Source organism: Notechis scutatus, chromosome 4 (assembly GCF_049901735.1).
Source record: "Notechis scutatus isolate UNSWTSFEM ecotype Mainland chromosome 4, rNotScu1.2, whole genome shotgun sequence".
Classification (NCBI taxonomy): domain Eukaryota; kingdom Metazoa; phylum Chordata; class Lepidosauria; order Squamata; family Elapidae; genus Notechis; species Notechis scutatus.
The window spans coordinates 163856924-163913305 of NC_142012.1; the positions used below are offsets into that span (position 1 = coordinate 163856924).

The 56382-nt window shown below is 42.5% G+C and overlaps 2 protein-coding genes across 4 annotated transcripts in view; both read right to left on the minus strand.

Moving 5' to 3' along the window:
- Positions 1–1400: 1400 nt before the first annotated feature.
- LOC113426091 (cytochrome P450 2J2-like) lies at positions 1401–38275 on the minus strand. Its single transcript, XM_026688423.2, has 9 exons — positions 38051–38275; positions 25801–25963; positions 23028–23177; positions 22400–22560; positions 19176–19352; positions 16622–16763; positions 12325–12512; positions 8858–8999; positions 1401–1839 (listed from the first exon to the last, which is right to left on the minus strand). The coding sequence occupies exons 1-9, from the start codon at positions 38219–38221 to the stop codon at positions 1649–1651; spliced, it is 1485 nt and encodes a 494-aa protein (XP_026544208.2). The 5' UTR covers positions 38222–38275; the 3' UTR covers positions 1401–1648.
- Positions 38276–56274: 17999 nt separating this feature from the next.
- The window catches only part of LOC113426090 (cytochrome P450 2J4-like), a 32995-nt gene continuing 32887 nt past the window's right edge, over positions 56275–56382 (minus strand). For all 3 annotated transcript variants that reach the window (XM_026688422.2, XM_087965521.1, XM_087965520.1), the window contains one exon: positions 56275–56382. This exon is cut by the window's right edge and continues 776 nt beyond it. The gene's annotated coding sequence lies outside the window, so the exon portion shown is untranslated.

The following is a 56382-nucleotide window of genomic DNA, read 5'->3' on the forward strand; positions in this document are numbered from 1 at the left end:
GAAGCCCTGGAAAACCGAGCAACTTCCAGCAACTTTCGGCTTCATTTTAACTCGCGGGCGCTCGCACCTCGCCCGAGCCGCACGGTGGAGGGAAGCCCGGAGCGCCGCCGGTCGCCTCCTCCAAGCAGCCTGGCGGCCCTCCCGCCAGCCGGGCTTTCCCTCCGCCGCGCGGCTCGGGGCCAGGCGCGAGCGCCACGAGTTAAAACGAAGCCGAAAGTTGCTGGGAAGTTGCTTGGGTGCTGGGAGCAGGCTTTTAAAGTGCCGCCCGAGCAGGACCGCCAAGCCGGGAACGGGGCACCAAGGCAGGGCAAGGCTCCACCAGCAGCGGCCTAGCTTTAGGTGGCTCCAAGCAGCCCGCTCCAAGCAGCCCGCCCCTCCCGCCGGGCGGAACCCTTCCCGCTCCTCGGCGGGAAGACGCTCCAGCCTGCAAGCTTTGCCTTTGCAAAGTTTAAGCCTGGAAGCCCGGAAAAAAAAGGGGATCGGCGGGACTCACCTTCGGAGAGGTTGCACTCGAAGGTGATTTGAACTCCCAGCCGAGGCCTTTGCAAATTTCTTTTCTTTCCTACCCCTAGATCACTCCGCACTGTTTTGCAGCTTTGGGGCCACACGGCACAGGGCAATTACGCCACGCCCAGCAATTTTTTTTCAGGGGCGGGCCAGATTGGACAGACCAATGGCAGCAATTTTTTTTTCAGGGGCGGGCTGGATTGGACAGACCAATGGGCCGGATGTGGCCCGCGGGCCGTAGTTTGCCCACCCCTGCTCTAGAGTCTCAATATCTTTTTTATAACGTGGGATCAAAACTGGATGCAGTACTCTAGGTGTGGTCTTACTAAGGCTTTATAGCAGTAGTTCACCACTCACCAGTCCTTGCAATAGTACTGTCCTGGCAAGGGTTTGTTATGTCATGAACCCTTCTTTATTTCTCAGGGATGCACCAGTAGCCACTACAGCAGTCCATGTGATAGATCTAGGCTTCTGCTTCTTCGGGGATGGACAGAAGCAAACCAATTGTAAGGGCTTGCCTCAGCTACCTTCCCAAGAAAGTAAAGCTCTTGAAACAGTTTTGCATTTCAAAAGGAACTTTTACTGAGACATAGTGATTGCAGAGAAGTCAGGCAGAGTCTGAAATTCAGGCATGAAGCGTTAGGCTAACTTTTCCCCCAGGATATTCACCCGGATACTCCGTGTCCTTCCATAGCCAACAATATGCCACAAAGGTGTTTTTGGAAATCACCAAGGCTGGATAATGGGAAGAGCTTGTCCTCGGAACACTCGCAACCTTGGATAACTGGCCTGAACTGGTTTATAGGGTATGGAGTCACTGCAGTTGGTGTGAAGTCGGGAGTGGGCTGCTGGGGGCTTGCAGAGGCTTGGGAGACTCGGAGAGTCCCCAATAACCTCAGAAAGACAAGCAGCAAGGGAAAGCTCTTAATAGGTTTAATTGAACTTCTGGGCATTCAGCCAAGAGCATTTCACACTTGATAAAAGTGTTGCAAGCTAGATAAACAATCCACTCAGCGCTTGGGAGGGAGAGCCATTGAGAAAATCAGATCACATCACCTACAAAACATGTTGAACAAACATATTGAACAAAGGAGAGCTCATAACATGTAACAACGGAGAACTCTCTTGATATTTGTCCATATTACGGAGTCCTGATACGAGGGAGAGCACAAATCTTATAGGAAGCAGGATGCACAGACACCCCAATTATAGATTTTTCACTGAGCTTTTCTACACCTCTTGGTGGCTCCAACTTAAATGTCCTCAGCAGTTTGGTAAAAAAGTTGAAGAACTCAGTCTTTGCTAGGAGTTCCCCCAAGCAGGCACGAGCTCCTGGACAGGAGGAGGAGGAGGAGGAGGAGGAGGAGGAGGAGGAGGAGGAGGAGGAGGAGGAGGAGGAGGAGGAGGAGGAGGAGGAGGAGGAGGAGGAGGAGGAGGAGGAGGAGGAGGAGGAGAAGAAACAAATCAGCAATAATCCATTTTGCCTCTATCCATTAACTATTTGCTCCACTTTGCAATGATTGTATGCATTTGAACCTGGTGGGTGAAGTTCTCCTCCTTCAAAATGTCAGGGAAGCATCCACGGTGGGTTTTTTAACTGCTAAAATGCTAGGCTTCGTTGTGCCAAAGGTGCTTTTTCGAGAGACAACTGGTCTTTCTGGTTTTTCTTTGAAGACATTTCACTTCTCATCCAAGAAGCTTCTTCAGCTCTGACTGGATGTGGGGAATGGAAGGATTTATATTCCTTGCAGATAGCTGGCCACTCTTTCAAAGACAGGAAAGTCCACATTTTGGACAGAGCGGACCTCTGGTTTGAAAGAGGGATCAAAGGAATGGTATAGGGCAGTGGTGGCTAACCTTTTTTGGGCTCCTGTGCCAAAAATTATGCGCACGCTTGCACACTACCAACACCCAGAAAGCAATGCATGCATCCCCACACCCCCTACGTGTGCACGTGCAATTCTCCCAAAAGCTCCTATGAGAAAAATAAAGTTAAAGTAGAACATCTGTAATAACCCATTTTGCCTATTCGGTAACTGTTTGCCCAATTTTGCAATGATCCTAGAAAAGGAATTTGAAGTGGTAGGTGAAGACTTCTACTTTCAAGACATTAGGATAACATCCCAACTCTTCCCCTTCAAATGCTAAATTTGATTAGAGGTGAATATAGAGTATGTAGCAGTGTTCCAATATCTAAGGGGCTGCCCCCCAAAAAGAGGGTGTCAATCTATTTTCCAAAGCACCTGAAGGCAGGACAAGAAGCAACAGATAGAAGCTAATCGAGGAGAGAACCGACTTAGAACTAAGGGGAAATTTCTTGAGAGTTAGAATAATTAATGTTAGGAATATAAGTCACCGAACAGGTATTTGGGTTAGAAATATTTAAACCAGGATAGACATTTTAATACTGTCTATTTAAGAAAATGCAAAAACTGTAATTGGGTGTGGTTACTCAAACGGCCATAAGATGGAGCCAGAAACCTGGGTTGTTTTACTCTTAGTCTCAGAAGAGAATGTGTCTCAGTGAATCTCTGTTTCCTTCTGTCGGAGAGTATTGCCGTTCCTCCATTTTTTTCTAATTGACTGATATTCATGTTTTTGATGTAAGACTGAACTGTTTTTGACACTGGAATTTGTTATTAAATTATCCCTGGATTGAAAACTGACTGATTTAACTTGTGAATGACTTTGAACTGCCTATTTTGAACTTTGCTTTAAACCTTCCCAGAAGTAAAAACCTACATTTACTGTATAGTGTATCTGTGTGCTGTATTATTCAAACACTTCTCTCAAATACGTCTCCCTGTAGGTGCTCATTCTCCTAACAGGAAATTAACTCAACAATTAATCAGTGCCTCCAGAACAGTGGTGGGATTCAAAAATTTTTACTACCGGCTCTGTGTACATGGCTTGATGGGTGTGGCTTGGCTTGGTGGGCATGGCAGGGGAAGGATACTGTAAAATCCCCATTCCCTCCCCACCCCACTAACCTGCTTGCCAGCTCCATTCTCCTGTACAGGGCAACCAAAGAAGACCCAGCCGATCAGCTGGGACTCAGGAGGCAGAGAAGAGATGGGGGCAGGGCCAGTCAGAGGTGGGATTGGCCAGTTCTCCGAACTACTCAAAATTTCCACTACTGGTTCTCCAGAATTGGTCAGAACCTGCTGAATACCACCTCTGCTCCAGAAGTTGTGGCTGCTCCAATACTGGAGGTTTTTAAAAAGAGAGTGGACAGGACAACCATTCGTCTGAAATGTCGAACGGGGGTTTGGATCATAAGGCCTCCAAGGTGCCTTCCAATTCTATTATTCTGTTACGTTTCTGCAATTCATTTCATTGTATGCACTGTAGGAAGATTCATAAGACACACACCCCTCTGTATTTCTATGCCCCCAGAGAAGACAAAGAAAAACCACCCCTGGAAGCTAAAGCAATCCCTGCCTCCCAGCCAGAATAGCCTCAAGTATCCCCAATTCAAAGGTTGAGACAGGCTGGATTGACAAGATTAAGGATTAAGTCAGCAAACACAAAGCCGCACAGAATTTATATTCCCCACCTTTCCCCAAGGCTAGACTGGACCCTGACCACCACCCAGGAAACCAAATAGGGACAGTTAGAATACTAATCTAATCAAATAACCCCACCAGGCATCTCAATACCAAAGGTCCAAAAGGATATAAAAATCACTTCTACTCCTCATGCCAGTATTTCAGCTGACCCAGAACTGATGCTGAGTCACTTAGATTCTGATTCCTAAATAAATGGAAACTTCCCTTCCTGCAGCTTGCCTCCAAATTCATTGGGGTCTGCATCTATCTCCCAGATTGGAATCACTTAGCTAACAGATAACAGATAATCAGAGTTGGAAGGGACCTTGTAGGTCATTTCTAGTCCACCCTCTGCCCAAGCAGGAGACCCTACACCATTTCTGACAGATGGGAGTCCAATCTCTTCTTGAAAGTCTCAAGTGATGGTGCTCCCACAACTTCTGAGGGCAACTTCTGTTCCATGGGTTGATTGTTCTCACTTTCAGAAAGTTTCTCCTTGTTCCCAGTTAAATCTCTCCTTGTTCAGTTTCCATCCATTATTCCTTGTCTGGCCTTTCGGTGCTTTAGAAAATAGCTTGACCCCTTCCTCCTCCCTGTGGCAGCCCCTCAAATACTGGAAGGCTGCTATCATGTCTCCCCTGGTTCTTCTCTTCTCTAGACTAGCCAAGCCCAGTTCCTGCAACCGTTCTTTGTATGTTTTAGTCTCCAGTCCCCTAATCATCCTGGTTGCTCTTCTCGGCACTTTTTCTAGAGTCTCAACATCTTTTTTATAGTGTGATGACCAAAACTGGATGCAGTACTCTAGGTGTGGTCTTACTAAGGCTTTATAGAGTGGTATTAGTACCTCCCTTGATCTTGATTGTATCCCTCTGTTAATCCAACTTAGGGTTCCATTAGCTTTTTTGGCTGCTGCTGCACACTGCTGGCTCCTATTTAGCTGGTTGTCCACTAAGACTCCAAGATCCCTCTCACAGCTTTTGATTCCTAAATAAATGGAGACCTCCTTTCCCGCAGCTTGTCTCCAAATCCATTACTCCTGTGTCTTTCTCCCTGCTTGGAACCAGACTGGATTTTACTTCTAACAGTACCTAACCTATTGATTAAATAATGTTTCAAAAATATCATGAAGACATTTTGACTTTTTGTCTAGGGTAGGAAAATCCCATCAAGAATTAAAGATGGTACAGCCCTGATAACTGTTGGTCTCTGTATTAACAACCATTTTTCCTTATTTTGCTTGAATCTCAGCCTGTTTTCTCACCCTAGCCACACAGACACAAGGGCATGACTTTCACCACACCTCCGAATCAGATAATCAAACTGATTATCATTGGCTTATTGATAATGCAGTGCTTTCACGCAGACTTTGAACAGAATAAGGGAAAGGACTGAAGTATTTATCTTTGGAGATGGGTTTTTTTATTTTTTTATTTTTAATTATTACAATCTGGAGATGTCTTTTAATTAAACGTTGTTAAAAATTTCACAAAAAGCAGGACAATTAAAACAATATCAGAAAGTTAATAATGGGGGGGAAGTGTAGTCTTCCCTTTAATTATAAAACAAAACTTTTTGATAAATCTCTGACTCTAAACTCTTTTATTTTCATACCAAGTTTGTCTTCCCATAGTACCTCCTATACTATTTCACCTGGGTGTACTGGTTACGATTAGGATTATTATAATTAGATCAGTACATGCATTGCAGACAGTCTGTTTTATTGACTTTAGCTGCCATCTGCTGGTAACAAGACAATTTGGAATTGGGTGCTACAAGCACAGATTTGTTTAAATTGTGTACTTAACCTTATATACACATAATTTGGAATGTAAATGGGGCAAATTCCATTCACAAAAGGGAAAAGAAGTATTCGGAAAAATTAAAACAAGATATAATTTCCTTACAAGAAGCATGCATTTGAAATAAAGACATGAAATATTTGATTTGTAAAAACTTTGGAGATGAATTCATTTTGGCAGGATCAAACAAACAACAAACAATGGACTTGTTCTATAAATTAATCCCTAATTAAAACCACAGTTAAAAATAACCGGTGAGGTTGGTAGATTTATAGAAGTGAAAACTGAACTACAACTGAACAACTGAACTGAACTTGTTTTAACAAAAGGTTTTTACAGAATAACAGAATATTCTGTTATATTCTGTTATTCTGCTAAAACTTTTGTTTTGGGACTTTATGCACCAAATGAAATTAAAGATATTTTTAATAAACAATTTATGAAACAAAACCTTTTGTATTAGAATTGCTGCCTGATGGGTGACAGGAATGGTGCTATCCCTCTGCAATTGAATAGACTATCTGAGAAGAAAATAAACTAGAAGTTAACTAGAGTTAAAATGTTCATCAAATAAAAAAAGTGTGTGATAATTTTCCCTACCATTCAGGGAAAATTATCACAGACTTTTTTTAATTTGATGGATATTTTAACACTAGTAGATCGATGAAAACAAAAAATATTAATTCTGAAGATCGTACTTATTTTTCAGAAAGACACCAATTGTTCTCAAGAATAGATACGATAGGGATTTTGAAAAACATGGTTAGAATAGAATAGAATAGAATAGAATAGAATAGAATAGAATAGAATAGAATAGGAGCTGGAAGGGACCTTGGAGGTCTTCTAGTCCAGCCCCCTGCTCAAGCAGGAGAATCTATACCATTTCAGATAAGTGACTTTCTAGACCCTTTTTAAAAACCTCCAGTGATGGAGCACCCACAAATTCTGGTGGCAAGCTGTTCCACTGGTGAATTGTCCTCACTGTTAGGAAGTTTCTCCTTAATTCCAATTTGCTTCTCTCTTTGGTTGGTTTCCAACCATTGTTTCTTTTCATGCCTTCTGCTGCTTTGGAGAATAATTTGACCTCCTCTTCTTTGTAACAGCCCCTCAAACATTGAAATACTGCTATCACGTATTCTTCTTTTCTTTAGACTAGCCACCTGCAGCCGTTCTTCATATGTTTTCATCTCCAGGCTTTTGATTATCTTAATTGTTTTTTATTATTGTAGTATGGTTAATAGGATTGTGGGGATTCTAGTCTTTTTCCGATCATAACCCACTGAAATAGGTTTTTAAAAGTAATTCCCCAACTTTTAGATGGAGATCAATTGAAAAACTATTACAGAAAGACTGGAAATTTAAGGATTGTAAAAAGAAATTAACAGATGTATTTTTTTAGATTAATCTAAATGAGGTGGAGGACATGGGGCCTGGTGGGGTGAGAAGCAGGTCCCAGGCCTGCTGTTAGGGGAGGAGATAGGTTGGGTGGGTCACTGTGATCAGTCATAAGGGTGAACAACTACAGGGGCATTGCAGTAGTCGTAACTTTGGGACCAGGTCATAACTAGGTCTTGGCCAGTCCTGTAGGAGATGACCAGGCTGAGCCTGAGGGTGGGGTCAAATGCATCATCAGTCTGGAGATCTTATACCCCCAAAAGAGTCAATACAAACACACCTTGAAGTCTGTTGACCCTTATCTGGTGCCAATTCGCATTGATTGTTAGTAGTTCAGAGTCTTGTATGTAGTTTGCATGGAATAAACTTGAAGTGCTTTTGAATTCTGTCCTGGCTCTTATGTTACGTAGGGGGCATGCATAAGCACACCAACGTTCCTACCGTCCCTGTCCTATTGTTTCTTTTTTATTTTTCTTATATGTATCCATTTCATGTATCCATAACTACGTTTATACCTATACCTGTTATCTTATAACTGCTTAACAAAATAAAATAAATAAATAAATAAATCTAAACAGTTGCAAAGTGATCAGTTATAAGGCGAGAGCCACCTGTATTTCCTTCTCACTATAGCCTTCTTCGTAAATTACGATATTTTTCAGAGTATAAGATGCACTTTGCCCCCCAAAAAAGTGAGTGGAAATTGTTATGTTCGGTCGGTGGGTCCCAAGAAGAGGCGAGGCATGGGTAGTGAACAACAGCTCTTTATTCAGTAGCTAGATTCTGAGATAACTGCCCTAGCCGCGGCAGCTCTTTTTATAGAGCTGGCCACAGCTAGGCAGCCAATGACAGGTTTTTGAGCTTGCCGCGCTTGGTTTTGCCCAATCGCGGCAATCCCCATATGAGCCAATCAGGAGTGCTTATAACGTCTAATCACGGCCCGGCTATTCCGGACCAATAGGAATGCAGGCCTACAAGCCTGCTAATACGGAACAGAAATGTTTGTGTGTCTTATATAGTGAATGTTGACAAAGCTCCACCCACCCGCCAGTCCCCATCCTTCAGCCTCTGCCTTCCAGCCATTTGCCTTCTTGCAGCAAACAGCAAACAGCCTGGTCAGCTTCAGCACAGCCTGATTAGCACAAGCATTGTTGCATTGTTAATTGTTGGTGGGACGCCAACGATCAGCTGTTTCAGGCTGCAGGGATACCCATCACCTATTTCTGCCTCCACTCACTCCATTTTAGGCCTCCGCATCCCATTTTTGGCCTTTGCACACCCCATTTTCAGCCTCCGTGTGCCCCATTTTCTGCCTGTTCCGAGCCCCACCTCCTGGAAAGGGCCGAAAATGGGGCATGTGGAAGCCGAAAACAAGATGCAGAGGCTGAAAATGGGGTGTGCAGAGGCAGCAATAGGCAATGGCAATCCCTCAGCCTGAAACAGCTGATTGTTAGGAGGCTGCTTGTGTTAATCAGGCTGTGCTGAAGCTGAAACAGGCTGTTTGCTGTTTGCTGCAAGGAGGCAGAGGTTTTCCTCCCCAAAAGCTAGGTATGTCTTAGACTTCAGTAAGTATCATTTGGCAATCACAATTACTTTTCTGAGAATTACCTGCTCCAAAGGGAAGAAATGCATCTTTTTCTACAAAATTTCCTGCCTTGTCCAGAAAATGATTTGGATTGAAGTCTTCAGGTGCTTCCCAGTGTTCAGGATCCAAAAGAACAGAACGTAAGTCTGGAAAAATGACAGCACCCTGTAAAGAACAAATTAACATATTGAAACATCTAGACAAGCCCAACTGTTTCTGGTATTGGAAGAAATTTCCCCAGTTTGTTCCCAGCTGGGATACACCACAGACGCTGAGAAGAAATGGATGCAGAAGCCAGCTGCCAGAAAGTGGAATTCTTTTAATGTAGCAAGGCAAGAAACAAAAAGTGACACAGCTCAAGGTTCCTGGCTTGCAAACAGGTTGGGAGTTTGAATCTGAGCCTTTTATGCTTCATTCCCCTTTGAAGCTTCTGCAGCTTGATGGGTTTTGTTGTGTTTCTGATTGCTGTAGGTTTTTGTTTCCCTGCTTTAAGGGGTTTATCCTATCCGAGCTTTTGTGTTGTTGTTTTTTTTGTCTAAGGGTTAATTCTTTTGTCCTAAGGGTTAATTCCGTTAGGGCTGTGTTATTTTTAACCTGATTCCTTAAGTATTTTCAGGATCTGCTTTGTTATTTCTAATAATAGCTTTTGGCAGTCTGCCCAGACTTGCAATTATCTCTTGAGGGCTTGCCCACCCATTTTTGTTACTTTATATACACTTAATTTTGAAAACACTAGAAGATACAGCAGATTTTGGAATTAACAAATGGAACCTGTTCAGGTTTAATCCCTTTTGTAGCGGATGCATCTAGTAAATCCGGATTCAGTAGAAACAAGTTGAATAATTTGCAGTGTTATGTAATTATGCAAAAGAGATAAATTTAGATTTGGCAAATGTAAGCGGTTCATTAAGCATACATTATTGCAACTCTAGATTTTGTTTTTCTTCATTTCTATTTTAAATCCAAATCTATTTTTTTCTCCAATGTGATTTTCTTTGCCCTTAGAATTACAGTATTTATTATTTATATAAACATTTAATTTATAATTATATTCATTTAAGTATTTGTGCTTGCATAAGTATATATCTATTAAATTATATGTTTATACTCAAGTATATATTTCTATCATTTAACTTTCTTTCTCCAAACCAAGGAAGGATCTTTTTGAAGCTTCTCATTAAGGCCCATCACGTGCAGATAATATTTTGCTTTTGTTTTGAAGGATTATAACTCACTCTGCTTTTGCCCACTGGAATGAATATTGCAGAAGTATCTCTCCATATGGAGAAATCAAGAGGGGAATCAGAAAAGCCAACAGGCTGGCTTTATCTGGTGTTCCCAAAATGTTATAGGGCAGAGCTCTTTTTTATTTATTTCTTTATTTTATCATTATTATTTAAAAGAATAACAGAGTTGGAAGGGACCTTGGAGGTCTTCTAGTCCAATCCCCTACTCAGGCAGGAAACCCCATATCATTTCAGACAAGCGGTTGTCCAATCTCTTCTTAAAATCTCCAGTGTTGGAGCACTCCCACAACTTCTGGAGGCAAGTCATTCCATTGATTAATTGTTCTAACTGTCAGGAAATTCCTCCTTAGGTAACCCTGAGGATACAGATAAACCTCAAGGTGACCTTAAGGACTGGCAAAAAGAATGCAAAGGACCAAGCTGTCTGCAAGGAATATAAATCCTTCCATTCCCCACCATTCAGTCAGAGCTGAAGAAGCTTCTTAGATGAGAAGCGAAACATCCTCAAAGAAAAACAAGAAAGTCTTGAAACTCTTGAAAAAAAAAACATGTTTGGGAAGATTAGTTCTAGGTTGCTTCTCTCCTTGATTAGTTCCCATCCATTGCTTCTTGTCCTGCCTTCAGGTGCTTTGAAGAATAGATTCTTTGTGAAAGCCTCTTGGATTTCAAGCGTGGTCTTACCAAGGCATTATAAACAATTATTATTTATTTTATTTAAGTATAAACTTAAATAAAACGCGGAGGAGATTCTAACACAGGTAGAAGCAAATTACCCAGAGAATTGGATTACTACTGAGGACCTGTATACTGCATGAGTCATAAAGGGGGTTGTGAAAATATTTACAGACCCCTCACATCCTGGACATAAACAATTTCAACTCCTACCTTCAAAATGACACTATAGAGAACCACACACCAGAACAACTAGACACAAGAACAATCTCTTTTTCTCGAACGCCATCAATCTGCTAAACAAATAATTCCCCCTACACCAGTGGTCGCCAACCAGTGGGCCGGGGACCACAGTGGGCCGTGACAAAATTTTGGTGGTCCGCAGAGAAATGTCACCCTCAAAGCACCCTCCAAAGCAATTAATCCAGGCTGCACAGGAACACAAGGCTACGCCACCCACATGGCCCGCATAAACACAAGGCTTGCATCATTTGCATTGCAAGCAACACGAGGTAGTGAGGGGAGGGGGGAAAGGGCAGAAAGGGGGAGCTTGCCCCACTCGCCCTACGCGCCTTGCCTGGCCACCGGGTTGCTTCTTTCCACTTCTTTCTTCTGCTTTTGGCTGCACACAAGGAAAACAGCAAAAGTCTTTCTTTCTCCACCAGAAATGAGTCTTTGGGACCCTGCAAGGCATCCTGCTCCAAGAGGCTGTGCCAGCAAAGACTCATTTCTGGAAGAGTTTGCGGGAGAGAAAGAAAGACTTCTGCTCCTTCTGCTGCTTTCTTTGCATGAAGCCAAAAGTCTCTCTCTCTCTCTCTCCCCCTGAGAACGGAGCTGGAGACAGTATCCAGAGATCCCAAATAAAGAATGATCGATCGGTAGGAAAATGGGGTGGGGAATTTTCCTGCAGACTTTTTTGGGGATTTTCCCAGGGTCTCTGGTCTGCAGGATTTAAAATTATGAGTTTGGTGGTCCCTGAGGTCCAAAAGGTTGGCAACCCCTGCTCTATGCTGTCCAACTAGTTACCAAGTCTGCATTACTATTACTATTAATCTTTACACCTTTCCTATCTTTCCTATCACCCATCTCCTCCCACTTATGGCTTATGACTGTAACTTGATGCTTGTGTCCTTCCGATTTATATTGATTGTTTCCTAGTATGACTTGATTGCTTATTGTACCCTATGACTATCATTAAGTGTTGTACTTTATGATTCTTGACGAATGTATCTTTTCTTTTATGTACAACTGAGAGCATTTGCACCAAGACAAATTCCTTGTGTGTCCAATCCCACTTGGCCAATAAAGAATTCTATTCTATCCTATGCTAAAAAAAACAATATGTCTTTAGTCCTTCATGGTATGAATTGAAGCTATCTAAGGAACCACCTACCCACAATGTCCACCCATGCCAGCAAGAACGGTATACTGACATATCTTGCTGGATTCATACAATGCACTTAGTCCAAAGTAAATAAATCAGAAAACTGGAGTTTAGTCACAGAGTTCCTGCCTGGGTATGAAGCCCATACCATACAGATCCAGTAATTCAGAAAATCTAAAATCTATACCTTAGGAATGAGAAAACCGTTCAGATAAACATCCTGTACACATTGTCTTGGAAGCCCAAATAGAAAAGCATATTTTTTTCGTATGATCTCGTGAATCACAGCATTGGTATAAGGCAGTTTTTTCCGTTCTTTGTAAGAGATTGAGGGCGAAGAACCAAAAACTTCATTCATCTCCTGGTGAACTTTATCTGAGAAAAAAAAGGAAAAAATGTGAATCTTATTTCACAGCATTCTGTTTATTTACAAAAAGAAATAACATGAAGATTGAGAGATATTAATCTATATATGACTTGGTACAGTTGCCATTAAGAGTAACAGTAAACCTGAATATTAGTTGACGTATAGTGTAAAATAAAAGATCCAGCAATTGAATTGAACTTACAGGCAAAACTTGGACTTTGATTCTGTTTCATTTTAGCTTGCTTTGAGATCATAGATAGATGATAGGTAGATATAGAGAGATAGATGATAGATAATATTTATTTATTGTATTTATTTATTAGATTTGTATTGCCTCCTATTTGCCATGATAGATAGATAGATAGATAGATAGATAGATAGATAGATAGATAGATAGATAGATAGATAGATGACAGATAGAAAGGATAAAAAGGATAGAAAGGATAGAAAGGATAGATAGATAGATAGATAGATAGATAGATAGATAGATAGATAGATAGATATAGATAGATAGATAGATAGATAGATAGATAGATAAAGAGAGAGAGAGAGAGTGGTGGGATTCAAATAATTTAACAACTGGTTCTCTGCTCTAAGGACCGGCTGGGTAGGCATGGGTGAGTGATCATGTGACTGGGTGGGTGTGGCCAACTTGACATCACTCACATCAAGGGACCCCTTGCCTGGTCTCTCCTTGCCTCAAAGGCCTCAACAAGATACAATTTCCCTGTCTATTTACTACTACTGAACATCCAAAATACATATTTGATCCTATGTATATATGCCATATGTGTACATACATATTACATAGTATAGTGTGTGTATAGGCACACAAAAAAGATACATTATCTACTACAGCTGTGTGAAAAAGTCCTGCACACTTTATGGTTTACAGTTTACGGTTTATGACATTTTTTGGATAGGCCATTGATTTTATACTTTATGCCCACTGCTATGCAAATATTGTTATATTTAAATAAATACTGGTGGTTTTTAAGTGAAAAGCATAAGCTTTTTGCAATTTGATGCTGTTTGGATGGGGATTGTGAATTTTCTTGCATGCTTACAATGACTATGAAAACAGATTAACTGATGCATACCCAGTGGCATACGTGTTGCAATTACTAAGGCCAATGCTAGTGTTTTGTTAACATTTTTATTGTTTGTGGCCCTGAAAAGGACCGTTTAGGTAACCAAACATGGTTACTAATATGAAATTGGCCAGCCCTTATTGCTTATCACCTAAATTCTTTCTCCATATTTTTATGTTATATTCCAGGAGATCTATCTTTGGCTCTGTTGTTGTGCTTCTTTTCTTTCCACTTCCTTTGAGTTCTCTGTTTTTCTATCTTTCTTCAAAAATACTAGGAGATGTTAACGTGTGCACCATTTTTCTTTTGGCTCTGCTTTTTTTTAAGGTAGGGAAGAGGATCAGTGGAGGTTTCTCCTCCCCCCCCCCTCCCAGTTTTGAGGGCAAGGTTTTGTTACATTTCTCTTTTGAGAGAGGGAAAACAATTATTTAAGCCTCATTTTTTATTTGATGTGACTCATGCTGTCATGGAATAATTTCAGCTCCACAGCTGGAATTGTCACTTTTTTTCTGTTTTAACTTCACCCACCAGTCACTCAGGATTGAAGGGAGATGATCTACAAATAAGCCAAGAGAAACCAGATTATCTAGATCACTTTTAATAAATGATTCATCCATAAGACTATCAATTAATGTGGATTTTGGGAGATTAATAAAGAATGAAGGGTCCAGATGGATTTGGGATTATAATTTTTAATTAATTAGAAGAATCTTTCTGTTTGAAATGGTGATGGTGATTGGTATTATCAACATGAGAATGAGATCTCAAAGATTTGACACTAGAGGGAGGCAGAAGATAATAAATCCTTACATTATAATAATTATAAATTATAATAAATCCTTAATACCAATTGAGACAAATGGTTGTCCAATCTCTTCTTTAAAATCTCCAGTGTTGGAGTCCCCACAGCTTCTGAGGGCAAGCTGTTCCACTGATTAATTAATTAATTAATTGATTGATTGATTGATTGGTTAATTAATTAATTAATTAACTGTCAGGGAATTTCTCATTAGTTCTTGGTTGCTTCTCTTCTTGATTGGTTTCCATCTATTGCTTCTTGTCCTGGCTTCAGGTCAGAGGTGGTATTCAACAGGTTCTGACCAGTTCTGGAGAACCGGTAGCAGAAATTTTGAGTAGTTTGGAGAACCGGCAAATACCACCTCTGACTGGCCCTGCCCCATCTCTTCTCTGCCTCCCGAGTTCCAGCTGATCGTCTGAGTCTTCTTTGGTTGCCCTGCACGGGAGAACAGAGCTGGAAAGCAGGATAGCGGGGTGAGGAGGGAATGGGATTTTGCAGTAACCTTCCCCTGCCACACCCACCAAGCCACGCCCACCAAGCCACACCTACAGAACCAGTAGTAAAAAGATTTGAATCCCACCACTGCTTCAGGTGCTTTGGAGAATAGATTAATCCCCTCTTCTTTGTAACAGCCCCTCATAGATTGGGACAGTGCTATCACAACACATTTCCCTAGTCCTTAAGAGAATAAGAGCCTGGGAAGGAAACTTGGAGGCCTTCTAATCCTGCTCAAGCAGAAACCCTATACCATTTCAAACAAATGGTTGTCCAATTCTTCTTAAAAACTCCCAGGGATGGATGGAAGACCCCACCACCTCTGGAGGCAAGTTATTCCATTGATTAATTGTCAGGAAATTCCTCCTATTTCTAGCTTGGGTCTCTCCTTAATTAGTTTCCATCCATTGCTTCGTGTACTTCCTTCAGGGGCTTTGGAAAATAGGTTGACCCTCTCTTTCTGCAGTCAAAGGTGAGCACTGTTATCAACAGACCTGCCATTGTCTAGCACAGTGATGGGGAACCTTTTTGTTGTGGAGTGCCGAAAACGTGAATGTGTGCAATAGCACGTGCGCCCGTGCCAGCACCCACAATGCAATGCGCGCCCCCCCGTTGCACATGTGTGTGCAACACCCCCGCCCTGCCCCCTTAACTGCACTGCACATGCGCGCGCCTCTCCGTGAATGCCCTCTCAGCTGATTTTTGGCCCGTTTGAGGCCGTTTTTGCTCTCCCGGAAGCTTGAGGAAAGCCTCTGCAGCCTTAGGAGGCTGAAAAATGGGTCTTCCGGAAATACTGGAAGTGTCCGTTTTCAGCCTCTGGAGGGCCTCTGGAGCCCGGGGGACCGTTTTCACCCTCCTGGAGGCTGAAGGGAAGCCTCTGCAACCTCGGGGGGCTGAAAACGGGCCTGTTTCAGCACTTCCAGTATTTCCGGAAGGCCCGTTTTTTTGCCTCCCGTAGCTGCAGAGGCTTCCCTCCAGCCTCCAGGAGGGCAAAAACAACTTCAAATGGGCCAAAAATCAGCTAGGAGGCACGCGCATGCGCAGTGCAGGTAAGTTTCGCTGGGGCTCATGTGCCCACACAAATGGCTCTGCGTGCCACATGTGCCATAGGTTCGCCATCATGGGTCTAGAGGTTGTGTTCTGTTACTCCCCACCCTAATGCCCAGTTTATTAGTGATCTGTGTAGTATGGCAGCAGGCAAGATCTGCTGTTGTAGCTAACCGTGTAAAAAGAGTAGTCCTTCTCAGATGGAGGCAGTCTAGATCAGGGGTGTCAAACTCTATTTCATTGAGGGCCACATCAGGGTTTTGTTTCACCTCAGGGGGCTGGAGTGGGCATGGCTGGGGTGGCTGTATCCAGCTCAATGTTGCTCCTGTCAGGGGCACCTGTAGTGGCCAAAGCACTCTGCCAGAGAAAACGGGCTCCCAAGCTCTGTTTTCTGCTGCGATGGCTTCCTGCAGCCCTCTGCCAGCAAAAACAGAGCTCAGGTGGGCTGCTGTATGGCCCTCACAAGCTCCATTTTCACTGGCAGAGGCACTGCGGGCTGGTCCTTTGCTGTTTCCAGGGTGGCCCTGCAGGTCAGATCTAAATACCTGATGGGCCTGATCTTGCCTGCAGGCCTTGAGTTTTACACCCCTTGTCTAGATGCAAATCCTCTGAGAAAGATCGGTGCTCTTTTCACTCCACAACAAATAAACCTTATTATTTCCACTAGTGCTGCAATTTGTCGTACCTTGTATATCCAAATCGTTTGCCATGAGAAGCATTGCACTTGTCAGGGAGGCGGAAGTTGTGTCTGTCCCAGCAATAAAGAGGTCAGCTATGCAGTGAGCCAAATTATCCTCATTATAAGTAGAATTGGGATCATCCTTCCTCTATAGATATTAACAAGAAGGAAATGTCATTTACAGGCATTTCCCTACAGCTACCAAACGACTTCAAACTAGCCTGTTCCTGCTCATGAGCTATGTTATCTGGGGAGGCAATAGTCCACTCTATCAGGATGCCACAAGGTTGCAAAGGGTGAATATACAAAGTGGGACATGATAATTGAGTGAATGCCCTATTGCAGTGACCTCCAACATTTTGGGCACCAGGGACCAGCTTTTTCCATGGACTGGAGGGGGCATGGTTTTGCATGCTGTGCCCGCATCTTGCAGATGGGATTTCATTTCTTTGCACAGCCTGGTTTCTGGCATGCCGAGGCCCAGTGCTGTTCCACGGACAAGGGATTGGGGATCCCTGCTCTAGAGCTGTGTTTCCCTACCTTTACAACTTCGTGGACCAGAAGCAATGGTGGTGGTGAGTAGACGGGATGGTTTCATACACACTCTGCCAACACTTCTGGGGCCAGTTCTGAATGGGCTGAGGGGGAAGAATTGAAGACTCCCTGCTCTACAACAGTGTTTCTCAACCTTGTCCCCTTACAGGTCAGGGGACTTGAATTCCCAAAATTCTCCAGTAAAGCTGGGAAAGAAGAAACACCTCTTTCCTCCATCTATTGAGAAAACCAAATGCTTAGAGTGGTGCGATATGACACATATACTCTGGAAAACGCTCCAAACCACAGAGAATCCCAGATATGGATAAAATACTGTATGATTAAGCCCCCATGAATTCAGACAGAAAAATAGACATTGGCAACAAATGGAGAATACATGGGAATGTTTACGAGAGCACTGACTTTTCCAGTCTGTCTTATCTGCATTTACTGGTAAAATACATTTCCTATTGTCGTGAAAACCCAGTTAGGGTTAGGGTTAGGCCTCCATGAATTCAGAGACCAAAATGGAGATCACCAATGAATTTGAAATGTATGGGTATGTTTAGAAGGACAGTGACTTTTCAAGTCTGGCTTATCTGCATTTACTGGTAAAATACATGGGAAAATCCCATTGGTGGGAAAACCCAGTTAGGGTTAGGGTCAGTGGTGGGATTCAGCCAGTTCGCACCAGTTTGAGAGATCAGTTTCTTTCTGAGCAGTTTGGTGAACTGGTTATTGGAAGAAATCACTAGGGCAGAGAACCGGTTGTTAAATTATTTGAATCCCACCATTGGTTAGGGTTAGGTCTCCATGAATTTGGAGAGTAAAATGGAGATCGACAATGAATGTGGACCGCATGGGTATGTTTAGGAGGGCAGTGACTTTTCCAGTCTGGCTTATTTGTATTTACTGCTAAAATACATGGAAAAATCCCATTGGTGGGAAACCCACTTCGGGTTAGGTCTCCATGAATTGGGAGAGCAAAATGGAGATCGGCAAGGAATTTAGCGCGCATGTGTATGTTTTGGAGGGCACGCTGACTTTTCAAGTCTGCCTTATCTGCATTTAGTGGTAAAATGCATGGAAAAATCCCATTGGTGGGAAAACCCAGTTAGGGTTAGGCCTCCATGAATTGGGAGAGCAAAATGGATATCACCACCGAATTTGGAATGCATGGGTATGTTTAGGAGGGCAGTGACTTTTCCAGTCTGGCTTATCTGCATTTACTGGTAAAATACATGAAAAAATCCCATTGGTGGGAAACCCACTTAGGGTTAGGGTTAGGCTATGAATTCAGAGAGCAAAATGGAGATCACCAATGAATTCAGAGCGCATGGGTATGTTTGGGAGGCCAGTGACTTTTCAAGTCTGGCTTATATGCATTTACTGGTAAAATACATGGGAAAATCTCATTAGCGGGAAAACCCATTCATTGGCGATATCCAGGAGTGGGCTGCTATGGTTTTGAACAGATTCGGGCGATCCTCTAGTTACGAGTCTGCGTGGTTTGGCGAACCACTAAATCCCACCCCTGGCTGGCCCTCTCAGCCACTCCTTATCTTACCTTGGCTGCGCCTACTCACCTAATACTTACTTTCGGATAGTTGGAAGATGCGGGCGTGGCACACCCGTGTCTCCCAACTATCCAAAAGTAAGTATTAGGGCAACTCCACCACCCTCATCCCCACCCAAGCTTAATTTTTACCTGTACACCCTGGATTGGGTGGGGTCTTCATCAGGGCTTATTTTGGGGGAGGGATAGGGCTTCTACTGGGCACATGTGTAAAAATCAAACTAGGACTTACTTTCTGAGTAGGTAGTATTTTGGGGGAAACACAGTATTTTTTTCTTTTTATTTCTTTTGTCCTTTTATGTCTTTGTAAGCTGTGTTGAGTCGCCGTGTGTGAGTAGGCGGCAATATAAATTTTCTAAATAAATAAGTAAATTGTTATCAAGGGCTACCTGTAATGATCCTACAGAAGATACGCTCTATAATGAGTAGGAGCGGTGTGCCAAGGCTTACTTTCTCCATTTGAAATAGATAAAAATCAATGAAATCCTGTGGTTCATGCAAATTCCTGTTCTCCTTATGCAGTATAATTTCCTTCCTGGCAAACGAAACTATCGTCTCCAGAGCAGATAGGGCAGTCTGGTGAGGGCCTGGCAGATGCTTCATGATATGTGGGAAACCCTCATAGAGCTAGAAAAGAGAAAGAGAGAGAGAGAAAATGTCTGTGGAGATTCTCAGTTGTCCATGCCATGCTTGTCCCAAGGATGCTTTTGTCAAGAGGCAACTGGACTTTCTTAGTTTTTCTTTTGAAGACGTTTCGCTTTTCATCCAAGAAGCTTCTTCAGCAGTGACTGGATGGTGGGGAATGGAAGGATTTATACTCCTTGCAGACAGCTGGTCATTTGCATCCTTTTAGAAGGTCGTTGAGGCCACTTGGAAGTTTATCTGTGTCCTCAGGGTCACCTGAGTGGTGATAATGGTGGCTGTAGTCTGCAATTTTTCCTCTGGCAATCCATTCCTACTCCCACACCATTCCAAGGGTGTCCATCCCAAATTGTATAGCTAAAAGTCTGCAGAGATGCTCAGTCATCCAGGTCATGATTGTCCCAAAGATGTGTTGTTGGTTTTTTCAGGAGGCAACTTAGGTGATCCTGAGGACACAGATAAACCTCCAAGTGGCCTCAACGACACTCTAAAAAGGATGCAAATAACCTGCTGTCTGCAAGGGGTATAAATCCTTCCATTCCCCACCATCCATTTTTTTTTCTTTTTAAGACATTTCACTTTTCATCCAAGAAACTTCTTCAGCTCTGACTGGACGGTGGGGAATGGAAGGATTTATACTCCTTGCAGACAGCTAGCCGCTCTTTTGAAGACAGGAAAGTCCACAATTTGGACAGAGCGGACCTCTGGTTTGAAAGAGGGGTCCAAGAAATGCTATAGGGTTTCCTGCCTAAGCAGGGGGTTGGACTAGAAGACCTCCAAGGTCCCTTCCAACTATTCTACTCTACTCTACTCTACTCTACTCTACTCTACTCTACTCTACTCTAGAGGTGGCATTCAGCAGATTTTGACCAGTTCTGGAGAACCGGTAGCGGAAATTTTGAGTAGTTTGGAGAACCAGGAAATACCAGCTCTGCCTGGAGATTTTACAAGATCCTTCCCCTGCCATGCCCACCAAGCCATGCCCACAGAACTGGTAGTAAAAAAAAATAATCGAATCCCACCACTGTTCTATTCTATTCTATTTTGAGGCCATCTATATCAAAACTGAACAGCCCTCTCTCAATAGAGAGGAAGGGATACGACATCATCTATCTCCAATAGTACAACACAGTCCTTTCCACAGTTCCAAGAAGGCTCCACAGCCATTTGAACCACTTAGGTGATCCTGAGGACACAGATAAACCTCCAAGTGGCCTCAACGACACTCTAAAAAGGATGCAAATAACCCGCTGTCTGCAAGGGGTATAAATCCTTCCATTCCCCACCATCCAATCAGAGCAAAAGAAACTTCTTGGATGAGAAGCAAAATGTGTTCAAAGAAAAAAAAACAAGGAAGTGCAGAGAAAGCACCGTTGGGACAAGAGAAAGAGAGAATCCAAGTTTCAATAACAAAAAAGGGTTGACAATTGAACCATGAACCAGCTTCTATGAATTATCAGAGCAAGCTCACCAGATGACCAGCAAAATTAGAACTAAAGTCGATGGAGGCAATCCACAAGAGATGCCTAAATGTAGTTCTCAACTTACAACCATACATTTAGTGACTGTTCGAGGTTACAGCGGCACTGAAAAAAGTGGTTGTTTTTCACTCTTACGACTGTTGCAGCATCCCCAGGGTCACGTAATCAAAATTCGGACACTGGGCAACTGGTATGTATAAGTCAAGGATGACAACAGGCAGGATCTCCAAATCTCCAAATCTCCAATTAAGTTTGTATGCATCTCTCTTTCTGTCTCTCTCTTTCTGTTACTCTGTCTCTGTCTCTCTCTCTTTCTGTCTCTCTCTTTCTGTCTCTCTCTTTCTGTCACTCTGTCTCTGTCTCTCTCTCTTTCTCTCTCTTTCTGTCACTCTGTCTCTCTCTCTCTCTTTCTGTCTCTCTCTTTCTGTCACTCTGTCTCTGTCTCTCTGTCTCTTTCTGTCTCTCTCTTTCTGTCACTCTGTCTCTCTGTCTTTCTTTCTCTCTCTATCTGTCACTCTCTCTCTCTCTCTTTCTTTCTCTCTCTTTCTGTCACTCTGTCTCTCTGTCGCTCTTTCTGTCTCTCTCTCTTTCTGTCACTCTGTCTCTGTCTCTCTCTCTCTTTGTCTCTCTCTTTCTGTCACTCTGTCTCTGTCTCTCTCTGTGTGTCTCTCTCTGTCACTCTGTCTCTTTCTCTCACTCTCTTTCTCTCTTCTCTTTCTGTCACTCTGTCTCTGTCTCTGTCTCTCTCTTTCTGTCACTCTGTCACTCTCTCTCTCTCTTTCTGTCTCTCTTTCTGTCACTCTGTCTCTGTCTCTCTGCCTTTCTGTCTCTCTGTCTCTGTCTCTCTGTGTGTGTGTGTGTTTGTGTGTGTGTGTACAGGTAGTCCTCGATTTATGACCACAACTGAGCCCAGTATTTATGTTGGTAAGTGAGAAATTTATTAAATGAGTTTTCCCCTATTTTATGACTTTTCTTGCCACATTTGTTAAGTGAATCACTGCAGTTGTAAATTAGTAACACATTTGTTAAATGAATCTCATTTCTCCATTCATTTTTCCTGTCAGACAGTTGCAAAAGGTGATCACATGACCCCAGGCCCCTGCAAACGTCATAAATGTGAGTCAGTTGTCAAACATCCAAGTATAAATCATGTGACCATGGGGATGCTGCAATAGTCATAAATATGAAAAATGGTTATGAGTCACTTTTTTCAGTGCTGTTGTAACTTTGAACAGTCACTGTTGTAAGTCGATGACTACCTGTATTCTATTTTTAAAGCCACCAACTCACCAATGATAATGGGCAGAAAATTCCATGGTCACCTTTCTGTCTTTTGGCTCATGTTTGATTCCAAAATGGCTACCTTCAAGCTTAAGGATCAACTTATTTCAAAGGGTACAATATTACTGTTGTATTATATCATTCAAGAACGGCCAATATTTAAGTGAGATGGGTTTCTTTTAAACACCATCAGTCCATTGTTCTAGAAAATCTGAAATTAAGTAACTCAGATTGGGTAGGAGAAGGAAAAACAAAGGTACAACAACTTACTACGTAGAAGATACTGCTTCCAAATTTTAAGGCGATCGAAATGGCTTTCACTAACTCCAGGAAGTCTTGATCGTTGTTGGAAAAATGATGTCCAAAAGCAATAGCACAAATCACACTGCAAACTGATCTCACGATGGGGAGGAATGGGTCAAATGGCTGTCCTGAAAATAGAAGAATTTGTATTTATATTCACATTAATACTTCCTTTCCCAGTTATATCAAAACTTGGATGCCTGGTAGATCTTGTTAGAAATAAGTTGTCCCCACGTCAAGTTAGCTGGTACAACTTGTTCCATCCTGACCCAACCATCCCGAGTCAGCCACACCCAGTGAGCGACGTTGAATCAGCCACACCCACTATACCACACCCACCATGCCACACCCACCCAACCACGCCCACCTGGCTGTTGTGAATTGCCATAGTTTTACATGCAACTGACCCTTTGAGGGCAACCAAAATGTTGATGCAGCACACAATAAAATTGAGTTTGATACTCCTGGTAAAGGGTCTCCTCCTTGAGCAGGGGGTTGGACTAGAAGACCTCCAAGGTCCCTTCCAACTCTCTTACTCTGTTATTCTGTCTGCACCATTATATTCAAGCCGACATCATCTCAGATTGTCACATACCCTTTGTCTCAGCAAAGAATTCCACAAGTTGTTGGGCCTCCTCTTCGATTTGCGATTCCATGCCTTTATTCCCCAGTCCCAACTTCCTCATGGTGACAACACCAAACTGTCTTTGCTGCTCCCAGGTGTGACCATTTGAAAAGACAATACCTGACATCACCAAGACAGATAGAAACATTAGTGTTCACAAAAATGTAAAATTAATCAGATTGATAGCCTTCAAAATGTATCTCGGTACTCAACTGCTTAGAAACTCATCAAATTTGCTACTCAATGAATTTTGACATGAACATATTCCTTGTTTGTTTGGTACTCAATGCATAAGCTAGCATTTGTTGGTGTTGGCTGCCTTGTGACTCCCTACCTTATCCCTTAGGGGAGAAAATTGTTTGGTACTCATTGCATCTCCTGGAACCAATTCATGATGAGAACCCAGGTATCACTGTATATGCAACTTAACCTCCTGTGTTGAATAATCCAACCTCTTTTATCCATCTTTTTACATCAAATAGTAGTTTGTGTCTCATTCGTCAAGAGTCAAGAATCATCAGGTACAACACTTAATAGTCATAGGGTACAATAAGAATAGAATAGAAATAGATTATAGAAATAGAAATATAGAAATAGAAATAGAATAGAATAGAATAGAATAGAATAGAATAGAATAGAATAGAATAGAATAGAATAGAATAGAATAGAATAGAATAGAATAGAATAGAATAGAATAGAATTCTTTATTGGCCAAGTGTGATTGGACACACAAAAAAGAAATTTGCCTTGGTGCAAATGCTCTCTGTATACATAAAAGAAAAGATACATTCATCAGGAGTCAAGAATCATAAGGTACAACACTTAATAATAGTCATAGGGTACAATAAGCAATCAATCATACTGGGAAACAGTCAATATAAATTGTAACAATACAAGCGACAAAGTTACAGCCATACAGTCACAAATGGGAGGGGTAGACAATAAGGAGTGATGAGAAGATTAATAGTAATAGTAGTGCAGACTTAGTAAATAGTTGGACAGTGTTGAGGGAATTATTTGTTTAGCAGAGTGATAGCTTTCGGGAAAAGACTGTTCTTGTGTCTAGTTGTTCTGGTGTGCAGTGCTCTATAGCGTCATTTTGAGGGAAGGAGTCAAAACAGTTTATGTCCGGGATGTGAGGGATCTATAAATATTTTCTCAGCCGTCTTGACTCGTGAAGTATACAGGTCCTCCATGGAAGGTTGCTAGCAATTGTTTTTTTCTGATACAGAGAAAATGACTCTTCAGAAGTTCAGGCTTCCATGTAGCAGAGTTCTGAGGACCCTTTTAACCTCATAGGTGACTACTGAAGTCCCACACCCTGCTTCTTCCTTGAAGGTTTCTCCTTAACATGGAGGACGAGATTGTTGGGGGCAATATGCTGACACCGTAAACCAGGGATATCAAACTCAATTTCATTGAGGGCTGCATTAGGGCTGTGGTTGACCTCGGGGGGTCGGGCGGGCATGACCGACTGGGTGGGCGTGACCAGCTTGATGCCACTCCCCAAATTGCTGGCATGTTTCCTCTTCACATTGGGTAGACTGGCCCAAAGCTTCGCTGGCCTGATCTTTCCTCTTTGTATTAGGTAGACCGAGCTGAACCTACATTGGCCTGATCTTTCCTTTTTGCATTGGGTAGACCAGGCCGAAGCTACATTGATCTGATCTTTCCTTTTCACATTGGGTAGACTAGGATGGCCCCGCGGGTCAGATCCAACCACATCAGGGGCCGGATCTGGCCCACGGGCCTTGAGTTCGACACCTCTACTGTAAACCACTTAGAGAGGACTGTAAGCACTGGGAAGCGATATATAAGTCTAAGTACTATTGCTATTACATCTATGATAGAAACTTCTTAAATGGATATCCTAATTCGAGTATGTGGTTGCCTAAATTACTGTTCTTCTTGCACTATTTTCAAATAAGATCTTCTCTAGCTTAATGTGGTCTATTAAAAAGTGCCCAGCCGATTATCCTTCTCGTGGGAACCATCATATCATCTCCCTTCATCTTCTGGGAGTCTTGCAAAATCTGATAAATAGATGATACAATACTCTTTGCTTCATAAGAGAGTTGGCAAATCCACACCAAAGGGTAATCCTAGAGTTGCAGGCAGATAGGAGGATTAGAGAAGACTCTTTATTCCTTTGCAGGAAAGGTTCAGCCTTCTCCAACTGCCAGATATTCTAATCCAAACTTCAAACTGTTAGCCCACGTTGATTTTGACCCTAATCCCAGGGGTGGGCTGCCACCGGTTCGCACCAGTTTGCACAAACCAGATGTTAATTTTACATCTGATTCGCCGAACCAATAGTTCAGCTGACTGGCTGGCCCTGCTCACCCCACCCCACCCAAGGAGTCTCCACAGGGCCCATTTTGGATCCCAGGTAAGTGCAGAATCCATGCGGAGGCTCAGGAAGAGCAAAAACCAGGTCTCCCAGAGCCTCCAGAAGGCCAGAAATGGGCCTGTTTCCAGCCTCCAGAAGGCCAGAAATGGGCCTGTTTCCAGCCTCCAGAAGGCCAGAAATGGGCCTGTTTCCGGCCTCCAGAAAGCCTCCGGAGCCCGGGGAGTATGAAAACAGGCCCTCCCTGCTATGGTGCAGGAGGCCGACTAGGCCACGCCCACCATGGCCATGTCCACCCAGCAACTGTCCAGAGAACCAGTTGCTAAATTATTTGAAGCCCACCCCTGACTAATCCTAACAAGACAGCACCCAATAATTCCTATAGCTATGACTTACCCCTTTTTTGAGTGGAAGCTAAAACAAAAGGTGTGACTGGACGATCAGCAAAGGCTTGTGAATGGTCAATTAGTCCTTGTTTCACAGCTTGGTATCCAGAGAGGATTATAATATGATAAGGGCCTCCCCACAGAGAACAGATGTTGCCATATTGCTTGGCAAGCTGTAGTTAGGGAACATGGAAGAAAAACAGTTTGCTGTATTAGACATAATTGATTAAGTTATCCCTGTTCATACTCAGTCACTATGACTTGGAAAGTTTTAATCCACTGCATGATGTGGATTAAAGATATTGTTCTTGAATCTTTAACTTTAACCAATGTATAGCAACAGAAGTAGTACCGGTAGCCCCCGACTTACAACTGTTGATTCAAAGTTACAACGGCACTGAAAAGAGGGACTTATGACTCCCTTTTGCGGCCTTCTGAGAGGCCAAATCAATGGGGAATTCAGATTCGCTTAACAACCAGGTCACTTACTTACCAACTTAACGACTGTGGCGAGAAATGAAGCAAAACTCACTTAACAACAGAAATTGTGATTGTAAGTCCAAGGACTACTTGTAGTAGCAGCCACATCAGCAGTAATAGATTATAAACTATAAACCTTTTTTTTTTCCTCAGCAGCTGAAATAGTGAAATGGCTTCCCAGAAAAGGTGCAGGAGTGAGGATGGTGTGTTCCAGGACTGGTGGACTGTGGAAGTATTTTTATAGGTGAAAGTGGAGATGTCCTTTTCTTGTCTATGGAGATTCTCAATCACCCAGGTTGAGTGGTTATATCCCAAAAGGGCTTTTCAAAGAAAGCAGTTGGACTTTCTTGGTTTTTTTTCCTTTGAAAATGTTACCCTTCTCATCCAAGAAGCTTCTGAACTGAACTGAAGAAGTTTCTTGAATGAGATATGAAATGTTTTGAAGGAAAAAAAACAAAACAAGAAAGTCCAGTTTCCTTTTGGAAAAACACTTAACAGATAATCAGAGTTGGAAGGGACCTTGTAGGTCACCTAGTCCAACCCCATGCACAAGCTGGAGACCCTACACCATTTCCGACAAATGGCAGGCCAATCTCTTCTTGAAAGTCTCAACACTTATGACGCTCCCACAACCCTTTTCATTTCTTGGTTTTAAAGGAGCATTCTCTGCCAAAAATGAAATAGCTCGTGGATGAATTCTAGTTGTCTGTGAAGCAGTGGCAGAAAAGTTACTGTTCTCTTTTCCACAACACGTAGATGGAGGCTATGGCATTGGAAGTGGAGTTCTTTTTTTCAACAAAGAAGTAAAAAAATTGGTCTTAATAACAAAAATAATAAATAAAACAATAATAAAAGAGGGCAAGGGGCATGGAGCTAAGGCCTATGATGAGAGACTGAAGGAAATGGTTCACCTAATGTTGTACCATAAGTCTCTGTTACGGGTCCTTTGCAACCCAGGTTCAGGATGAGTTATAGTACCCAGAAAACTTGCCGATTACCTTTGGAGAGCTCAGGACAGGGTGGTTCAGTGATCCTGACCCTCCTGGATCTCTTAGAAGTTTTCCATACCATTGACATGATATTCTCTAACCAGCTTCTTCGATACCATGGACCATGGTATTCTAGAACAGAATAACAGAGTTGGAAGAGAACTTGGAGGTCTGCTAATCCAACCCTCCATTCAGATTAAAAAAAAACCCTATACCATTTCAGACAAATGGTTGTCCAATCTCTTCTTTAAAAACTTCCAGTGTTGGAGTATTCCCAACCTCTGGAGGCAACTTGTTCCACTGAATAATTGTTCTAATTATCAGGAAATTTCTCCTTGGTTCCAGGTTGCTTCTCTCCTTAATTAGTTTGCATGCATTGCTTCTTCTTCTGCCCTCAGATGCTTTGGAGAATAGCTTTGGAGAATAGCTTGACTGCCTCTTCTTTGGGGCAGCCCCTCAAATATTGGAATGCTGCTATCATGCCACCCCTAGTGCTTCTTTTCATGAAACTAAACATTCCCAATTCCAGCAACCGTTCTTTATATGTTTTAGCCTCCAGTCCCCTAATCATCTTTGTTGCTCTTCTCTGCACTCTTTCCAGAGTCTCAACATCTTTTTTACATCATGGCGACCAAAACTGGATGCAGTATTGCAAGTGTGGCCATACCAAGGCATTATAAAGTGGCATTAACACTTCACGTCATCTTGATTCTATCGCTCTGTTAATGCAGCCTAGAACTGTGTTGGCTTTATTGGCAGCTGCAGCTCACTGCTGGCTCATATTTAAGTAATTGTCCACTAGGACAAAGATCCTTGCTCACAGTTACTATTGAGCCAGGTACCATCTATGCCAGTGGTGGTGAAACTTTTTGGTCTCAAGTGCTGAAATGGAAGCTCACGTGCACTGGAAACTGGAAGAGCAGCTCCCTGATGTGCGTGCGTGGAAGCACCAGAAACAGGAAGCTTAGCTTCCGGGCACACACATGCACAGTGGCAATCTGGTCTTCCAGTTTCTAACCTGCATGCAAGAAGACCAGATGACTGGCATGCACATGCGCACACCGAAACCCAGAAGAGCAACGGGCAGAAGAGCAGAAGATCATTCACCAGAATGGGGTTTGGTGTTATCAGTATGCTAAAGATACCTAACTGTACAGAACGATTCCATTCCTGACCAGGCAGGTGATGTTATCATGGTGCATGTGGTACGAATATAGCTTGAAGGGTTTGCTTATCCTAATTAATTTTGTTGTGCAAAGGAAGCCTTTGTTTCTTTGTTCTCCTGCTTGTTCTCCTGCTTGAATTTATTTATTTATTTTATTTTGTCAAGCAATTATAAGATAACAGGTATAAGTATAAACATAGTTATGAATACATGAAATGGATATGAAGAAAAAAAAAAGAAACAATAGGACAGGGACGGTTGCATGATCACTCCCCCACCCCACAAGGTACCTGTAGCTTGAACACCTTCAGAGGTGGTATTCAGCTGGTTCGGACTGGTTCTGGCATACCGGTAGCAGAAAATGGAGTAGTTCAGAGAATCGGCAAATACCACCTCTGGCTGGCCTTCCCAACCCACCCTCACCCTTTCCTGTCCTATATTCCCTTGTATTTTAGCTTAGCTGATTCACGTGGCAGAGTGGATTTCCGCACCTCAGCTGAGCTAAAAAAAAACAGCTCACCTCACTAGCGCTGACATAGAGGGTGGTTTTTGAGTGCTGCACTCCGTGAAGTGTGTTCTCATAGAGCCGGTAGGAAAATTATCTTATCTTGTTACAAGCGCTGATAACCCTATTAGATTTAGATTGCTGGGGACAGAAATGTTCTGTATCAAGTAACTCTCTCTTTCCATGGTTTAGTTTAAATGTTTCTCCAGAAAATCCATGAATTTAATGGTTAGTAACTCAGTCTGTTTTGTTGATGGATGCAAACTGTTGTGAACTAAAGAAATGTAATTAATAAAGATTCATTTGCATAGCAGGATCGTAATCCTGCACTTCCTATTGGCCCTTATAATGGCAAGTTATGATTGGTCCATTCCGAGCAATCTGACTGGCTGTTGGTGGGCCGAGTCCCATTGGACGAGGTTCAAACCCTATAACATCATCCATTGGTCATCCGGATAGCAGCTCACTCTATAAAAGGGCGGCCGCTATCCGGGGTTTTTTTGTCTCTGTTATCATGCTTTAAATAAAGAGCTGAATTCACGAGAAGCAGTTTCGTTTCCGTTTCTAACCCATGCCTCATACTTAACACAAACTATCTCTTTTGTACAGTTTTTCATCAGACCAACTGCAAACATTGCGATTAATATAACCAAAACCTGCCACTTTACACCACTCCTTCAGCTACACATTGAACTCCACTATACATTGGCCTTTTCCTTTTTGTTCCTTACATACAGGAAGTAGTGGGATTAAGCAGGTTCACACCGGTTCACTAGAACCAGTAGCAAACTTCTTGTTCAGTTTGGAGAACCAGCTGAAACCTCACCCCTCCCCTCCCACTCCCAGACACTTCTCGCCTTGCCTCAGCCAGGCCACTCACCCAATCTTACTAGAGTCACTTCGTATGGTGATGCCACCCAAGGGGAAGGGAGTGGGAGCAGGGAGGTTTGCTCGCTCCTTTTCTCTGCGCTTGCACCGTTCAGCCTTTCCTTTCCCTTTTCAGCATCCAAGCCATGCAATTACCACCATGGGCCAACAGCAGCTGTACTGGAGCTAACCAGGAAGTTCAGGCAAGGCTCACACTCCTGGTAAATCCATGGACAACCCCCAACTTCCTCTTTTCGGCCTCTGCTAGGCCCAGCGCCAATGCCGTATGGTGCACAGCAGCCTATATAATTGGGCCTGGCAGTAGCAGGGAACACGGGATCACCTGAAAGGGGGATAGAGAAGGGGGCGGCCGCTGGCAGAGAGAGGAGAGTGCGAGGTCGATGCTTCTGGGACGAGGGGAACCCGGAAGTGTCTGGATCCAGCTCACCCAGCCTCTCTTCCTCTCACGGCCGCGTGTGCTCCAACTTGCAGAGAAAATTGTTTCACTGAATTCACTGGAATGCACATTTAAGTAAACATTTACAGGATCAAGCTGTACTTCAATTAAAACATATACTGGCATATAGTTTGCGTAAGGTGGTTACTGTATTTTTTGGTGTATAAGTGCACTTCCCCCCCCCAAAAAAAAAGTGGGTGGAAATGTCTGTGCTTCTTATACAGTGAATGTTGCCTAACACCACCACCCCATGCGCTGGCCCCCACCCTTCAGCCTCTGCCTCCCAGCAATTTGCCTCCTTGCAGCAAATAACAAACAGCCTGGTCATCTTCAGCACAGTCTGATTAGCACAAGCAGCTGATTGTCAGTTGGATCGGCCTCCTGGTGATCAGCTGTTTCAGGCTTCAGGAATCGCCATCGCCTACTGCTGCCTCTGCACGCCCCATTTTTTGCCTCCGTCACCCTGTTTTCAGCCTCCGCATGCCCCATTTTCAGCTCGTTCCAGGCAGCGGGAATTGGAATGAGCTGAATATGGGGCACGTGCAGGCCAAAAATGGGGTGTGTGGAGGCAGCAATAAGGCATTCTTGCCAAGATGCAGAACAGCATCAACATTACACTTCTTACTTGCTATCTTAAAAATACGCCACTTGTCTCTGCTGGCAGTAGCACCTGGCAGACACCTGAGCTCTTTCAAAACCTCTGCATCCTTTCCTAAATTGACATCCCTTACAATTGAATCACCCACCAGAAGGTAGCTTCTCTTTTTAGATACCTTGCTCTTTTTGCATGACTGATGTGTAATACCCGATTGACACTTTCCCCTATCCAAAACTAGTTCTTCGTCTCAGACCACCATCTCCTGCTCATTTGGTTCCTCAAGCTGGGGTCTCTATCCTCTCCCCTTAAAATTTACATGAAACTTCTGGGTGAGGTCATTCACCAGAATGGGGTTTGGTGTTATCAGTATGCTAAAGATACCTAATTGTAGAGAACGTTTCCATTCCTGACCAGGCAGGTGATGTTATCATGGTGCATGTGGTACGAATATAGCTTGAAGGGTTTGCTTATCCTAATTAATTGTGTTGTGCAAAGGAAGCCTTTGTTTCTTCATTCTCCTGCTTGTTCTCCTGCTTGAATTTATTTATTTATTTTATTTTGTCAAGCAATTATAAGATAACAGGTATAAGTATAAACATAGTTATGAATACATGAAATGGGTACAAATAAGAAAAATAAAAGAAACAATAGGACAGGGACGGTAGGCACGTTGGTGCACTTATGCACGGCCCCTACAGACCTCTTAGGAAAGAGGTGAGGTCAATAGTAGACAGTCTAAAGTTAAAATTTTGGGGGTATGGGGAAGAAACCACAGAGTCAGGTAGAATATTCCAGACATTGACCACTCTGTTGATGAAGTAGTATTTCCTGCAATCAAGTTTGGTGCAGTTTACCTTGAGTTTGTATCTATTGTGTGCTCTTGCATTGTTATGGTTGAAGCTGAAGTATTCATTGATAGGTAGGACATTGCAATGTATGATTTTATATACCAAACTTAGATCAGACCGAAGATGGCCTAATTCAAGGTTTTCTAGGTCTAGAATTTCAAGTCTGGTGGCATAAGGTATTCTACAACAAGCAGAGGAGTGGAGAACTCTTCTTGTGAAATATTTCTGGACTTTCTCAACTGTATTAATATCAGATACGTAATGCGGGTTCCAGACTGATGAGCTGTATTCAAGTTTTGGTCCAGCAAAAGTTTTGTATGCTCTAGTTAGTAGTGGGATATTACCAGAGAAAAAGCTATGCAGGATTAGGTTAACAACGCTTAATGCCTTTTTGGCTATGTAGTTACAGTGGGCTTTAGCACTTAGATCATTAGAGATGAGTAATCCAAGGTTCTTGACAGAGTTTGGATCATCAACAAGGACTTGACTATTTAGCTTGTATTTTATTTTCTGATTTTTTTTGCCAATATGTAAGACAGAGCATTTATTTGTTGAGATTTGAAGTTGCCATTTGTTTGGCCATTCTGATACATAGTCGAGGTCTTTTTGAATGGTAGCAGTATTGTCTGTGGTATTGAACAGCTTTACATAATCAGCGAAGAGAACACAGAGAACACAGTTGCTCTTAATGTGATCACAGAGGTCATTTATGTAGAGTATGAAGAGAATTGGTCCTAGAATACACCATTATTGACAGGTACAGAATTTGATAGGACGCTCCCAATTTTGACCATTTGTTGTCTGCTTGACAGGAATGCTTCTGTCCAGTTATGCAGTTGTCCAGAGATACCATAAGATTTTAGTTTTAGGATTTTACCGATTTGCAGGGCTTCGGTGGCAGGCAGGAATCCGCGATCGTGCACGGTTTCTGCCTGGGCTCGCTGCTGGAGCGCCCCGAGCCAGCAGGCTTCAGGGCTAAGCCACCCCGTAGAGGTGGTGAAGACGGGGAGACCCAGCAGGGTCGAGGGGAGCCGCATCTTTCTTCCTCAGCTGACTAAACTCCCTTTCCTGAAGGCGGTAAGAGTGGCGGTCAGAAATGGCCGCCTCAAAGAAGCACTCAGATGGAAAAGAAAGTGCAGGAGGAAGTTAAGAAGTGAAAGTTTTTGGCTGACCGGGACAAAAAGCAACAACTAAGGTGTCCTGGAATTTAAATTTTACAAAAGATAACATCGCTCCCAAAGAAGAGTCGGAAGCAGCGAACTAAAGTGAAAAGAGAAAGTTTTTTTTTTCTTCACTCTCCTTCTTCACGCTGACAACAAGAAGAGCTGAATAAAGAAATCAGAAAAATCCGCTTTGGCACCAAGAGGTAATTAAACTGGAAATATAATTAAATGCCAAAGGGACAATAAAGATTTCTGAATACTAAAAAATCCTCTTTTTTTTTTCTATGTGGGAAGGGAGAGGAAAAGAATAAGAGCAGGACTTGGAAGGAGGAGACTGCTTGGAATTCAAAAGAATTTAAAGTTAAATCTTAACAAGATTTCTAAAAGATACATTTTAACTGGAACTTTGCAACTAAATAGTAACCCCAAGAAGAGAAAGTGAAAAAAGAAGAAAGTGTCAAAAGAAACAGCTTGTGTGTATTTGGATTGTTTGATGACTTTGGGATTTTTGGAAATTGTATTTGAATGACTAAAAACAATTGGGTGGTTGTTTAAAAAAAATAAAATTCTACAATGGCATCACTTCTGGATGAACTGAAAATGGAATTTAAAAAATATAAAGAAGAGGAACAAGAAGGGAAGGGCTCCTTTGGCTCCATTTTTCAATTCTTAGAAATGGCGATTGGTGTCTACAAGAAACAACAAGAAAAGACTGCGCAACAAGAAGATTGGGACAAAGAAGAAGCCATTTTTAATGAACAAGTAACTCTATCTGGGGAAGAAAAGGGGGAAAGAGAATTGAGAATTTAAGATAAAAAAAAAACAGCCAAAAAAGGGAAAAATAATGTGAAAAGTGGATATAATGTTGGAAAGCAACAGAAAAGGGGAATACAGAAGAGGATAATGGAGGTGGAGAGGCAGGGGGGTAAAAAGGGGAGAGAGAAGAAGAAAGGGAAGAAGGAAGGGAAGAGAAGTTACAAAGGTCTGGAGCAAGATATAAAGAAACAGGACCTATTCAGAGATAATGGGTGAAAATTTAACAGAAAAAGGGATTCTGTAAAGGTACATAAGATTGTATTGTTATATTTGTAATAGAAATAATGTTAGAAAATTGGAAACAACATATGATTAAAAAATGGAATAAAATAGTCAGTGTAATTTAGTGAAACTTTTGTGAACAAAATAAATGAAATGAAATAAATGAGAGAATTGAACTAGGAAGGAATGGGAACATTTTAACTACTCAATGTTATAAAATATAAGTGAAGTGGGGGGGAAGTAATTATGGAAAGTTTATAACTGTTCCCATAGAAGTATGATACTTATTTGAAAAGTAATGTGTAAAATGTTTAAGATTTAAATGAATATTAATATTAATGATAGAATTGAATTGGTATGGATTGTTGTTTTAATTATGCTATATATTTATAATTTTTTTTTAAATACATTGTGTAGTTTTAGAATGTACCAAGCAGAATCCAAAGTTATGTATTATATTAAGTGTTATAATTTTAGGGGAAATATATAAAAGCGTCATACTCCAATCAGTGATCACAGGAGAAATTTTCCTTAATGAGAAAAGATAATAGACAGCTGAAACAGGACAGACAAAGAATATAAGTATGATGATTTGAATTGAGATTAAATAAATAAAATTAAATTAAAAAAGTTGAAAGAGGGGAGAATTTATATAGAAAATGTAGAATGGTAATAAGATATGGAATGGAATATAAAAATGAGCATGAACTTGAATTTGTGTCTGTACGAAGAGATGTAACCCGGGATCAGGCTGCTTTCAAAAAAGATGTTTTATGTTTCTATGTTTTATGTTTTGTTTGTTTATGTTTGTTTTTAAAAATCAATAAAAAATTTTAAAAAAAAAAAGATTTTAGTTTTAGGAGTAGTTTGTCATGTACCACTGAATCAAAGGCTTTGCAGAAGTCTATGTAAATTGCGTCTATTGCTTTGCCCTGATAGAGTTGTGTAATCCATATGTTTTTGCAGTGTAAGAGTTGCAGATTACAGGGTAGTTTTTTTCTGAAACCAAATTGTTTATTAGAGAGTAGGTTGTTTGTCTCTAAGAGAAGGATAATGGGTTGGTTAATAATTGATTCCATGACTTTACAGGTGACGCAGCATAAAGAGATTGGTCTGTAATTTTCAACTAGGCTGGGGTCTCCCTTTTTGAAGAAGGGGATGACCGTGGCTTGTGACCATAAGTTTGGCAAGGAGCTGGTCCTGAAAGATTTTTCAAATATTAGTTTAGAGGTTTGGCTATGGCAGTGGATAGCTTTTTTAAGAAGTAGGCACATATTCCATCCGTTCCAATAGATAGAGGTGGTTTTAGATTGTGTAGATTTAGATTATACAAAACCACTAATAGTCTGAGGATCATCTTAAAAGACAGCTGGGACATATTATACTGTAATCCAGATTGCGCGATAAAGAGAAGAAAGACACAGAAATTGGAGTTGCTCCCTCAACTATTTGTTTTCTCTGTGCTTCCAAAGAGATCAACATAGAGCCTTTTATTTATGCATAAATAGGAAGTATGACAGGAGACTGTTCTTTTATAATCTTCTCTTACAAGCTATCTGGAATTTTTAAAAAATCTTCTGTTCAGTTATGTCTGGTTTTCTGAAACTGCCTACACAAGTGCCTTGGAAAGGTTTTACAGAAGTGGTTTGCCATTATCTCCTTTCTAGGACTGTGTGAGAAATAAGAATTATTCCTGTAAAAGACAGAGCAATAGTAATGCCATATTAGCCTTTGTATAACCTAAGAATCCCTGATGGGGAAATATGTAAGGAATTGTGTAAGAATGTTCACTGTAAGACAATAACAAGGCTCTACAAATCTTAGCATACTTAGGACATTAGTTGGCAGGTCAACAACTAAGTTTGCAGGTCAAAGGAAAATAGTTGGCAGGTCAAGAAAACAGATGTTATACTAAAATTAATAATGTGGACAATAATTGGATGTGCCAAGGGGATGGGGGTTACTGGAAATGAATAAACAGATGGGTCGGAGTTTCTGGGAAGGGGACGGGGTCCACCCAGAAAAGCAGCCAATAGAATTGAGGGGCAGTGACCAAGGCCATAGGTTTGAAACTTTATTTAAACATCATGTATTCCTACGGAAAGATGTCCTCTGTGGCTCCGCCTATATGAGCACAGAGGTCCCTTTTGCAAAAGCTTAATAAAGCTCTTTCTTATTGTTCAGGTATCTCTTAGTAATTTCACATTTAAAGGATTAGCCCCCTAAAGGGTTAATTTCACAGACTGCAAAGCATGGGTGATATTCTAGTGGTTCGGACTGGTTCAGGCGAACCAGATGTTAAATTTGCATCTGGTTCACTGAACCGGTATTCGAACAGATCAGCTGGCCTTGCTCACCCCACCCTGCCCCTCCCAGGAGTCTCCATGTGGTCAATTTTCGATGCAGGGTAAGTGCAGGGTCTGCGCGGAGGCTCTGGGAGAGGGAGAAAATGGGCCTTCCAGAAGTCCTGAAACAGGCCTATTTCCGGCTTTCCTTGGGCCTCCAGAGCCCGGGGAGGCCGTTTTCACCCTCCCAGGGGCCCAAGGGAAGTTTCCAGATCCTTGGGAGGATGAAAAATGGCCCACCCAGAAGTTCTGATAGGCCACATTCACCATGGCCACACCCACCCAGCAACTAGGTAGCGAACCGGTTGCTAGGATTTTTTAATCCCATCCCAGCCACAAAGGCAGGAGTAGAACTTCTAAAATGTGTGTGTGTGTGTGTGTGTGTGTGTATTACTATTGTTAAATACATACATTTAAGTTAATAAAAATTAAATATAATTGTATTAAACATTACAATTAAAAATATAAAAGCAAATAAGAACTAAAAATAACAAAAAGAAAGGATATCTGTGAACAATGGACTCAGAAGTTAATTTTAATAATGTTTGCTATCGTAGAGTTAATCATGTTATGGAAGAGAACAAGTTCTACTGGACAAGACCAAGACTGATTTGAATGTGGATTTAAAAATGACAAGCTACTTGAATAAACTGGACAAAGATGAAGTACTAGATCTATAAATGAAAAAGGCTATCTTCATTATTAAAAGGGACATGAAAATACAAACCAGAAGAGTGACTTGGATAATATTCCTTTACAAAAGAGATCTGTTAAAGCACTGAAGGGTGTTTAAGAGAAGGGACAAACGACAAAGGAAAATAAATCAACAGGAAACAACAGTCAATGGCTTAATAGCTGGCCATCAACATCCCCAGTCAACAACTAAAAAGCCACGTAATAACCAAGCACCATACAGAATAGCCCAAAGAGCACATTCTGGTGTGAGGTAAGTTCCCCAAGGATGGGCTCCAGCATGAATCCAAAGGTTTGGAAGACTAACCCTCTGGTTCTGATGACCAACCCATATTGGTTCCTATAACATTATCCTGGGACATGTATATTTGCCTACATTCATGAGAAGAGTTATTGTTCTCCAGAAGTAGGACTCATGAAGAGATGTAGAGGAAGAACAGGAGTGGTATTAGAATTGGAGAAGAGTGGTATAGTAAACAGTGAGTACTGGGCCTTTGAGTACTTGTAGATGTGCTACCTAGAGATCAGGTAGGTTCTGTTGCCTCTCTGTAATTTTGAAGCCTATTGACCTGTGACAAAAACCTAGTGAGCGATAAATTATGAAAACAGTGATAACTGCCAGGTTCACATAAGTTCCCTTAAATTAGTTCATTAAAGCACAATAGATGCATTCATACAACGTAATGCACCAGTTTGCTTTTTGCTGCGTTTTGATATGTTAAAGTCTGTTCTACCACACTGTTTAAATGTACATTTGTTAACCAGGTTCTGGGCATTGTGTGAACACAGCTCCTGGATAAGGCATTAAAGGGGACCCCTTGAACTGGTACGGCTTCAGAAGGGATCAAGTGGTTCACTAAGTGATCGGTAGTATTCAAGTGGATCTGTGTGGAATTTTCATTCTCCCTATTGTTGAAAAACCATGTGGTGTAATGGTTAAGAATGCTTAATTAGAAGCAGAAAGATCCTACGTGATCCACAGCTTTGGAAGCGCGACAAGCAACTTGTTCCAATCATTCTTTCTTAGCCCACCTACCCCAAAAAGTTTGGTGGGGGGGGGGGGTCAAAACAAAAGAATCAAGCTGTTTTATGAAACAATGCAAAAGACATACCTTTCTGAAAGTCGTCTCTGAAATGCCAGTCCCAAGCAGCCGCCACATACTTCCCATCACAGGAAGTGGAAGCGGCCCTGGCGGGTAGCGTTTGCGTGACCAGATCTGTTTCAGGTAGGAAAGAATCTGACGTGGAATCCAAAAGATCAGAAGGAACAGTAGCTTCATCATTCTTCTGCTTTCCCACTCTCCGGCCCTATCACCTGTTGTAGGACTTGTGCTTGCTACGCTTTTCTCTGAAGACTATTTTCTTTCTTCAGATATGTTTGTTGTTTTAATGTCTTTGCTACCACACCCTTCTATATTATCTCATACTTACATACCTATCAAAATCAGCACCAGGCTGTTTTTGAATGCAATCATGCATGGATGTTCGAGCTCTTATTTTAAATAATTTCTGCAGCTCTTTATTCTGCCTGCCTGCTATGAACTTCTAATAAATTTGCCTTTATCTCAATAGTACTTAGACTTGTATAGTGTTTCACAGTGCTTTACAGCCCTTTTAAGCTGTTTACAAAGTCAGCCTCTTGACCCCAACAATCTGGGTCCTCATTTTACCCACTTCAGAAGGACGGAAGGCTGAGTCAATTTGAACCAGTCAGGATTGAACTGCTGGCAGTGGGCAGAGTCAGCCTGCAATGCTGCGTTCTACCAAGGAAGGAAGGAAGGAAGGAAGGAAGGAAGGAAGGAAGGAAGGAAGGAAGGAAGGAAGGAAGGAAGGAAGGAAGGAAAGCAATAGCACTTAGACTTATATATCTCTTCATAGTGCTTTTACAGCCCTCTCTAAGCGGTTTCTAGAGTCAGCCTCTTGACCCCAACAATCTGGGTCCTCATTTTACCCATCTCGGAAGGACAGAAGACTGAGTCAACCTTATGCCAGTGAGATTCAAATTGCTGAACTGCTGGCAACCAGCAGTCAGCAGAAGTAGCCGCTTGTGGATTTTAGCCACTGCACCACCACAGCTCTTTACATTTAAAAACTCATAAAACTTCTTTTGTCATCCTCAACATTGACATTAAGATAAGTCTGTGGGTCAGCAGTAGTAGTCATTTCCTTGACTTTTTTTCCTTGTTTTTTACATGTTGAAAGAAGTTTTCTTTGTTATTTTTGACTTTCGTAGCAATCCTTAGTTCAATTTGGGGCTTAGCATTCTTCACTTCATCTTTGCAGACTCCGGCTAATTGCTGATATCATGCCTTAGTTATGTGCCCCGCTTTTTATGCTTCTCCTTTTTGTCTTTTAATTTATCAGAGAGTTCTTTATGCAGCCATGCTGGTTTCTTCTGAGAGCTGTTATTTTTCTTCTTCATTGGTATTGTGCTAGACTGGGCTTTTATAATTTCACTTTTTAAAGTTTTCCAAACGTCTTGGGTTGTTTTCCCCTTGAAGATTCTCATCCATGAAATCCTTCCCAAGCTCTCTCTTTATTGAAATGAGATCTCTTGAAGTCCAAGACTCTGTACAGGGTGAGGAATATTGGGGAATACACTAAAACAGAAGCTTGTCCATCCCAAGGATAATTTTTCCATCCCAGACACAAATGGAGCAACATGGTATACGCAGTACAATGCACTGATACATCTGCAGATCTGTACATTGGGGAAACAAAACCACCATTTCATAAATGTGTGGCACAACATAAGAGAACAAACCCTAGATTCAGAAGACTAGATTCAGCAGTCCATCTGCATTTAAGAGACAAAGGCCACTCTTTTGAAGACAGCAAAGTCCACATTTTGGACAGAGAGAACCACTGCTTTGAAAGAGGGGTCAAAGAGGCCATCTATGTCAAATTGAACAGCCCTCTCTCAACCAGGGGTAGGCATATGGCATCATCTATCTCCAATCTACAGCACAGTCCTTTCAGCAGTTCCAAGAAGGCTCCACACACCACTCAGGTGACCGTGAGGACACAGATAAACCTCCAAGTGGCCTCAACAACTCTCTAAAAGGATACAAATAACCAGCTGTCTACAAGGAATATAAATCCTTGCGTATTTATCCTTGCATAAATACAAGAAGCTTCTTGCATGAGAAGTGAAACGTCTTCCAAGAAAAATCGGAAAGTCCAAGTTGCCTCTTGAAAAAGCATCTTCGGGACAATTAGTTCTAGGTTGTTTCTTTCCTTGGTTAGTTTCCATCCATTGCTTCTTGTCTTGCCTTCAGAGCCTCTGGAGAATAGGTTACCCCCTCTTAGGCTAAGGCAGCGTCTTAGATATTGGAACACTACTATCATGTCTCCCCTAGTCCTTATTTTCATTTAGACATACCAAATTCCTGTAACCGTTCTTCATATGTTTTAGCCTCCAGTTCCCTGGTAATTCTTGTTGCTCTTCTCTCTGCACTTTTCTTCATATATTTGTGTGTGTGTAAAAATATTCATATTTTTCTTCATAGATATTTCTTCATATGAAGGAAAAATAAAAAATATGTCACTAAACTCCTGGCAATAACAATAGTCTTTTGCACCTCATGCCACCTACAAGCGCCTGGCTCCACCTTTCTCCCCATCTCTTGAGTACCCCTTTTTTTTCTGATTACTGTACATTTCTGTCTCTCTTCAAATATCCTGCATGAAGAGGCGAGGGAAGCCACCTCTCCCAGAAGAATGAAATATTTTGAGAAATATTAAAAAGGCAGGATAAAATATTTCTCCTAGAAGAGAAATAAAAATCCTGAGGGAGACAGAAACTCAGATCTCCAGCTTCCTGCCCCCCCAACAGATATTTGGTACCCATTAAGTTCAAGTTCAAACCTTTATTGTCAGAGTACAACATGTGTACAATGAGAATGGCTCAGCCTCCCTTCGTGCACACACGCCCAGTGCAATACAACTCACAGTGAAGACAGAAAATCCCTAACCCGGTGAATCCTACTAACACACACACACAATCCTATTGCACCATCTGAACTTATTGCACCATCGCGCCGGCCCCGCAAGTCAATCAAGAAAGATTAGGCCATCCTATCTACAAAACAAAAGACCTTCAGCCTCAGGATGATGGGATTAGCCCTCACTCAAGATCCAAGCCAGGACAAAGCCATTAAGACACAATAGGAATTGCCCAACATCAAGAGTGGGATTAAAACATTTTAACAACCAGTTCTGTGGGCATGGTTTAGTTGGTGGGCATGGATTGGTGGTCATGTGACAGGCTGGGTGTTACCAACTCAATATCACTCACATCGAGGCATGCATTTCCTCGCCTGGCTTCTCATGACTGTGGGGATGCTGCAACAGTCATAAGTGTAAAAAATGGTCATGTCACTTTTTTCAGTGCCATTGTAACTTTGAATGGTCACTCCACACAAGCAAAGTACCAACAAAGGAAGGGAAAAAACTCCAGAGAGGTTCCTGAGACAGGAAGTCTAGTCCTGCCAAGAATGTAATAAGGGTTAACGGGGAGGCAGTTTCTGTAAGCAACACCAGAATGTTTCCTTCCTGCCTTCCTTACAGGATTAGGCCAGTAATTTCTTCTAACAACCGGTTCTCTGAACTGCTTAGAATGGTAACAACCAGTTCTAGCGAATAGGTACGAACCTGTAGAATCCCACCCTTCCCCAAAACCCTTTCAGAGCACAAGCTCCTTCATTACATCATCACCCTCCAAGCTTCAACCAAACCTGGAAGCTCAGGCAACCTCAGCTATGACCCCTGCATAGCCCCATGGGAGTCTGACAGCAGCCAATAGAATACATGTTCTTGCACAGGAACAGGAAGTTCAAGTGCAAAGCCCAAGAGAAGGTATAAATATTGTTAGGAACGTTTGTGTGTTAGTCTTCACTACTTTCACTATGTCTCCCTGTATGCGCTCATTCTCCTAATGGGGAATTTCCTCAACACTGGTTATGGGCCCAGGCCATACCAGGCTCACACTAACTGAGAGTTAGTGTGAATACACAGTGCTGTATACAGACAGCTGTTTACTGTTTAATTGTAGGTTACTATCCTGGTAAAGATGGCACAAGACACTTCAACAAGTCTATCACTAATAACCCGGTTGGATGGAACAAACTATGTTTCCTGGTCTATGAAATGCAGTCTACTTCTGCGTAGAGAAGGTTTATGAAATGTAGTTCAAGACCCACCGGATGTAAATGCTTGGGATTCAGAAAATGAGGACGATGCCAAGAAGCTTGCTGACTTTAAATGGATCAACGAACGAGCTCTTTGTATAATTGGACTAATACTGAGTGACCATCAGCTAGTCCATATTTGTGGAGAAGAGTCTGCTGCCAGGTGTTGGGAGAATTTGAAGAGGATTTATGTTCATGACAGTGTAGGTGCACACATACATCTTACATGTAAACTGTTTAGAGCACGTCTTCTGAAAGGTGGAGATATGTTAGCTCATTTAAACTTCATGAAAAGAACTTTTCAGGAGCTACATGAAAAGGAACTGATATTTTCAGAGCTGCATCAAGTTTACATCATTCTTTCCTCATTGGATGAAAGTTATGATGATTACGTATCTTCACTAGAAGTCCTACCCAGAGATAAATTGACATTGACTGACATAACCAGAAGGTTGTTAGAAGAAGCAAGAAGATGGCTGGATAGGGACCAACTGAGGAAGGAACAACCACAAGAAGAGGATTTGTGTTCAACTGCCTATACTGTTAGGAAATGTTTTTCTTGTGGAGCTAGGGGACATATAGCTAGATTCTGTAGGAAAGGAAAACGACAGAATACTGTTAGGCTAAGAAGGCTACAAAGAATGTTAGTTTAGCTATGTATAGCAATTCAACTGTAAACCATGATTTGTAGGTTGTTGATAGTGGAGCATCGCAATGCATTACTAAAGATAGAAAGAGGTTTGTAAAGATGTCCATGAGTAAGCAACATGTATCATTGGCAAATGGATGGAAGATGAGAGCTTCTGGTGAAGGTACTGTATATTGTTCTTGTATAAATGAACATTTAACTATGTTATATGTACCTAAATTGAAATTTAATTTGCTATCAGTAAGGGCTTTAGTTAATCTTGGTTATGTAGTAACCTTTAGGGGAGATAACTGTATAATAGAGAAAGAGGGTAAAAGTGTTACTGCTACTTTAGAGAATGATTTATATGTGATACATGATGATTAGTTGAAGATGGCTAACTCAGTTTATAACAATGTTAAGCGACATGATGAATGGTACATTTACTACATAGACGTCTGGGGCACATTAATTTCAAAATGCTGAAACAAATTGTCAACTTGTCAGAGGGAGTAAAATTGAAACCCTGTAGGAAATATTTAAACTGTAATGCCTGTAGCCAAGATAAAAACAAGGTTACTCCTGCAAACAGACTTAATGGGTTTAAGACCAAAGAACCTTTAGAGGTTGTGTTTGCTGATATAATTGGTCCTAAGAAACCTAGTTTAGGAGGTGCCTGCCATATTTTGAGTATAATGGACCATGACTCACGGTATGGTTTCTGCTGTCTCATGAAAAACAAAACAGAATCATTCCAACATTTCTTTAACTGGCTAAGGTTTACTGAGAGAAAAATGAGGAGTAAAGTAATTTCTTTAGTTACTGATAATGGGACTGAGTTTGTTAACAAAAGATTCCAAACTATGTTGAAATTGGCTGGTGTTGAGCATAAACGTTCTGCACCTTACAGACCACAACATAACTTGTTTGTAGAACGGAGAGGGCAAACGTTACAAGCCATGGCTCACACTATGTTATCTGACTCAGGTTTGCCTGAAACACTGTAGGGTGAAGCCATAATGTGTAGCAACCATGTTTTAAACAATGTAGTTGACACAACAACTGGAGAATTGCCATTCACTTGTTGGCATGGCAGAAAACCAAATTTAAGTTACCTACACACATTTGGAGCTCCAGCATGGGTGCATATTCCCTCACAAGACTGAAAGGGCAACATAGAACTAAGAAGTTATTTTTTGTAGGTTATGAGGCCAATCATAGATCGTTTAGATTCCGGGATCAAGGCACATCTCATGTTTATTGTAGTACTAGTGCAAAATTTCTTGAGCACGTTGGGTGGGATAAACTGGAACAGGAATCCCACAGTGATGTTATTATTGACACCAAAGTAGTGCCTAAAGATGAAATAGGTAAACCACGAATAGCCATTAAGGAGGAAGAACAGGCACAGGAGGAAGTAGTAGAACAGGCACAGGAAGAGGCAGGAGAACAGGAGCAGGTGGAACAGGTGAGTCCACCAGTTAGCCCTGTAATACCTAGATGTTCAACTCGAGTAACATGACCACCTGATAGATATCAGGCTAGTGTTGTATGCCGAGTGAATACAGTTCCAAGTAACTATAGTGAACTAAAACTGTATCCTGCTAAGGATCAGGCTGCTTGGCAGGTAGCAATGAATAAGGAACTGGAATCATTAAAAAAGTTGGAGGTATACGAAAATGTTAAGTTACCACCAGGTAAACATGCCATAGGACGTAAATGGATATATAAGCTAAAGGCAGGTGTAGATGGGACTGTTACCCATAAAGCCAGGTTAGTAGCACAAGGGTTCAATCAGACAGCATATGACTATGATGAGGTGTTTGCTCCTAGTCTGAAGGCTACTACATTAAGGGCAGCATTAGTGTGGGCAGCTAAGGAGAAATACATTGTAAATCATTTGGATGTAGAGATGGCATATTTGCATGTACCATTGCAACACACTATTTATTTAAAGAAACCTTTAGGTATCAAAAATGATAATACAACTGATTGCTGGAGATTGAAAAAGAGTCTTTATGGCTTAAAGCAATCAGGATATGAGTGGAACCAATGTATACCGTGTTTCTCACAAAATAAGGCCGGGCCTTATTTTTTTTTTTGACCCCTGAAAAAAACGGCTAGGCTGTCTTTTCAGGGGTTGACTTAATTTCCTCCCCACCTAGAGCGGCTCATATGCACGTACCTCTCCACAAGGCCACTTCTATGGGCCAATGAAAGCTCCCCAAAGCCAGAGTCCCCAGCCACTTCAGGGTGAGACATGGCTGCCCATGTCCCCTCGCCTTTAGGCAGTCTCTTTTGGGTGATGGAAGCTCCCCAAGTGCAGTCACCAGCCACTTTGATAGGCCAGTAGAAGCAGCCTCGGGGCAACCGCACACACACACACACTCCCCTCGCTGCGAGGCCGCTTCTATCGGCAGACGAAAGCTCCCTTGAAGGCAGAGTTCCCAGCCGCTTCAGGGCGAGGCGTGGCTACCCGTGTCCCCTCGCCTTTAAGCAGCCTCTTTCGGGCGATGGAAGCTCCCCAAATGCAGTCACCAGCCACTTCGATCGGCCGGTAGAAGCGGCCTCAGGGCGACCGCACACACACACACACACACACACTCCCCTCGCCGCGAGGCCGCTTCTATCGGCAGACAAAAGCTCCCTTGAAGACAGAGTCCCCAGCTGCTTTGGGGCGAGGCATGCCTATGCATCAGGTTCCCAACTGCAATCTCAATGCAACTGCAAACTCAATGCAACTGCAAGCTCAATGCAATGTACATATGCTGTTGTCAGAATAAATATCAGACGACCCCAAGATTCCCACTGCATTTCTGCTTCCTGAGCCAGCCACTCTTCTTCGTCTCCTCAGATAGCCCTATCCACCACCACCCCGCCTCGATTTCCCACTGCAACCATTTGGATCGCAGGAGGGTTGCTAAAGAAGCTTTTCTCTTCTCCTGTCCCACTCTTTTAAACTTCTCTCTGCAGCCTTGGAAATCCTCTCCTGGTGACTCCATCCCAGCTCCAACCCTGTTTAGTTTCCATCCTAGACAAGACCCCTCCCAGGTGCGCTCTGGGAATCCAAGGCTTGTTTCCTCCTCCCCCCCCAAAATCTCTGACTTGAGCAGAGCAGGCACTGGGGGGGTGGGCAGGGAGGGGGCGGAGTGGAGGGGCTCCTGGGTTTTTTGCCTGAGCTGGGTGAAGATCATCCTGGTGGCCCCAAAGGGTGGTCTTTCAGATTGCTTTAATGATTAACAGGACACTTCCCTGAACCCCCACCTCCCTCCAGTGGGGAGGACGGCGTCTTGCTGGGCCCGGGAGAGATGATGGCTGCATTGCAGTGGAGAAACACTCCCCCCCCCCCAAAAAAAAGTCCCTTGGGGAAACGTAAATGAATGAATAAACTCAAAGGGACAACCCCAACCCCCAGGTAAATTGCACCAGCAAAAGAGAGGTGGCGGAAGAGCAGGGACCTTTAGGTTCATAAACTCGGTTAAGCACAAGCTGCTACTTCTTCCCTCCCTGCCCTCATTTCACGTTGCCTTTGATCACAAAGCAGATCTTAATGATAAACAACCCTTTTGTAACTTATCAACTGCATGCCAAATCCCAGCCACCCCACCCCCCAGGGGAACCACAAAGCAACACCCCAATTTATTAAAAATCCACCATTTTAATAAAAATAAATCAACCAAGCCATTTATTCAAATACAGGAACAATTTATTCAAACACAGGAACAATTTATGCAAACATACGTAGGAACAATTTATTCAAAGACAGTTATGTCATCTTGTTCTGGAACATTGTCATAACACTCCGAAGCCTGAATTCCGCCTTGCATCTCTTGTGATTCCATTGCCTGTAAAAGAATTGGTCCCAATCGCTGATGTTTAGCAATAGAGGTCTCCTTAAAGGAGTATCTCTTGTCCATGTATCCTGCTCGTAGTGCATTAGCAACACAGGTGTCAGTGATGGTATCCCATGCCTTCTTCACCCAACTCACAACCTCTGCCAGGCTAGGCTTCACAAAGTTTCCTTGTTGGTTTCTCTCCATGCGATTCTCAATATAGTCATTGATTTGTACCTGCAGATTGTCCTTGAATGGTTTGTTTACTGCAATGTCTAGGGTTTGGAGATGTGATGTCATTCCTGCTGGGATCAATATTTGATCCACTCTTCTTTGTGCAAGGAAACGCTTCATGTCTTTGGCACGATGAGTGCTGGCTGCATCCCATATCAGCATGCCTCTTTGGCCACCTCGCACAACAAGTGGCAGTATTAACTCGATCCACTTCCTTATAACACCCTGTGTACACCAAGCCTTTTCGGTTTCAAGCACATGTCCCTGAAACATGTTCATTTTTTTCTTTTTTGCCCTTGGCAATGACAAGAGGTGCTACTTTTGTCCCATCCAGGCGAATGGCCAAGATGCACATAATACGTGCACTTTCATATCCAGTTGATGGAATGTAAATTGACGAGGCACCCCTCTTATCAATTGTTGTTTGAGCCTCTTGGCCCAAAAAAACTGCAGTCTCATCCATCGCAATCATGTGAGAGACATTATATTTGGAGAAATCAATGGCATCAACAAATGATTTAAAAGCAAGTGCCCGTTTGACAATTTCAGCATCTTCTAGCTTGAAGAGCGAGGTGGATCTCCTCAGAGACAATTCATATCGCTGAAGGAAGCCATCCAGCCAGCGATGAGAGGCTTTGAATTCTCCTTGGGTAATTTCAAACTGTGGTGCCATTGCAAGGGCAAATGCTTGAATATCAGCCCTGCGTACAACCAAAGCCTTTGCTCTCCTGTCAGCAATCCATTGAGAGATGGTGTCTTCAAGTTCAGGATATAATGGATGCCAACCTGATCTGCACTTGCGCTTCTTGGCATTTCCCTTCTGCACCTGTTGATTGAGGTTATCATACTCAGCTCTCCATTTTCGGACCATACAGAGATGCAACATATTCTCTTCGCAGAAAACGGTCAGATTCTTACCATGAGAACCCTCCACGATTGCTTTCTTGAATTCCACAGAGTAGCTCTTTCTTTTTAAACTCATCTTCTCTCTAGACCAAAATAAAAAATTACTTTAGATCATTAACTCAATTAATCAATTAACCCACACACATTAAGCCACCTTGGGGTGGTGGCTGGGATTTGGCATGCAGTTGGTAAGTTACAAAAGGGTTGTTTATCATTAAGATCTGCTTTGTGATCAAAGGCAACGTGAAATGAGGGCAGGGAGGGAAGAAGTAGCAGCTTGTGCTTAACCGAGTTTAAGAACCTGAAGGTCCCTGCTCTTCCGCCACCTCTCTTTTGCTGGTGCAATTTACCTGGGGGGGAGGTTGTCCCAAGACCCTTTGAGTTTATTCATTCATTTACGTTTCCCCAAGGGACTTTTTTTGGGGGGGGGGAGTGTTTCTCCCCTGCAATGCAGCCATCATCTCTCCCGGGCCCAGCAAGACGCCGTCCTCCCCACTGGAGGGAGGTGGGGGTTCAGGGAAGTGTCCTGTTAATCATTAAAGCAATCTGAAAGACCACCCTTTGGGGCCACCAGGATGATCTTCACCCAGCTCAGGCAAAAAACCCAGGAGCCCCTCCACCCCGCCCCCTCCCTGCCCACCCCAGTGCCTGCTCTGCTCAAGTTGGAGATGGGGGGGAGGAAACAAGCCTTGGATTCCCAGAGCGCACCTGGGAGGGGGCTTGTCTAGGATGGAAACTAAACAGGGTTGGAGCTGGGATGGAGTCTCCAGGAGAGGATTTCCAAGGCTGCAGAGAGACGTTTAAAAGAGTGGGACAGGAGAAGACAAAAGCTTCTTTAGCGACCCTCCTGTGATCCACATGGTTGCAGTGGGAAATCGAGGCGGGGGGGGAATGGGCTATCTGAGGGGACAAAGAAGAGCGGCTGGCTCAGGAATCAGAAATGCAGCAGGAATCTTGGGGTCGTCTGATATTTATTCTGACAACAGCATATACATTGCATTGAGCTTGCAGTTGCATTGAGTTTGCAGTTGGGAACCTGATGCACCGGCACACCTCGCCCCAAAGCGGCTGGGGACTCTGTCTTCAAGGGAGCTTTCGTCTGCCGATAGAAGCGGCCTTGCAGCAAGGGGAGTGTGTGTGTGTGCGGTCACCCTGAGGCCGCTTCTACCGGCCGATCGAAGTGGCTGGTGACTGCATTTGGGCAGCTTCCATCGCCCGAAAGAGACTGACCTAAAGACGAGGGGACACGGGTAGCCATGCCTCGCCCTGAAGTGGCTGGGAACTCTGCCTTCAAGGGAGCTTTCGTCTGCCGATAGAAGCGGCCTCGCTGCGAGGGGAGTGTGTGTGTGTGTGTGCGGTCGCCCTGAGGCCACTTCTACCGGCCGATCGAAGTGGCTGGTGACTGCATTTGGGGAGCTTCCATCGCCCGAAAGAGACTGCCTAAAGGCGAGGGGACACGGGCAGCCCTGCCACGCCCTGAAGCAGCTGGGGACTCTGCCTTCAAGGGAGCTTCTATCAGCTATCAGGGTATTCTAGCCTAGGCTACCTGCAGGCCACTCCTAAAGGCAAGTTTTCTCCCCATCCCCCCACCCTTCCCCCCCATTTCTCTTCACCTCGTGTAATTCTAACGAACGATATGAGAAATGGCGGGGAAATGCATGGTTTAAATAGGCCTAAATTTGGGGGCGGGGCTTAATTTCACCTCATGCCTAGAAATCATGCTGGGCCTTCCTATTGGTGGAGGCCGTATTGTTGGAGAAACACGGTAGTTAAAGAATTAACTAAGATAGGTTTTGTAGCTGGCATGGCTGATCTGTGTTTGTTCAAAAAAGAAAGTAATGGTGTAATTTCATTGTTGCTATTGTTTACTGATGACATAGCATTAATCACCAAAACTGAACAAGAAGCTACTAGAATAATCTCACTGTTAGAGAAGAAATTTAAGATAAGACAGTTAGGAGAAATCAAACAATATCTTGGTTTAAAGATAGATAGAACTAGGGGAGGATACAAGATCTCACAGGCAGATAAAATTAACCAATTACTAAAAAGTTTTAAAATGGAACTTTGTAAACTGGCTAAAACACCGATGAGTCAGGAGTTTAGCCATAGTGATGTTCAAAGTCCTATTTTTGATAAGAACATTTATCAGACCTTGATTGGTAGTTTATCTTATCTCAGTAATTGGTCAAGGCCACATATAGCATACTGTGTTAATCTATTAGCGAGATTAAATGCTGAGCCAACTGAAAGGCACTGGTAAGCTGCTAAACATGTGTTAAGATATCTGAAACAAACAATGCATTATGCATTGTATTTGGAGCCTAAAGATGAACTGAGTTTAACTGCATATGCTGATGCAAGTTTTGCTACAGACATAAATTCACGAAAATCTACATCAGGTACTGTAGTATTATTGGGAAAGGCGTTGGTTGGATGGAGGTCTATTAGACAGAAACATCTAAGTTTGTCAACAATGGAGGCTGAATTCTCATGTTTATTTTTATTATGTACAGATTTAGTTTGTTATGAGCAATTATTGATTGACATGGGAATTGATGTAACAGATTCTATTGTTGTTTACGAAGACAACCAATCAGCAATACAGATGGCTTTAAATATTGCTGTTAAGACAAGAACGAATCACAAAGATTTAAGATATTTAAATGTGAGACAATGTATGCAAAGTAAAATGTTTAAGCAAGAATACTGTATGTCAGAAAACAATATAGCAGATCATTTTACAAAGGCCCAAGGCTCTATAAAGCATAAGGCTTGCTGTGAGGATTATGGACTTAGAATGTAAGTTTGTATATATTGTCCTACCCAAAAGGGGAGAATGTTAGGAATGTAAGTCACCTAACAGTTATTTGGGTTGGAAATATATAAACCAGGATAGACATTTTAATATTGTATCTTTAATAGAATGCTAAAACTGTAATTGGATGTGGTTCCGCAAATGGCCATAAGATAGAGCCAGAAACCTGGGTTGTTTAGTCTCAGTGAGTCTTTATTTCTTCTGTTGGAGAGAGTTGCCGTTCCTCCGAATGACTGTTACTGATCGTTGATGTAAGTCTGTTATTGAACTGTTTTTGATACTGGCCTTTGATATTGGGATTATCCCTGAACTGAAAACTGACTGATTTAACTGTGAATGACTTGGACTGCTTGTTTTGGACTTTGCCTAAACGTTTATTGGAAGTAAAAACCTACATTTATTGTACAGTGTATCTGTGTGCTGTTTGTGTGTTATTCTTCACTACTCTCACTATGTCTCCCTGTATGTGCTCATTCTCCTAACGGGGAATTACCTCAACAAATATCCTCCACTCTCAACTCCATGTAGTCAGATAGCCAGAACCATGTGCTTGGTGGTTCTGCTTCATCGATAAAGCATCTTTCCAATCAGCCTCCATGTTTCCAGTGCTTTTATCCCAGCTTGGAACTGAACCAGCGGAGGAAAGAAGGAAGACAGAACAAAGATGGCTGCTTGCTCTAATATTTTTATTTTTACTCTTCAAGGAATGTAACAGAACAAAAACAAACAAACAGAATAAAATCACCAAATAGCATGAAACCACATCTTGGCCTGGTGTTTCTATCCAGTAAGAATCTCCCTGCTGTAGTTGGTGGAGACTTCATTTTACACAAGGAAATTTTACAAAAGTGAACTGCCAGATTGTGACTTTTATCTATGGTTACATAAATACATATATTCCTGCTAGCATTGTATCTATATTCTATCTATGCAGCCTTAATCCTGCTGTCTTTATTTCATCTAATTATCCCCCCCACTCCCTTGATTCAATCATGTTCCATTCTCTGAGACAGCCTGAACAAGTCCCTGCAGGTTTCTTGGCAAGGATTTTCACAAGTGGTTTGCCATTGGCACTGTCTTGGGGCTGAGAGAAAGTGACTGGGCCAAGACCACCCAGCTGGCTTTGCGCCGAAAGCAGGACTCAAATTCATGGTCTCCCAGTTTCTATCCCGATGCCTTAAATCACTTCATCAAACTGGCTCTCCGGTTACTATAATATCTTACTCCTAAATAAAATGTTCTTAGTGCTAAACTTACATTGAGTTATTGTTTAATCTGGGTTTTTTTACAGCCTCCATGCACACATATCTTTAAAATCCTATTTCAGCTATCATATTTATTTATTTAACAAATTTATATAACGATCGAACTTATAGACAGTGATTCTGGGTGGCCTACAACCTGAGTAGTTAATAAATGCTAATAATAATATTCTGTTCTATTTCACTACAATATGATTTGATAGCCACTCCATTTCTTTGGTCCTCAACTCTGTCTTTCCTATTGCTACACTTTAAGGGTATATATCGATGTATGTCAACTTGGAGGCTTTAAGTTGCATAGACTTCAATTCCTAGAATTCCATACCTGGGATTGATGCAGAGATGGGATGCAAATATTTTTACAACCTGTTCTGTGGGCGTGACTAGGTGGGAATGGCTAGGTGGGCATGGCCATGTGACTGGGTAGGGGTGGCTTTTACTGTTTTTGCAGCAAACCCCATCCCCCATGCTCCATTTTTTTTTTTTTTTTTTTTGCCTCCTGGGCCCCAGGGAAGCCTCCTGGGGGGCATTTTTGCTCCCAGGAAATTTTCCTGAGGCCCAGGAAGACAAAAAATGGAGCACGGGAGGGGGGCGTGCAGCACACACACATCCCGCGCACCCCTCTTTGCCTCCTGGGCCTCAGGGAAGCCTCCTGGGCGAAGCGGTAAGACAGTGAGGGGAATCCCGGCACAACTGATCGTCGGAACAGCTGATCGTTGGGAGGAAGTAAAAAAAGAATTACCTTAAGGAGTGACTGGGCAAGGGAGAATACAGTCAGCAATGTCGGGCATGTGCACGATGTTGCGCATGCACGATAAGGACTGACTGGGCAGGGAGGGGAGGGGCAGGTAGAGAGAGATGGGGCCAGCCGGGGCACAATTTGTCGGTTCTCCGAACTGTGCAGAATCATAACAACCAGTTCTATAGAACTGGTCCGAACCAATAGAATCCCACCCCAGATTGATGGCTATGGAATTCTGGGAGTTGAAGTCCAGGCATCTTAAACCTGCAAAGTTGAGAAACACCCATCAATGTTCTAGATGGAGTCACCAAAGCAGTAGGCATGAGCTTAAATAGACTCCGGAGGATGGTAGAGGACAGGAAGGACTGGAGGAATGTTGTCTTTGGGGTCACGATGGGTCGGACATGACTTCGTGACTAACAACAACAAAATATTCTTATTCAGCAGGTTTCAATGGGTGTTTCTGCTCCATTGCAACCTTCAATGGCCTGCACGTAGACTTAGTTTGATTGTTTCCCTGCCAACCTACATTATAGGTAGTCCTCAGCTTACGACCACAATTGAGCCCAAAATTTTCTGTGAGACATTTGTCGAGTGAATTTTGCCCTGTTTCATGGCCGTTTTTACCTCAGCTGTTAATCACTGCAGTTGTTAAATTAATAACAAGGTTGTTCAGTGAATCTGGCTTCTCCGTTGACTTTGCTTGTCAGAAGGTCACCAAAGGGGATAACAGGACCCCGGGACACTGTAACCATCATAAATAGAGTCAGTGGCCAAGCGTCTGAATTTTGATCACGTAACCATGGGGGATGCTGCAAAGGGCGTAAGTATGAAGAATGGCCATGTCACTTATTTCAGTGATGTTGTAAGTTTGAACGGTCACTAAATGAACTGTAGTAAGTCAAGGTACTTCCTGTATTTTTCTCCTCTGCAATTTCTGCTTCCTAATTTCTGCAAAACTCTTTTTCTTTTCTTGAGACATTCTTTTTTTCTCATTCTGACTCTCAAAGGAATGCCTCTCCGCTCCGGTTTTCCCAGCTGCTGATTCCTACTACAGGTAGTACCTTGATTTACAACAGTTCACTTAATAACCATTTTACTAATTTAACACCTGCCTTGATTCACTTAACAAATGTGGCAGGAAAGGTCGTACAATGTGATAAAAATTCACTTAACGAATTTCTCACTTCGCAGCATAAAAGTTGGGCTCGATTGTTGGGTCGTAAGTTGAGGACTACCTGTACACTTGAGCTTGGACAGTTTTCCCAGGTTCTCCCTTCAACATATGGAAGAAACCATATGGGTGACACCGTGGGAACAGGACCATACAATGGTGGAAAGGTTCCGTGGAACGCTTTGCAGGGCGAGATGTTTTCTTTATCTATTTATTTATTAAATTTATACACCGCTCATCTCACCATTGAGTGACTCTGGGTGGCCCTCTGCCCCAATCTAATCTTTTAGGACACATACATCTTTACCACCAAGCTATAAATTGTCAATTACAATAAAGAAGTTTCAATGGCATTCATGCAAATATTCCATTTTTTGACTTTTAAGTACACGAGTACACATTGTAATTAATCTTTGGTAGCCAAGAAACAATCAAGGAGGAAACATTAGCCTAATCAAAGAATCATCAAGAATGAAGCCATATCCAACCAAGATTGACAAAGCGTTGTAGATAAGCAGTCAGAGTGGTGCGGTGGCCTAGAGGTGGAGCTCTCACCTCACAAATCAGGAGGCTGTGAGTTCGATTCTAGGTAGAGGCAGATATTTCTCTCTCTCTCGGCACTATGAGAATATATCCCTGAACAAAACTCCGCCTTGGCAACAGGAAGGGTATCTGGCCATGAAACACTCTGCTAGCTCCATTCAGTTGCTCAGACTCCAGCTCGCAAAGGATTATGGGGTCATTAAAAGATGGCGATTATAGATAAGCAATCAGCAAGTCCCACTCCTCCCTGACTGATGAGACATAGTCTCGTAAGAGAATGTCAAGACAGGAAAACAACAAGACTCAGAGAACCCTAAGGATTCAACAATCCATCACCAAGTTTCTTAGATATTGAAGTATTCCAAACTACTGGAGTTACAGGTAGTCTTTGATTTACAGCTACAATTGAGCCCAACGCTTATATTGCTAAGTGAGACGGTTGTCAAGTGAATGCTGCTCCATTTTATGACCTTTTGCCACAGTTGTTAAATGAATCGCTGTCGTTTTTAAGACAGTAACATGTTGATAAGTGAATCTGGTTTCCCCATTGATTTTGCTTGTCACAAGGTTGCAAGTGGTAATCACATGACACACACACACACCCCAGGACACTGCAACCGTCATAGATATGAGTCAGTTGCCAAACATCTGAATTTTGATCATGTGACCATGGGGATGCTGCAAAGGTCATAAGTGTGACAAACGGGCGTAAGTCACTTTTTTCAGTGCTGTTGTAGCTTTGAACGATCACTAAATGAACAGTTGTAAGTTGAGGACTACCTGTATTTTAGATGCAAAAGTTGTAAGCCACTTTGATTGTTGACATGCTCAAAAAGGTATGGTGTAACGTTAATAAGAAAGAAAGAAAACATTTTGGTCTTTTTCTAAAATTCAGCTTCAGGATGAAATCAATGGTAGAATCCAAACTTTATGCAATTCAGGTGGGGAAAAGGACGATCTCTACCAATGATGGCCATGCAATGGCTAAAATATATATATACTTGAAGCAAAGAACAAGTGAAAGAGTGTATGATTAAAAGGGTTAAGTGCTTTGGAATTAATATAGTGATGGAAAAATGGGAAAGCATATGGCTGGAAAGACCAAATCTTTCTTTATAATTTAAAAGAAAACTTTTTTATAAAATGATATGCAATTGGCATATGCCTCTAGAAAAATTATCTAGAATATATAAAGATGCTTCAACTTTATGTTGGAAATGTGGAACACATGAAGAGTCATTTTATCATGCCTGCTGGGCTTGCAAAAAAAATTTGGGGGGGTTCAAATCAGAGGTGGGATTCAGCAGGTTCTGACCAGTTCTGGAGAACCAGTAGCGGAAATTTTGAGTAATTCAGTAAATACCACCTCTGACTGGAGATTTTACAGTATCCTTCCCCTGCCACGCCCACCAAGCCACGCCCACAGAACTGGGAGTAAAAAATATTTGAATCCCACCACTGGGATATTTGAATCCCACCACATGCATATAGTTATACAGAGAATTTTAAAGATATTAATATTCAGTTGAAACCAGAACTTTCTCAATTGAGATTAAAGCATAGATAATGAAATCCGGGCAAGGCCGGAGCTGGGGAATCACACATTCCCTGACCAGGCCAAGGCAGGCGATGGCTTCGGAGCCTCAGGGAATGGCGCATCCCTGGGGTCCCGGCCCCCGAGCCAAGGTGAAGGGCGAGCAGGTGGCATGCATTGCTTACCTTTGGTGAGCTGAGCTGACTGTGCGTTGGTGAGGCAACTGGTGATGCAATTAGCTGGGCCGCGTGGTGAAGGAAACATATATTAGGGTGAGGGTGGGCGGCGCGAGCATCGAGCGGGCAGAAGGGGCGATTGAGTGTCAAGCGGGCGGAAGAGGCGAGTGAGTGTCAAGTGGGCAGAAAGGGCAAGTGAGCAGCAACCGGGCGACCCAGAAGTCGCTACTAGTTCAGCAACCCAGGCCATATTGCCGCTACCAGTTAGCCCGAACCTGCGTGAACCGGCTGAATACCATCACTGCAGTGTACCTCTCTCATCTTGAAAGAAAAGACTTAAGGCACCATCCTCTCCCTCAAAGAAGCAGACACCATAGCATGGAATGAGGTACAGGAGGAATCCGC

Bases quoted from the DNA above. Each gene is read 5' to 3' on its own strand.
- LOC113426091 (XM_026688423.2), bottom strand. From the start codon at position 38,221: ATGATGAAGCTACTGTTCCTTCTGATCTTTTGGATTCCACGTCAGATT. The intron at 25,964-38,050 runs GTATGTCTTTTG...CCCTAACTACAG, and splicing joins CAGAGACGACTTTCAGAAAG to CTTGCCAAGCAATATGGCAA. The intron at 22,561-23,027 runs GTATGTGACAAT...TTCTATTTTCAG, and splicing joins ATTCTTTGCTGAGACAAAGG to GACAGCCATTTGACCCATTC.